This window comes from Rhipicephalus sanguineus, chromosome 4, assembly GCF_013339695.2.
Source record: "Rhipicephalus sanguineus isolate Rsan-2018 chromosome 4, BIME_Rsan_1.4, whole genome shotgun sequence".
NCBI classification, from domain to species: domain Eukaryota; kingdom Metazoa; phylum Arthropoda; class Arachnida; order Ixodida; family Ixodidae; genus Rhipicephalus; species Rhipicephalus sanguineus.
Genome location: NC_051179.1, coordinates 144,297,289 through 144,369,377, shown reverse-complemented (window position 1 = coordinate 144,369,377; position 72,089 = coordinate 144,297,289). Strand labels below are relative to the sequence as shown.

The following is a 72,089-nucleotide window of genomic DNA, read 5'->3' as shown; positions in this document are numbered from 1 at the left end:
ACATGAGTTATCAGTGGTGGCAATCCAGTAAAGACATTTCTATTGAAAGAGATGACTCACACGAGATATTTTTATCAAGAATTACCTGTGAAAAATATTGCGGGGGGGGGGGGTCACGCACCTGCCCCCCCCCCCGTAAATTACGCGTCTGATCAATAAATATTGAGCTGGCGTATGAACACTAGTGCTTTGAAGTATGTGTGAGTCGACGGGAGTATAAATGTGAGCCTACGTAAGGCTGATGTTAATGGTGAAGTTGTTTAGATTGTACCATAGGTCAGCAAAAAAGTGCGGAGCTCACACAGACTCACTCACGAAATATATTTTGCGCTTAGGGGTCACTCGGACTCAGACTAACCGAAATTTTCCTCAACCGGCCTCACTCGGACTCAAACTCACCAAAATACTCACCCGGACTCGCTCAAACTCAGACTCACGGCTCGATATGAATATGAGTGAGTCTGAGTGAGTTCGCCGACCTATGGCGTGGACATATGCTTCAGAAGCGGGCTGGTTGAGGCGGGTGTAGTGGAGGAGGCAGCAAGAGGCAGCTCTATCCATCCATGCTTCTCGACGCTAAAAGCTCGTCAATAACTTTAGCAACACAGAGATTACTAGCGGACATACCTAACCTCTTTGTCATTTCTGACATCTCGCTTTAGTGCTCTACACTACTTTGAGAGCAGTTGTGACATTAGAGCTGAGCTGACAGCAGCCCTCATCAAAATTCACCCGGGAATCAGTCACTCATAGCGACGAGTAATCCACGGGCGTGCTGAACTCGGCGATGACGATTATGACCGCTTCTTCTTTATATTCTCAGTCGTTAAGCTATGCTGAAGGTCTCGTGAACTCAGTGCCAATTCCGTTGCGCAACGCGACGAGGTAGAAGCGCAAGAAGAGGACTCATCGGTGATCCACTGCTGCGCGCGGCTTAACATTCCTCACTAGGCATTCAAAAGCCAATAGAATAGCAATAATCGCGTAGAAAACGCATTCCGTCGCGTTATGGCGAATTATTTCTTCGCACGAACAACTCGACGCTCACAAAGCAAAATGAACTAGAAAGAAGTCATTCTCCTTTCAGGTGTACATACAGACACCTCGCACGGCCTTATACATGCCGTGGCGCCGGACTACAAGAGCGAGGTGCCGGCGCCACTGCGAGATAAAACTCGTCACACATATGCAAGAGGAGCACCGCGCCATCGTTCAGGCAGAAAGAAGAGAAGAGATCTAACAGCGACCAACGTCCTCGAGCAGCCAGTGCGGTAGCTCCTTCTTCTCGCCACTCGCTCATATCTCATTTGTCTACAGGGCGCACTCTCGATCTTTTTTTTTTTGTTTCATCCCCCTCTCAGCTATACGTATTGGTGACATTTTGCCTTTGTTTCGTTTTCTTCTTTGAAAAAGGCGTTCCTGGCTTGTTTTGTGTCGCCGGCACTCGGGGGCGCTCGCGCGTGAGCCAAGGCCGTAGCTGGCCCCCACACTTCCAGTGGAGAGGACGCCGAAGGCGCGAAGTTCCAGCGCGTCCTCATCGAACCACACTGCATCGATGCCCCCCCCCCCCCTGGGGGCTGAAAGAGGGGGAGGGGGTGTAAGTGAAGAGACGCTCCATCGCCCGACCGGAATCTAGAACGATGCAGCGTACCGCGCCAGAGATGGGCGGGATGGCAGGCAGCATATAGCCCGAGGGAAGGGATATAGATGACAATCGAATCCCGGTGGAAAGCGCAGTTTTGCATTTTTTCTCTCGCGTACGGCTGTAGTCGCGAACCCGATCGACGATAGAGTGGTATACACGCGGCAAAGCGGCACTATGTGGTGGCGTTAGGGGATTTTCGAGGGAGTTTAGCTGCGTGTCCAAAGCGGCAGGGTAATCGCTGTTACCACCTCGAAGGCCAATTGGCGTCTTAAGGCGGCTGGAAGGAAAGCGGAATGGGCGAAGAAAGTCGCCGCAGTGCAGTAGCTATCGATGGCAGCGTAGGCGGTCCTTGAGGCTGGAGTTTGGTGTTCAGTTCCAGAATTGGGATGTAGGGACCGTCGTAGCCGCAGTAGTCGTTCTGCGAAGATAATAGCGTGTTTTCTGATCACGTTTGTGCGAGAAAAGCCCAAGATTGTAACTCCGTGTGCGGCGGGGCGCTTTTGAAGCGCCCAGGTGCAAGGAACAATGCACGTAAATCTTCGCTACCGTACTTATCTTTGTTTTAGAGTGTACGAACAAGAATAGCAGAGCAGCAGCCTAATCCTGAGCAGAAAGAGCAGCTGATATCTGCAAGAGCTTGTTTGAAGAGCCCGTAACCACTTTTTGTCCCTGAAACGCTGCACCGGATTGGTGTCATTTTTGCTCTAGCTTTGCGTGTTTACTAGCATCTGTCAAGATGCTACGGCGATAATAGTGACTCGCATTTTTCAGACTGCGTCGATCGCGTACTAATCCCAAGCTTATAAGCCGTTTCTCAAGAGGTAAATATTGACGGAAGTAACGACAATGCTGAGAGTAAAATGACTGGAATTGAAACAAATAAAATTAAGTGTCCCAGAGCAGGAAGCAAACATTATGAAGTAATAATACGTACGGACCATAATATTTAGCACAATAGCCATTCTGGTTATGATAGCCGTTTTCGCGCGACTAAATATAGTCCCAATGATGATGTTGTGGAGTGCTCATTTTTGCTGACTTAGAATGCTGATAGTGTCGTAGATTCTACTAGGCAATTTCAACAAGCGGAAATAGGGGTAATTCTTCCCGTTAACAGTTTATTAAAAGAATGCTTTCCAATACATGATGAATCGTGGTAATGCATTTCTTCTTTGTTATTCATAACTAAAATACTTCCTTTCGGATGCTGCTTTCTTTTAATTTTTTTGTGTGGGGATGTCTCATTACTTAGGATAGATTGGTTGGTGAGGAAATTTATTTTGAACTTCTAGTTTCACGTATTACGTTAACTTAGGAGCAGCCAGCACGTCAATGCGCACTCATATGTTACCTCGTGACATTAATTCTGCCAAATTGGAGACAGTTATTGTGCTGTACACAAAGAAAATCAGAAGATTAGTGCACCACCGAAGTAATTCGAAATACCGCCAAGTACATAATCAGGAGCATGTTTAACAGGACGCTCTCAAGAACGCCCTTCCATGTACCATCCGAAATTGCCGGCACGAAGCACCAAGGAGACGCGACGTCACAGACATACATGCGTTTTCGTCACGATCAACAATATGACTGAGGTAGGCATCAATGTATTAACGTTGGACACAGCGGCGTTCCGTAGAGGACCAGGGCTTTTAGCGTAACAGGTTTATGTCTTCCTGAGATCATACGTCGTGCGTGTCATTAAGGTAGGAGTACTAGGCAGTGAGCAACCGAGCGCAGCATATATTTAGGTACGCCCCTACTATGTAGCTCAGACTATAGAATTATTACCTAGTAATAACCACATTCGAATTACACCTAGGAATGGGAACATGACGTCTGTGACACTGTCAAGAGGGTTCGGCCGCCCCGTCTCACTTAGTCAGGTTAGTTCTTATAATGCGTTTTTGCTCAGTTAAAAACGTAGTCCGCAGCCATCGGCAAACAAGTAGTTGGAAGAACCATTCTGAAGTAACGTAATATACGCAAGCAACCACAATATACGTGACAAGTGAGTACGACAAAATGATTAGTTAAGCATAAATTGACTTAAACAATGCACACTAAACTAATGAGATCAAGGCAGGCAAGTGCGCTTATGTTCATTGGAGTGGGTGTCTGGCTGTAAGAGCGATATTGCATCAAATATGATCGGAAGGAGAAAGAAAAAAAATTACATGCGCGGAAGAGGAAGGACAGACTTCGTCCAAGGTGCGCTCATGCCAATAATAGTCTGAAGATAAAATGTTCTTATAGTTGTGTATCTCGTTTGCCATCTCTAGAAGAAGGCGATGCTGACAAATTAAACGAATACGCTTTTGGTATTCATCCTTTTTAGAAAATTAGCGGCGCCTTACATCTCACGAATTATGCACGTTGCAGCCGCGATGAGGCATATGCGTCGTTGTTTCTGTTGTTTCTCGCTGCCGATTAGTGCGGTACCGTTTTTCAAAGATGCTGTCGTCCGATCTGAATAACATAGATGCCGATGATCAGATAGGACGGCCAGATAGGTACAAGGTACTTCGCCACGCGTATCTTGGGCCAGTGCAACTATGAAGCGCAACGCCTGTCGGCAAGCCCGCTATCATTTATCACACGAGAGCGCTAGCCATGTTAAACTTTCTCCGCTGGACCCTTCCGCTGCCTCTTGATTACTTCTCCTGTACTTTTTTTCTTTTTCTTCGTTGCAGGCAAGTTGACGGGACGGGGTGAGGAGGTTTATGCAGGAGCGTTTGTCTTACGACTTTCCATAATTGCACCTCTCGAAGTGCCTTCCGCTCCGCACCCGAGCATCATTACGGGAGGAATTCACCGCTGCAGTGGCGGCATCGCCTCTGAAGGTCGTGATTATAGGCAGGGTTCTCAATGTGTTGCAGGCACCACTTTGTTCAGTTATCTGCTCTACGCGTTATTCTCTTATACAGCGGCTCGCACGTGCTTATTGGCCTAGTTTTTTGACCCCATGAGAGGCGCTGTGCTTCGGCCTTGCTGATGGGTGACAAGTGAGGCAAGAAACTCAAACATTCAGTAATCGGTGGGCTGCCTAGCCCACAATGGTGAAAGTATGGAGAACTCCCAGATAGTTCGAGGACTGGCCAGAAGCACTTTTTCACGCTTCCAAAAACCTGTGGTAACACTTCTGGGCTTCGCATCAGTTTTAGCTTCAGTTCCTGAATTAAAAAAAAAATAACAATGGATTTTAAAGGTCGTTTTGTGACACGGCCCATGTCCTTCAACGTTTTGCTTAATACGCTGACATGGAAGCACAATGTCTTCTGCAAGGAAGTAAATGGGTAATGTGACCGTCGAGTCGATAGAAAAAAAAATTCAATAATAATATTTGTGTACGTCGCTGGTGAATTGGCATCCCGGCCGCGGTGGCCGCATTTTCGATGGAGGCGAGAATGGTAGAGGCCAGTGTATTTAGATTTAAGTCCAAATATCCGGAGCGCTCCACTACCGTGTCTATCGTAATCAAATCGTGGTTTCGGGACGTTACACTCCAACAATTATTATTAATATACTGGTGAATTAGGAATAGCAAGAGACGTAGGCGAAGTATGTGGCACCGCAGTTATAAACACTAATAGCACTTTCTGTGCATTACACATATGTACAACAGCTCTAACTACACATCAGATTGCCAGGTATGAATTATCACGCTACTGTAAAAACAGTGAATTAAATACCAAGTACGGCTTTGAATAGACCCACTGGGAAAAAGTAATGCATTCGGGAAAATTAAAGCATAATTTTCTCGTAGTCGCTCAATTGGGAGGCACAAATTAATAAAATACGATCAAAAATGAATAAAGTGAGCGGTGGGCTGTGTCGTCGCAGATATGAATTATCAACAAGACCTAAACTATTGATCTACAACGCGTTCCTTGTTCCAATACTTAACTGCTGTCACACTGTCTGGGGTACTTTACTACGAAGCATAACTTAACCAACATTCTCGTGATCTGAAAACGTGTGATAAAGTTGATCGCAAATGTACCATGGCATGCTCACGCTGAAGACTATTTTTCCCAGTTTGAAATCATTCAGGTCCCCAAAATTTATGCCATAAGGTTAATTCTCATGTACAAGAATCCTATCAGAACAAAGAGCGCAGATATGTTAACAATGTTCAGCCTTAAAAGTGATGTGCCCATGCATTATGTACGCCGTGTCACCTCTTGGTCAATACCACTTTTGTCTGTCTACTTAGAGACTTCGATCAAGTGCCTAGAAACTTCTGGGTTACCTTAACACACTTCAACGAAATTATATCACACTAGGAGAAATATTGAAAAATAAGTTAATCGATGTTTTACCGCTGCTGTAATAAATGTCTGATATTTTTATCCACTGGGACAGGATTCTACCTTTTCGGACAGTTTCTTTTTCTTTGTAATTCACGTTGTTCCTAGTTTTTTCACATATATTTCCGCTGATCCCTCCTGTTTGTATTTTTGTATTCTGTATTTTCAAAATTAAAATGTGATGTAAAGTGATGTAAAGTCATTGGAATTTTGTACGCTTGTCAAAGTTAATGTGTGTTCTCGCCACACTGCCATGTGGGGCGCAATGTGGTTTTTCCCAAGCCGCTGCATGCGGCTTTTACCTTTCGTTCGCTCTCTCCTTATGTATATTGTCTTTTACAGAGGTGCCAGTTAGGGGAGTTGCTTGCGAGGGAGGGTGGCCGAACTTGTTCCAGAGTTGGCACGCCTCCCCCCCCTCTCTCCAGCTCTTCCCCCGGGCTACGTACATTAGCAGCCTTAATTAAGGCCGCATTTGGTTCTATGCACGTAGTATAATGCTGATCAACTTTCAATGTTTGATCATAACCATGGCAGACCTAATTTGTGTACTTAACTCCCAAAGCACAGTGCGCCCGGCGTGTCGCCGGCCCAGATGTGTGACCTACGCCTCTGATGTGGTAGAATATTACATTTTTAAAATTAGAAGAGGCTGCAAACATTTAAAATGCTGGGTAACACATGCCGGGTCACAAAGAATGATTGCTTGTGCTCCGGCCACATAAAGCACAATTCAGAAGAACCCTTTGTTTAGCTAATTACGTGGCACGTAAAGAGGAGCTTACAGAAAATTGAAGACAAGCGTGAAGCAAGAATTATTTTGCGCTAACAAGTCGACGTACTGTCTTTTACTTGAAGCTTCATTGAGCAAGAAATGTTAGCTGCATTCGTAGAACCCTTTGTCGCAGAGAGTGTTTGTAGCGCAGCTCCTAGGCGCCCGTTCCGGCGTTGAGCGTCGGCGTGCCTCGTCCCTCGTCGTAACCGAGCGAACGAGCACAGCAAAAGATGAAAGCATCAGGAGCAATGCCTCGCATGCCACGTCGCGTGCGCGTTCGCCAACGAGGGTTCAGAACGCAGTCACGTGACGTAACATTTTGGTTTCTTCCGAAGCCACCAGATGACCCTCTCCTCCGCGCATCCCTAAAGCTTTACGCATCCCTTCGGAGCCCGAAAGAGTCCGGGCGCATTGAAACACTTCGACACAAAAACATGCCACAGGGGCTAACGTAAGTTCGCCCATCGTGCGCGCCTTTTACTTCTCAGCGCCACTGTGTAGTGTTCAAAATAGACCAACTTCCAGCCCTTATGCAACAATCATTGTTATTGGAGTGTTCAGTAATACTTATAGCACATCACCGGTGTGAAAACGCACATCATTCACAAGGATGATATAGCGTCAGTCCTGTGTATTCTCCTCTGCGTCCAGTTTTCTTCGCGCCACATTTTAACGCGGACGCACGCGATTTCAATTCACACCGTCAATTCACACCGTTGGGCTTTATGTTGCCTGACGACCTAGAAAACACGCGTAGAGATGTACTGAAATTGCGCATTAGAGAGTATCGTAATTTTAGGTAATCTTTTCTCGTCGTCGCGTTACAGAAAGGGAATTTGTGCGTGATAACAATGGGGATACATGGCGTACTGCTCTAATGACTTGCATCGTGCCACGATATAAGTTGGCGCTTTACAAAACCTTGAGATTTGACATTGGCAGCGTTGCTCAGCAAAAAGTGCTAGCCAGGCATCAGCAGTAATACGTGTTTATTTCACCTCGTGATATTAGGGGCGTGTGATTATTTGGAAATTTCGAATAATGTATTGAACAACGTTATTTTCCATTCCGTACTCGAATCGAATAGTGCATATTCGAAGTACCGAATATTTTCGAATAATTAGAACTCACGGGAAAACGACAAAAGAACGAAACAGTGCAAGAGCGAAAAAAAAAAATGACTTGACCCCCCGTTATATAGGAATTAGTACAGCATGAAAGTGAACCATGTCTTCACAGGAGTAGTTGATCTTTTATTGTACATTGATGTATGAACACAATGTCTATTGGTGTTTGGCAGTTACGGCACCGTTTGACGTGGATACACCCTCGTTGACGACTAGTGGCACATCTGTATCCCGACGACTAACCTTCATGATCGTGATTTAACCCTTTTAGTAGTTGAAGTAGTTAACATACACCTGGACACATCCTATGGTGAATCCCACGCAAAAAAAGATGGTTGATCCCTCCTTCATAGGAATCGGAATAACACGAAAGTAAAGCGTGCCCTTACATAAGTAACTGAATGTTTACAGAAGTAACTGAATTGATATAAGAGAGTTTGCACAATGTATATTGATGTCTGGCAGCTATAACACCGTTTACCGTGTACTTAGATCTAGGTGCACGTTAAAGGACCCCAGGTGGTGGAAATTTCCGAAGCCCTCCCCAACGGCGTTCCTCATGATCACATCGTGGATTTGGGACGTTAAACCCTAGATAATTTATTATTATAGCACCGTTTAACGTGGATGCACCCATTTTGATCATTGGTGGTGCATGTCCATCCCGACAACTAACGTCCATGTTAAATGATTAAACAAACCCTTGCGGTAGCTCTAGTAGTTAACGGTGAACGCGTAATCAGAGAACGAGGTGTGATAGCCAGAAGAGCGTCGCATATTGGACGCTGAACTTGATCGCCATCCCGCGGCATGTTAAAATGTGATTGACCACCACGGTCGGACTGGAGGGAAACGCAAAGCTCGTCCTGCCGCCCCGGTAGCCCAGCCGCGATTTTTCTCGGGGCGAGCGCGCCAGCGGTGAACGCGGTGTTACAGCCAGGTGAGGCAGGCGCGCGTCGCAGAGCTATTTTTGGTGCGGATTAGCGTGATGCTATGAGCGAGGCAGACGCTTCTACGACGCTGGGCTAAGGTCGCCACCTCGCGGTGTGTTAAGGCATTGACAAAATTGAACTTTTATTGAAAACGCACCGAATGGGACGGACGTGTAACGCGTTGCAGGTGCGAATCGCAGAGGCCACAGTAATGAAGACTTACTTTACTTTACCGCTTTCAGAGGGCAACACCACCTCGCCGACCAGGAGAGTGGTACATATAAAAGGCGCGTTTGTAAAGCTCTAGAGTCTGTGGTCGTGGCGCCGTGGATAGCGTGCCCGGCATCTTTTGTTGCGGACCGAGCGGTCGTGGGTTCGATGCCCGTTGACGGCACTTTCTTTCTTTCACATCTGATCGTGTAAATTTTTTCTACGTCATTTCCGTGACGGAAATACGTCGCTGAAGTCTTGGTGGACCCCGGCATAAAACACTTTCGTGTTAAAATGGCGCCAACAAGCACACAATAAACGCTGGTAATGGATGTGCACTCACTCAAAGCGTCTTTATTTGACGAGAGAAGCAACAGGGTGGGCGCTCCGAAGGGTAACCTACGCATGTGTAATGCATATGCCACACCGCGCTTCAGGAGCGCGGGAGGCAGAGTTCCATATCTTGAGCCATGAACGCGGGAAGGCGTTCCGCTTACCCCTGGCGCGTCTCTCTCAGCTCCAAAACACTCACTGAGCGACAATTGCGCGTCGACGTCATTGCCTGTCTGTGCCACTTATTGCAGCAGTTTTATTAGTCGGTGCTATCGCACTCGAAGCAATAGGCGGCGGAACACCGTTGGAGCATGTGGGAGCTGCACTACGCTGACGACGACGCGTCACGCGCTAACACGACGCGAAAGGAAAAGCATATACTGCGTCGTCACTGAACCGAATCACCACGTGCGGCGCATTTCACCGACCATAGACTTTCCTATGATAATGCATCGAAAGCATGAAGGAAAGAAAAAAAAAATGTTCCAGCAGATTAGTTCGGCTATGCCAGGATATACGTAGCGTTAGCAAAGGTTCAGCCGATTATTCTTAGCTTTCCTGATTGTTTAGGATTAGCCTGATTATCACGCTTACTGCTGCTCCAATGACGCACAAACACAGTATACGTATTATGTGGCACATGTATATTTATTTTGCAAGGCAACTACTTCGGGATACGATGAGTTAAGCTTCTCCGCTCTTCTGCGCCTTTGAGCAGCATTTGCGCTCTCCTTCTCCATGGTTATACCACAATGGCAAACGCCAGTCAGAGGTGCGATGAAGCGGCGACTGCACAGCGAAGGTGAATAGCTGTGCGCACTCCGGCGCCAGTACGTCTGCTACGACTACGACGTCACTCCTCTCGAATGCGCCGACCGGCGGCGGCTAGTCGCGCGCGGCGGCGGCGTAGTGCACGGGAGGTGCCGGCTCCGGTGCACCAGCTGTGTGACATCACTGATCCTCGCGCATGCGCAGCACGGCTCTTGAGGAGGCACGCGAAACTGGCTCGGCTAGGCCAGTGTAGCTAACGCTACAAAAACTTAGGGGGGGGGGGGGGGCATGCCCAGCCCGCACGCTCGGAGAAAAGTATGGAGCAAATAACGTTGCCACAGGCAACAACGACGGTCATGCGTGGAGGAATGAAATGTAAGGACGAAGGGAACAATTAAATATGATAATTAGAAATAACAAGTGACCTTGTAAAACGACGAGATTTGCATATCAGACATGGCTGATCGCCGACAAGCCCACCATCGAGAGAGTGTCAATTACTCATATGCAAATACTATGCAATTAATATGCAAATAATACGCAAATACTCATATGACCGATGGCCTTCGAGAGCCTATTGTGTACACCCGCATTTCTGTACACTCGCCGGCACCGGGTCTTTCGCGAATTGTGGCGCCGCCGCCACCGAAATCCGTAGCTCATAAAAACTTCGCTTAAAAATGTCGCCATCGCAGCATACTTGAATACGTGGAGCAGAAATACTGGTGAACTTGTTTTTTTTTTTTTGCAGCTTGAAATATATGCATTCTCTAGTTGCAACTATTTCGTCAAGAACTGCATTGAAGCATCAAAACGTTTCCGCCGTTTTGTCTAACATACCATAACACAACTGAATAATGCCTTGAGAACACTTTTCACTCCTAATCACAGGCCCATACATAGCATTTAGACGAATTTTAGCGGCATAGCCATAGTATAGTTTCTGAATCATAGTACATAGAAATTAAAGATTAAAGCCACAGTGAAGTATGGGGCAACTGATATGTTCGAATCTCTGGCTCGACATGTGCTATTCCACACGACATATGTTCACAGTGTCTCTGATGCATTCGCCCAAGAAAACTCGAAGGCGAAAGCCATTGTGTGTGGCTATTTTACCTTGCATGTTATATCACGAGAACACGGCTTTCGCTCAATTTTTTAGCAATGAGAACTTTGCAGAGAGGAAGTAAACGGGTAGCTCATGCGGTCACGTGATACTTGCGCTTTTATATTTTTCAAACACGCAAACGCCGCAAACGGGAAGTGAACGCGCAGCGTTCATATGATATTTTTTTTAGCACGGGGTTGCTTTACGCCGGGCTCCACCAAGGAATCACTGACATCATATCTGTCACGGAAGTGGCCACAGTAAAAGTGTTTTTAGATTGAACGGTCAACACTTTAGAGTTATACGTACTCTACTATGAGAAGGCCGTATGCAAATGTCCGTAGAAAAAAATTGAGGAACTTTTGTCTATCGGGAAAATGTGGGCAAGCGAAGCATCGGTATGTGCGCGCCTGACGTACTAGTTTTCTTTCTTCCTTTCTTTCGTTCTTACTTTCTTTCTTTCACATTGCACAACGCTCCCTCCGAACTGCTTTGTTCCTCCATACCGGGTGTCGGACTTGTCCTGTCTTCTCTCGTTTCTTTTTCCTCCCGTTTTTGCCCTCCTCGTTCTCAGTTGTCAATCAGCCAGTCAAGAACTTCTTTGCAAGGTCCTGAGGAGTTTAAGACTTCAGGGGATCCACGAGGGACGCCCTAGCAGCCGCTACCGTAGGCGACGCCCGAGTCGGGGCGGGAACCTTGTGGCGTTCCGCCTGTTCCTGGGCCCTCTGGACTGCCTTGAGTTGGTGGTGGAGCTTGGAGCTCCTGAGTGCCTCCTCCCAGTCGGACTCACTGGTAAGAGGTCCCTGAGGTAACGCGGGACATTGCCAGAGCATGTGCTAGAGGGAACATTAAAGTTCTGTGCAATCTGGGCATTGTGGAGTGATGTCTGAGTTGTAATGGCTGAGTCGGCCCCGTGATGGGTACGATCTCGTTTGTAGCATGCGAAAGGCTACCGCTTGCGCGCGTTCGAGCTTTGTGTGTGGTAAGGGGTATTGGCTTCTGTTGCTACGATAGTGAGAGATGATTCCGTGGAAGGTGAGTAAGAGTGGTCGTTAAACTGAATGTCTGGGCCCAGCTCTTCGGTGGCTGATTGATCGTCGCGGCGGGTGAGGTCTCGCGCTCGGTTCATGGGCGGTTTCGTTGAGGTTAGCTTGCTGGGAGTGGACGTCTTTGCCCATGAGGGCATGGAATCAAGAGAGATAGTGCGAGCCGTATGCTCCGTTGTGCCCATAGGTCGGCAAACTCACTCATGAGTCGACTCATTCAGACTCACCCGGACTCAGATCGGGCCGTGAGTCTGAGTCTGTGTGAATTCGGCTGAGTAATATTTGGGCGAGTTTGAGTCGGAGTGAGTACGGTTGAAGACAATATTAGTGAGTCTGAGTCCGAGTGAGTCCAGTTGAGGAAAATATTGGTGAGTTTGAGTCCGAGTGAGCCTTAAGCTCAAAATATATTTCTTGAGTGAGCCCGAGTGAGCTCCGCGTTTTGTTGCCGACCTATGGTTCTATCTACTCATCTTCAGCATTACTATCAACCTTATATCGGCTTACGTTTATACTCACGTCTATTCACATATACCTGAGCACACTAGCATTCATGCGCCACCTCAATATTTATTGATCAGAGGCGCAAGTTAGGGGAAGGGGTGGCATGACCTCCCCCCGCAAACTCTTTCATGGGAAGTTCTTCATAAAACTATCAACTATCTTGTGTGAGTCGTGTATTTCATAAAAATGTGCTTACTGAATTGATATACGATAATGATTATATATGATATATGAGGATAACTCGTATTTGATGGTACAAAGTCAAAAGGCGTATCGTAGATCACCGATTATGTGCGTATTGGCGTTAAAGAGGATTGACACCATGATCGAAAAAGCTCATTTTATTTGACCGGACTCATGAGTCGACTCACTCAGTCTCACTCAGACTCAGGTGAAGCCGTGAGTCTGAGTGAATCCAGCTGAGTAATATGTTTGTGAGTTTGATCCTGGGGGAATCCGGTTGAGCATAAGTTAAGTGAGTCTGAGTCTGAGTGAGTCCGGCTGAGGAAAATTTTGGTGAGTCTGAGTACGAGTAAGCCTTCAGAGCAAAATACATTTCTTGAGTGAGTCCGAGTGAGGTCCAATTTTTTTGCCGACCTTTGGTTGTGCCACAAGTATTTCGTTAAGCTATGCACCAACTCGCCCCGCGTTACACTCTGCTAAATCGGACCTTCAATCACGTGTTTAGTTAGCAGCGCAGCACTTCTGTTGCTACAGGCAACAACGATGGTCATGCGTTCATATCCAGACAGCACTGAAAGGTGGCAACGTGAAATTACAAGTCACTTCGACAAAATATGAGATTTCCATGTCAAAATAAAAGGAAATGAAGAGAAAAGCGCACTTCGCAACTGTCTCTCCCAGTGGAGGACACCTGAGCAGTAGTGCACAAGGGATGCGATAAGGAGGGATTAAAATAGAAGAGTGAGGGGAGACGGAGCGTGGCTAGAGGGGATCGCGGACGACGAACCGTCAAGCGTGCGCTACTCCGAGCGTCTCCGTACAGACTGCGGAGAGGAGCTGAGGATACACTGGCTGTGTTGACGCTCGGCTTGTGTTTGTCTGAGTCGAAGCTGCCTGCTCGCCTGTCTTTGTTGGACCCCTGGTATGCGTCTGAGTCTTCCGAAGCTGATCGTTACCTCGCATTCGCTGGCGTGTCGCCTCCGCTTCTCTCTTCCGTGGATCTGCGTGCAACTCCCCAGCTGGCGTTTCGATATCGCTTCGCTGGCTCGGACAGGCGAATTCGTCCTTTGACGGCGCTGGCGTTCCAAACGTGCAGGCATCTCGGCCTCCATGGCAGGAAAGGAAACCTTCATTTGTGATGCATTGGCGCCCTCTCTTCCCCTATTTTCTTATTGGCTTGACCAATAACGAACCTACTTTAACCTGTTTTGGTACTTTTAGCGTGACGCCAAGCGATGACATGAGACGACAGCCCTGGCCCGCCTCCCCACTCATCCTGGCTACGCCAGTGACTCTGACCTAGACGTCAGAGATGCGTGCTTAGCCTAAGGAAGTTTTTTGAAAGCATTTCTTGGGTGCACTAAAACCTAATTAGTAAAAAAAAGATATGAACAACACGATTATATCGCTCAGTGTGCAAACTTACGCGCTCGCATTTCTTAGCCTCATATTAGGAAGCAGTTAATTGCGTTGACAGGAATCGGTGTGGCAACACTAAATTAGACTGGTATTTTGTCAGCTATGTGCGACCAGACAAAGTCACCAACTGCTGTCAGAGCTGTTATAGATTTTCTTAAGAGGACATGACTGAACACCAGACTATAGCGAAACCACTATGTCTCGTGATTATTGTATATACGCATAACTCTTTCCTCTCCCCATCATGACCCCTCATCACTCCTTCTTTCCCCTGTGCAGAGCAGCAGGCTAGAGCGCACTAGCTCAGGCCGACCTCTCTGCCTTCAAATAAATTCTTTCTCTCTCTCTCTGTGAAGACACCTTTCACTTTCGTGTTACGAAACAAGCGTCAACTGTCATTTTTTTCTTCATTTTGTTCACACCGGATTCGCTTTCAAGGTCGCGTTCGCATGAGACATATGAGGCTTTGGCCTTGACATATGAGGCTTTGGCCTTAGAGCAGTGTGCGTCCTATACCGTTGCATTGCTGTTGCCCTACACATACATAAGGCCGGGCTGGCACACTGATCGTGCTAACATGGACACATCGCTTTCATTAGTATCGTAATAATCATGTGCTTGCTGCCGCCGTGTCGCTTTTCTATACAAGTGTGAAGCAAAAGTCAAAGGCACGTGATGACAACATTCAATATCTTTGCTTGTAGATGAAGATTACCACAAGGGAGTTCGAGAGTGTTTTTATGCGCCGGCGTGTGGCAGCGCAGTCGGCATAGCGTGCTGGTCATATAATAGACAGCAACTCAGTCGTCGATTTGGAGTCGGCACGGGGTCCAGGAACACGCGGCGTGTGATGTAGCGCAGGCCGCAGTATCATTTTCCGGAAGTACTAACAGGGACAGAGGAGATGGGGCTTGTAGATTAGATGCCGTACCGTCGTGCTGGTGAGAAAAAAAAAGGTCGTGGGTTAGATGTCATCAGCCTCAATGACAGCATTCCGAAGCGGGGGCAATGCATGCAAAAAGGCTAGAATATCAGGCATGTTAAGGAACTCCTGACATGTAGATGAAAATCAGGGGGGACCTTGCTAACCTACGACACGCCTCGTACTGATGTATTAGAGTTGCCATGTAGAACTGCAGAATTACACCCGTGCAGGAAACGAAAAGAAAAAAGATGGAGGCGACCGCAAGCCTTGACTTAAGTGCCTTACCGGCCCTCGAATGTCGGCGTTCCTGCGCCCTGGTGTAAATCCTTGGGTTAAACTTACGTTTGGTCGAGCTGCCGAAGGGGATCTCAGAGGACACGTAGAGAGGAGCGCGTGGTTGAGATCGGCTTTGCCAGGTGCAGCAACGATACCAGCTTCTTACAAAAGGACCGTCTGCTGTTTGAATGAATTCGGTCAATTAATTTCCACTGACTATCCTCACAGTTGATAGACCCTAATGTTAAGTAAACATTGTGCTCCGATATGATATGCATCAAATAGAACTCTTGCCTTAAAACAGAACCAGCGGCTTAGTTACAGTTTTACTTTCTTCAAGGCTTTTTCTGAATATCTGCAAAACCGGAACGAAGTGATCCACTGGAAGTGCCCGAAAGCGAAACAAGAATCTCACTCGGTGTTTGTTCCACTTAATAAATCATTGCCCGCGCTTCACGTTCCTGTGTAGTCCGGCCATGCGCATGGTAATGAGCTGACTGGACATACTTAAATCTCTTTTGTATATATTCTTTTCTCGCTTAAATGTTATGACCGGCGATTTGAGGTACACTTAATATATCGGCCGTACTCGTAATCAGTCGCGGAATAGTGAGTTTCAGGTTATAGTACTATTCCCTAACCCCATGTGTGTATGGCATCACACTATTATAGGCGCTTGATCTTATGGTGGTTGGGCGAAAGAAACTATTAGCGTTTATTATCGTGATCACAAAATTTAATAAACATATATTTGTACTTTCCGCTGTTGCCTAGCGCCAAGGGTGTTACGCTGCTGAACACGAGTACGCGGTATCGGTTCTCGGCCACGGAGCTTCATTTCGAAGCGGGAGAAATGCAAGAGATCTCGTGTACTTGGATTTGTGTGCGCGCTTAAAATCCTCGGGAGGCGCAATTCAATCCGAACCCTCCCCCCCCTTCCTGTGCGATGAATTTGCAAAAGAGAAATTTCGTAGTGGCAAAAATTATATTTACCGCGCGAAAAGCGGTATTGCGTGTCACGTGTAAACAACACGTGAAGGGATGTTTACAGCGAAGCATAACAAGAGAACTGTCCAATCAATACAGAAATAAATTGATCAAGCCAGCTCTGCCGAATGAGATGAGGAAGCATAGAAGACGTATCAAACTTACCTGAAGTTGACGCGAAGAGCCCCGGATATGAAAGAATAAACAAAATAAAGAAAGTGTTTGCTGTAAATTTGGAAATTTCCCATGCGAATCAGTCAACACTATTTAATTAATACTCATATTCAATAACTCTCTCTTCTACGCTGCCAAATATTCGTTTTTCTGTATTCTGTCTTACCAACTTAGGGCCGTCCGGCAAGCCGAAGATGCCGCCCGGGTCCAAGGGCTTCGAGCCATCACCTGACGCCATCATCATCGACGGAGGGTGGGACGGGACAGGGGTTAATCTCCTCTTCCCCCCGCCTCGCACGCAGGAAACTGCCGGCCCATTACTAAAGTTCATTCATTCATTCATTCATTCATTCATTCATTCATTCATTCATTCATTCATTCATTCATTCATTCATTCTGTATTCTGTCACATATAACAATGCTTACCTGAGTCCAGATGGGCCAAAATGACGGATGTGACGAATTTTCCTAGTTATATTCCACCTGGATAGCGGCAGTTATTGTCCAGAAACAACGATTCCCGAACACACGCCTACGTAAATAATTTACGCCCGGTAGTTTCCCGCTATACAAAAATAACGAATTGCTTTTATACATTCATCCTGTATTAACGTTTGTTCTGATTTATTAATCAAGAGTCTCAGCAGGTTTTCACCCATTTAAATCGATGTGCCATGTTGCAGTAGTATCACGCATCTTTCCGCGAGACAAAACAGCACTGTACATAGCTCTGGTTTCGGTTTTGCATTTGCTATGTTTTCCCGATAACTCCAAGCTGTTTTATTCATCTACAAGCTAACGAATTATTAGGAATTATAGTTGTGAACGGTAGTTTATTGCCGCACTGAACACACAGATATGATAGAGAAAGCTCGGTATCTTTCTTAAGTCAGGGGATCTCTGCGCAAAGTTCGTATCAGATGTCACCCCCAGAAGTATGAAAACATTCTCCAATGTATTCGAAGGCTGCTTCTTATCTAATATTCTTAATTTTACTTTTCGCGCACCGCTAGGACGAAGGAATCTCTGATTTTCTCCGAGACTCCTTCATGATATTCAAATAATCGCCGTTGAAATCACGATAATCAGAGGTGCCGCAATCTGAGGTTCCTCACAGATTTTCTCAAATATCCACGACTATCCCACTGCGTTCAGGCTCTTTATTCTCTGTTAAACCTTTTTTCTCATTACACGTAAATGGGAGAGAGAGAGAGAGAGAGAGAGAGAGCAACTTTATTATTTTTTTTAAGTTTTTAGGGGATTTGGGCGAATATCCCCACCTAGGCGTCGGCCACGAGCTCTTGAGCTCTGGCGGCTGCCTCGGCCCGCTGGACGGCCCAGAGTTGGCGCCCAGAGTTGGCCTCGAGGGCGAAGCTGAGGAATGCAGTCTACCAGCGCGTTCGGTTCGAGGCTGCGTCTCCGTCGCGAACCCCACCTCTGTGACACTCCCATAACATGTGTTCTAGGGTTGCCCTGGCCTCGCAAAACTTGCAGCTTGCCGAATAAAGCTCTGGGTAACAGATATTCAAGATCATTGGGCTCGGAAACGTTCTGGTCTGCAGCTGTCGCCACGAGACCGCGTGCTTCTTGTTCAGTTTTAGTGTGGTGGCGGATATTTGCACCTGACCAGCCTGTAATGATGTGATATGTCTCTGAAACTAGTGAGGCGATGCACAAAAAAATATACTTTCAGCTGTCTTGATATGTGATGCGCTGTGAAGTTTCCATGGAACGCGAAGGCTCCCAAGCGTCGTGTTTCCTAAATCACAGATGCTACGCCTGCGCCATCTACAATGGAATGTGGCAGCTGGCGGTAGTTGCGATCTGTGCTCTCCATCGGAAGGTGGCGCGCCCGCTTGCTTTCCCAAGGCCCTCGTGGAACGGGCGAGGACAGCGGCCCGCGCCAATGCGGACCGGACTGCGGATCCCACTCGCCGGTCTTCTAATTTGAATGAGCAGATAAATGTTGTATTTTCTCTCATCAAGGGACTGCTTCAAAGTTTGTTCGTATCACGGTGAAGCTAACACTATATAGTACCGTCATCGCATGTTCTTACAGTAAGATGGCAAGTTAGGAAGAACCGTACGCCCATCTTGAACCGAGTTCAAGATGTGCGTACAGTTATCGCCGTTCTGTAAATGTTAGGAGATGAACGTACATTTAACGTATGCGTACTTGATTTGTGCCCCAAAACATACGAAAATATGAGGTAGACTCAAGGAAATAAAAAAAAATGGGGCGGTCGAGAAACGTAACATCAGACGCAAAAAAAAATATCCGTGCGAAAGAAACTAGAACTGCAGGTTGCAGCTGAAGAAAAATAAGTTATTCATAGTCTGGCGGTTTGCAAACAGCATAAATTTCTTGAAGTTCCACTTGACAGCAAACACCTCTAATGGGAAAGTCTGTAGAGGTATCGTTAGTGGAAGGCGCTCGCGTTTACTTCAGACGTACGCGCCGGGTCAACTCAGTAGGATATCGAGCCAACAACGGATGTGAGCAAACCGGTAGAATGCATTGCCGCCTGTTGTTGACACAGAGACACGACCATCTCCCATAGCAACCTGAGATGTACGCTCTGAAGGAATAAAACTCACTGGCTCCGAGTGCATCTCGCAGAATAAGCTGGAAGATAAGCGATTTGTTTTCAGAGGTGCTACAAGAATGAGATGACCCACTACACTGGAAAACTTAAAAATGAACAAGCTGTGTGCTGGCGCAGCAGTCGACAGTAGTAAGAAAATGATCCAGTAGGATTATCCGTGACATAATAATAATATATGGGGCTTTACATGCCAAAAAAACGATATGATATGAGGCACTGATTAGTGGACAGGTCCGGAAATTTCGACCATCTGGTGTTCTTTAACGTGCATATTAAATGGGCCTCTAGCATTTCGCCACCATCAAAATGAGACCACCACGGCCGGTGGAATCGAACCCGCGACCTTCGGGTTTCTGATTTGATCCTGCCGGCAGTGGTGGTCTAATTTCTAGGTTTTCAGACACGTAGGTGTTAATGCTTGGGTTCGTAGTTCTTAAAATGCTTAGGTTTTAAAGCAGGCAAGTTTTAATATGCTTGACTTAAGGAATGGGTTGTTACATCGGTATCACATGACTACTCTTTCTTTTTATTATTAAAAAATGTACTTCCGATTTCTCCGTAGAAAAACTGAAACCTGGGTACGTGGCCAATGGCCACCTGTGTTTGCAATTCCTGTAAATGCCTTGCAATGTCCCATCCCTTGAAATACATATTCACATGAGTGCCGCCTCCTGTTTAGATGGGTACGGCTATATCTCCGACGTCATCCGGTCGGGAGCAGGCCACGAAACGTAAATTTCAATAACACGTTTCTTTAAACGTAGTCGTTTCACATCATCAGTGAAGACAATCATGAGGTTGGTCCTGCCGCCTTTCTTTCCCTTTGCGAACATTTTGAAGATGATGCGGACAACTTTTGACAAGTCACTCTCCAATCACTCTGTACAGGTGGTTAAGCAGCAAAGCTGAAACTTGAGGCTCCGGTGTTTATCGCTGGGTTAATTCCGACGGCTCATTAAAGACTTTCTCAATTATTGGTTACACACGTCCAGAAATCTTGTCGTAGCCGCCCGTGTGTTCCCTTCTTCATATTTAGTGAATCATTGGTGAGCAGTAGGACTCGCCCAATTTCTGTGGCACGCATGCTTTGCCGGCGGACGTCTTATTTTTAGTGGATCAGTGTTGAGTAGTGGGGCTCGCCCAGTTTCTGTGACACACAGGCGATTGGAGTTTTTGTCTACATAGGACGTACGAATATTTGTTTCGCCTAGCCACGTGCACCTTCGCTATAAAAACAAATTAGCGTGGATAATGTCCCCCTCTTCTTCTTCTATCGAGTAGAAATAGAACGTCGTAGCTACCACAAAAAGAACAGCCTCTGTGTTGTCAGAAGAACTGTTAAAACCAAACTCGAATAGATGTCCAAGTGGGCTCGCACATCACTGTGCCACCAGATTGCACGACAGTCGCCGCCTGGCCAGCTCAGTTGCGGCCGCTGCTCAGCGCTCTCATCCGCCGAGGGCGGAATGAGTGGAGACGGCAAAGAAGAGGCCGAAGAAGTCGGGCTCCGCTCGTCACCTCGCCTGACCGGGGGCGCCAACCGCAGGGGCGCCCGGCGTCCGCCCCGCCGCTTCCCAAGTCCCACCTGAGGAAGAGGAGGAAGAAGCTCCGACGACCACGATGTCTTCCTCCGAAGGCGGCGGCGGAAGCAGCGGTGAGTCCACCGTGCGCTATTCGTCGTTCCGCTTAACTTGGAAGCAAAACCTCCTGTTGTCACACTAAGCGACGTTCACTTGTCGTCACACTAAGCGGGACACAGGAAGCTCAGGCCTGGTTGTACAGCAGTGTTTTAAAGGGATTCCGAATAGAATAAGTCGAGTTGCACTCGTATATTACGTTTCTGCGATACGAAATGCAGTCGGTTATTTCGCGACAGGCAGCATACCAAGTCTCACGAGGCGCTATAGGTCCGATAACGGGTCGGGACGGCCCTTTGAAGTTTCACCATTTCTTTGCCGTGACGTAATGGATTGTCAGTCCCACTTGCTCTTCGTCGATCCCACTTGCTCTTTTTAATGTAAAGTACGAGCTGCACTGTGCTATTACTGAATGCCGACGATGAAAATGATGTTTTGGGCGCATTAATTCTACTACGACAGCTCGTAGGGGCGCATACATTGAAATCAATGGCATCATAATGCGGTGCTGGAGATCTAATTTCACCGAGATATACAAAAGAAGGCCACATTTGCCCTAAGTTTTTACAATAATTATCATTTCGTAACCGCGAAACGGACGAAAACAGAGTTTTGAATGAGTCCTTCATTAGCCTAAACAATTATCCTGCTTCTTTTTGTAGCGTTCCTAAAATGCAGCATTTTAAAGCATTGCAGTGAGCGTACCGCAGTGCTTCGAACAGCCTTGGATATGAGGTCTCGCGAACCCCGTCGGCGCGACTGAAGTACTTCATAATTCTTGTATTGCTATAGTGAGGAGATCCTTTTTACGACAGGAAATCCATTATATAGGCAAGCTAATCACTGTGCCGTGTGATTAGTTTGCCTACTAATCACACGACACAGATAATAATTTGCCTATATAATGACTTTCTGTGTTTAATACTATAAACAGTTGGTAATCGGCGTTCTCTTGTCTCTTTCTCTCTCTCTCTCTTTTCTTTAGCTTACGCTGCACCTTAATATAGTTCAGTATGAACCGACCGGTCCGAAAGAAAGCTTTACTGCATTGCAACAGGCTCTGTCCTATAAAGAGGTGTTTGAGAACGGACGAAAGTCAGGAGAATGACGTTGTCTTGGTGCAGTAAAATTCGAGAATTTTCATGGAATGCCATTACAATTTGAAGAAGCTTGAGAACTTACTCGATACAGTGTATGTCGTCACCTGAACCCAACAGATCCACTTCTTTCCTTTGTGCTGTTAAAAGCAAACATCTCCTTTTTAAGGCAGTTTATAATCTTTTTTTTTTTTGTTACATTATCTACTGACGCAAACCGCTTCACTAACTTCACTCTTTTTTCTTCCACAGATGACCAGCCTGAGTAAGAAAGAATATTCTTTTTTTTTCTTGTCACTCATAAACTGACTTTAGAAAGCAGTACGAAGTTGTCTTAAACTTGTATTTCCTGAGAAAGGGAACATAGCCCAGCTTTATCAAACCCAATACGCTGCACACGAAGCCTCGAATTTCCGTAATTACAGCGCATGAAATGCACATCATGCCTAACTGCTTGTCATTGTGTTCGTAACTTTTTTGCTTTAAAATGAAATTTTGTCCTTATTTGTTCATAAACAAGCACCTACGAAGCTGTCTAAATCTATCTAAAAATCTGTGACGTAATGGGCAACTGAGAGAATCGTAAAGTGCCAACGCCAATAGCATTCTCTTCTGGCATACGTTACGACTGAAGTAGCCTTCGTTGACCAATGGCAAAATGACCACTCTCCCCGTATGTGCTGTTGGCCTCTCTTTTTGAACGTAAATAATTAACACCGCTGAAGTTATTATTTATTACTTCTCTTTTCATTTGATTCTTTCTACGCTGATTTCAATGCTTAATTTTTATAAGCTGGTCGATTCCACGAAAGATCAACAAAGGGTGTATATTTGATGTTTCCGATTTTCCTGATAATTTTGTATGTTGTGCACTTATGACTGCACAGCACGAAATCGCAGTTCGTTTTCAAATAAAAATTTTTTTCAACACAGCAAAATTCGACAAGTGTCGCCGGTTGACGACGACCATTTTACGAAGAGTGCGTTTTCGTAACTTCGGAACCATGCTGGCAGCTACTCAAGCTATATATTACAAATATTTTTCTTTTTAGCGGAAGTAAAAGTAAAGAGGAAATAGCTCTTATCATTTCATAGAATTCTGAGCAATTTATGTATTTTTAAAAATTTACGAAAAACGCTGCGTTTTTGAAAATCAGTCAAATTTGGGACGCTATGGCTACTTCTGTGAACATCTTAGCTTGTTCATATTTGCAGTATGAATAGGCCTTTATGTGAATAAAGAACCTCTGCATTTGTAGTTCTCTAATAATTTTCAAAGTAGTAAATTTTCATGCTCGAAACACCAAAAAGAGAAAAGTGCTCCTCGATTCAAAAATCTATAATAAAAAAACCCCAATCTCAATTTTGTTCTAAGTCCCCGAAAATCTTCTCAAAGGACTGCAGAATGAAATTCTGAAAAAAAAAAACATGTTGCATCATTTTTATTAGAACAAAAGCAGAAAATGTCAAACATTGTGTTTCCAGACCGTGGTGGCTACTGCGTAAAGGACATCTTTAGTAACAAGAAAATACAGTAACACGTCTTTTTTCTTCTCTGAGCTTCGCTAAACAACAGTAATGATCTAAAAGTGCGGAGAGCTGGGCTTGTTGGCTGTACATGATTAGTACATGTTGGTTGTACATGATCTATTGTCGGAAAGTGGGAACTGTTTTGTAAAGAAAAAAAGAGATCGTTCCAATTAAATGCACTTGCGACACCACTTATATTCCTCGTCGACGGGCAGCACGGACATTTTCATTCCTCTGGATAATTTTTTTTTTGTGAGTAAATGCGCTTATATCAAAGCAACGAAGCTAAACGCGAAATTTGTGTAGCTGAGTCGATCATGCATTGTAAGAATGGGAGAAATTGCAAATGGCGACAGTGGTGAACGGCGAGTACCGCAGTGCAACCTAAGCACAGCAACCACACATTATTTGCCAGGCTTTGTCGCTCTGCACGAGAAAATGCTGGGGTGTCGATTGCGTTGGTTACACGATACATTTTTCACCGCTCGTCGCTCTCCCGCCCGGTCTCTGGATCCGCACCGTGCGGATCGTGTGGCGGATCGAGTGGCCCGCGCTACAAGCACTCGTGTAAACGGAGTAGCATGCGTTCAGCGGACAGCTGCAAAGGGCGGCGCGATAGACGCCCGCCTGAGCAGACGACAGCAACGAGCACGGCTGTGCCAGTCAGCCAAACACCACCTGAGATAGAAGTTAAGCATCCAAATTGTGCTTCACTTTGATGCGATCACTATCCTATGCTCTGAAGGTGGCTATGGGTCGGCGTTATAGCCATGACCGAGATTTTGTACGGACTGCCTCATGGTGCACAAAAAGAAAATTCTGCTGCAGCGGAATTTTCGTTGTGTAGAAGATATCGAATCGAGTCTCTTTTGCGGAGGGTCATGAAGTAGGATGCGCGCTCAATTCAAGAGGGAGACCAGATCTGCCAGCACTGCTTCAAGAGATACAAGGAGATGCAAAACAAAGCAGATGCAATGCAAACAAAACGTGTTTTGTCCGTGGCCAGAATGCTGCCACCAATATTCACGTAATCGATTCTTTTTAAACTCTGCATTGATCACATAAGGTTTCACAACGTACACATTTGCGCCAACAAAAAAACCCACCTCTTGGCGACCGCTCTCCGGAAATTCATTTCCATTCATGAAGAGACCTTGGCTTTTATACCAATCTCTCAATTCTGGCACAGCACATCATCATAAGAGACGCATGGAGGGAATGCGTTCTTTAGCACTCAAGATATGAATTATACTCAACTGAAATAGATGAAAGAAAAGGAGGCTACAACTGAAAATGCCTACTGTGGACTGAGGGATGTCTAACATGGGCGTGAAGTCGCAAACCACGCAAATGCATTTAATTGGACCGATCTCTTTCTTTACAAAACAGTTCCCACTTTCCTACAATAGATCATTACTGTTGTTTAGCGAAGCTCATAGAAGAAAAAAGACGTGTTACTGTATTTTCTTGTTACTAGAGATGTCCTTTACGCAGTAGCCACCACGGTCTGGAAACACAATGTTTGGCATTTCCTGCTTTTGTTCTAATAAAAATGATGCAACATGTTCTTTTTTCAGAATATCATTCTGCAGTCCTTTTAGAACATTTTGGGGGACTTTGAACAAAATTGAGATCGGGGTTTTTTTATTATAGATTTTCGAATTGAGGAGCACTTTTCTCTTTTTGGTGTTTCGAGCATGAAAATTTAGTACTTTGAAATCTATTAGAGAAATACAAATGCAGAGGTTCATTATTCACATAAAGGCCTATTCATACTGCAAATATGAGCAAGCTAAGATGTTCACAGAAGTAGCCATAGCGTCCCAAATTTGACTGATTTTCAAAAACGCAGTGTTTTTCGTGAATTTTTAAAAATACATAATTTCCTCAGAATTCCATGAAATGATAAGAGCTATTTCCTCTTTACTTATACTTCCGCCAAAAAGAAAGATATTTGTAATATATAGCTTCAGTAGCTGCCAGCATGATTGCGAATTTACGAAAACGCACTCTTCGTAAAATGGTCGTCGTCAACCGGCGACACTTGTCGAATTTTGCTGTGTTGAAAAAAATTTTCATTTGAAAACGAACTGCGATTTCGTGTTGTGCAATCATATATGCACAACATACAAAATTATCAGGAAAATCGGAAACATCAAATATACACCGTTTTTTTATCTTTCGTGGAATCGACCAGCTGTGAAGGTTGCTGTTACGAGGTTGTCTTATAATTTTCCACTAAAAAATTGTCTTATTGGACGCTAATTGCATTCACTAAAGCATGCGAATAATATATTCTATGTGAGCAGATAACTGGACATTCACGGTGTAGCATTTACCGAATTCAGAAAATATTTATGGAATATGGCCCCGGGCTTTCTTGCCATCAGTAAGAAGTTGCATATTTGGACTGTACAGTCACGATCAATTAAGAAGGGACACTCACATTACCGTTTCAAGGTCACTGCAGCTGAACGCAGCTGGCAAGCGCAGAAGTGCTCAGCCCACTATGATCAAGCGGAAGGTATCTCTAGCAATTCAATACATCACATTCGTGTCGGTAGATTACAAATAAATGTTGATTAAGCGTGAATTGGTCGCTCTATTTCATATTGTGCATGACTGTAAGTAGGAGTCGGATTACACGCGTTGCGTTCCTTATTCTTTCTGCGCCTGGTTTGCGCATTCAGGGAGAGCGTGGAGTACAGCGGGGCGAAGTCAGATGGCGTTATGTACCTCGTCTTCGGCGTCATCTCCATCGTGGTTATCGTGGTGGTCGTCCTCCTGGTGGTCTTCCTCATGAAACGAAACACGACCACCTCTGGTAAGCTGGTGGGAAGGTTTCATTGCATTCCGAGTATGTGTTTACACCGTTGTTCCTGCGGTTACAAATTGGGGTGCGAGCTGTCGAAAGACGCGAGACGTGTTTACGTCACTCCGACGCGTCGAAGTTGGCGTCGCGGTAACAAAGTCAGGGTAGTAGGAAAGATGGCGTTTCGGTCATAAAAAATGCTTGAATATACACTTATCTGAAGTCCGTGAAGTTGCATTCGTTCATTGAAAATCCTGAATCGGCAGCTTAAAAAAAATCAAAGCGCTTCCAATAGTGTGAAGACAGAAGACAGCGAAGCCAGCGGCTGCGGTGCGGCTGCACGCCGTTTACGGACCTATTCGCGCTTCTGTGTCCATTGGCGCTACGTCTACTCCCTCTGCTCTTCCTCCGAGCGAATAGTAGGCGTCCGTCCCATGGCGAGTCGAAAGAGCAACTGCTGATAACAGCGCTAGGCGATCTCTACGTCAGGAGAGAAAAGGGCAGAACGACTGATGATAAGTGCCGCCGCCGAATATCGCGACACTTGTGAAAGAGGCGTTAACGTGGGCGAGGGAGCGAGGGGCAAATGTGGCGAGGGGGCGATGTGCGAGGGGCGGCGAATATCGTTGGTCTACGCGTGTTTTTTTCTACGGACGCGATACGGCAGGATCCTAGGCATTATAGCTCCGCTGTAACACCCTCCGTGTGTTATTTACGTTTTGAAACGTAAATTTTGTATTGTAACGTTTTGCAACACGTTACAATATAGTAAGTGCGACCCTTTCGCCATTGTTGACAGAACACGCACGTCGGCCATGCCATCAGCTTAATTAAAGACACCTGCGAACACAATCCAAGCATCTTAAATTAACGCTACCTGTAGTGCTATAGCGTGCTTGCTGCGTGGTATATATATTTGGGCTTTAACGTACACTGTTTATCTGTTGACAGTGTTTATATGTCAAGTCTGACCTTGCCACTCATGACTGCTCTGCTTACTTTGTATCCTTCGCTCCCCTTGCTCTCTACCTCTCTTGGGCTCTGTAAGACATTTCTGAACAGCAAAATAAGATAAAATAAGTAAGTATTCGAATATGGTCAAAACAAAGGAATTACACTGATGTGGATACAGCGACTGACTGGTCATTGAGTATTCCTAGTCCAACCGAGGGCTCGCAAAGTATGCGAGTCTAAGAACATACGAATCAGTGCACAGTACTTGAATGCGTAGTGAATTACAATCGACGTGTAATCAATGCTCTGTGTGGTCAATGGCACTGAGTCAAGGTACCGGAAGTTGTTCAATAGGAGCAGGTATGAAAACGAGCACACTTAAGTGCAGGTATGGCCATTCACTTGCGATATAAACAACGCAGGAGAAGGGGGAAAAAAAGAAGGTGGCTCAGTAAACGCCCATAACTAGTTTTATAATTTTAATGATCGATGTTCCTGTGAATATATTTGCAATAGCAAGCATTGCGTCACATTGGAACAAGGGAGCAGGAGTACACTCTAAACGTGGTAACGGGTATGTGTGATTTTGTGCACCTCTATATTAAGGGTTACATTAATCCAGAGTGCATACATTCTAAACTTGGTAACCTTACTATCGGTGCACAAAATCCCATCGATCGGTTACCACGTTTAGAACAATATAACGCTCAAGATCGCTGCCCCTGGTGCTCGGTGCGGGATGGTTTGAATGAACGAAGCGAGTAATCTCCGAGTGCTCAGCTGCGCTATAGCTCCCGCATATCACGTAGATGCGTCCTCTTGTTCGCTGTATCTCGCTTTAGAACTACGCGTACTAAGGCGAGCGTATTTCACACCACAGGACTTGAAGGGCACCGCCTCATCGGCGCTATGCGCACTTGATGTGCGTGCGCGTACATATTTCGAACGCCTCCGCGTTGTTGTAGCTCTTGTCTATCCAAGGCGGGTACGCGGCGTCTCATTGTCTGTGAGAAACCATGTTATGTTACAATTCTCTGTTAGATCGGTCCTGCTTCAGACTACGGAGGTGAGTCGGCAAGCTGTACCTGCAGGCTACAGGGAGTTATAAACGGTAGCTCAGTGGGCCAAACGCTCGCCAGCCATCGACGCGGACCGAGAGATCATGGTTCGACTCCTGTCAACGGAACTCTTTCTTATAAATGTTTTTTCTTTGCCATTTGATGGCGTTCACTCTACTGCACTTTATTTCCGTGACGGAAATACGTCATGAAAGTTTTGGTGGACCCCGGGATAAAACACTTTCGTGTTAAAAACTCGGCCACCAGCGCACATCGCTCTCACTGCACAATAGCATGCGGAAATTACTGCGCCTTGGTGATAGAATCTTGGACTTACTCTCTGGCAAGTTTCATAAAAGGACGATGAACTATGAGTGGTGAAAAAACAAAGCCTTGTTCTTTTAACTTTTAAAATAATGATACGCGAAGCAGCTGATTAGCCTCTGAGCTCATTAGTTGCCCGGAAACATACTTGATCGTAGTTTACTGGAACATTGGCTTTGTATAACTCGGCCCCGACATAAGAATCAGCGCTCTAACTGCGCATGCCACACCGAAAAATTTCTTAATGGAATGCGGTGCTGCCAAACCAGAGATGTCGCTTCGCATCCGCATTTAGCAAACCCGCTACCATTATACTCAGTACATTCTACTCATTACATTCTACTCAGTTCTCAGAACATTTTTCTCAGTACTCGAGCAATCTACTCAGTGTCTAATGCGTAGAACGAGAAGAGCACTTGCGAGTGTCGTTCCTGGTCATTTCTTGTGGCATGGGAATGACTATTACCACCTCACCGTACTGTGAACAGCACATATTTGCTACATTCTAGCTGAACTTGTTACCTAACGAGTCGGGTGTACTGTGGTCACTGTTATTGCCAGAGCCAGCGATGGAGAGCACGAGCGCAGGGAGCAAGTGCACCAACCCGTGCATGGGGGCCGGCAAGGTGTGCCATCCGGACTCCAAAAGAGATGCCGACGGGTGCTTCGTGCAAGACTGTCATTGCTGTACGTAAGCCGCTCAGCCATCCAACTCACCCTGATAAGCTGGCCAAGTTTTCTCGGTCATGTTTCCGTCCATGTGTACCTATTTATTAACAGTACGTGAGTGGCGAAAGTAGAGTGAAAGCGCTGGCGTCACTGAATTATTGTTTCTTGAAGTCGAGGAACGTACATTCCCAGCAAGGATTACCCATTAAAGGGCCCATCACCAGCCTCTGATGATACAAAAAAAAAAAAAAAAACGAGCGCAATATTCTCTCCTGGCGTTTCTCGTCTTTCCGGCGCAGTTCGTGACGCAGAACAGTGATTCCTGTGACGTCTATACAGCACATACTCTCGATTCGTCCATATACGCGAAATATCAGTTGTGAATTGTCTCCCGCTCTGCTTTGCCATGAAGCCGCCCATCCGTTCTTCCTTGCCTCGCATGACTGTCATGCGCGATCAATTATATGCAATGCAATGAACACAAATATGCAATGAATATTTGTGTTCTGAAGAGGCTGTCTTTTTTTCGCATACTAATAATGACAGTTTCACTGAGCTTTGCTAATAGTTTGCCAGCATAGGAGTAGCGTTGCCTTTCTTGTTTCCAATCATGACCTTTTGCAATTTCATTTCGTTTCTATTTGTTATGACAGCTATTATTAGCTTAGCGTGTGATGTAAATTCATTAAAAAGAGTTTTCTTGGTTTCTTTACCGTTCTCTCGGGTTTATACTATGCGTACACCGGTAAGTTTTACATTTTTTTTTTTTCATTTATTTACCCTAAGGGCCCGAAGTGGACATTACATAGGGGGTGTAACAATTCATATTGTTACGTAAAATGACAACCAAAACCAAAATGAACAACCAAAAAGTGTAGAAGAACATAGAAAGCAAAAACAAAATGTAGACATTTCATTTAATTTAATTCAATACGTTACGTAATTTATATCAAAAAAACTTCGGCACTCTTCAGCATATTGCAGCTTTATACGGATGACATATTTAAAAAGACCGAGAATCTAATTATTGCTACGATTCCGCGGGATAATATTTTTGTCATGGCTTTGAAAATCATTCTAAGGATCTACTTTAGCAAGAGGCTACACGACACTAACCGCTCCCATCGTACAAATTCAGAATACTTAACCCCTCCACATAAAACGGTGTTGGAATGGAGGACAATGCTAAAAGAAACCATTATACTTCATTGTATTTCAGTGTGCTTGATTGTGGAATATAACTTGGGCTGCGAATAAAGTTCTGTCGCACTCAGTTTCTTTGTGTGCCACATAACATCATTAGTGATATGCGCTACATTCGTAAGTCCCATAGTTACAACAACTGACAGGGCGACCTCCTAAAAAGTTAAGACTGTTTAGGTAACAAGTTAATACTGCGAGAGGGTTACGTACGATAACTCATTCGTTGTTCTCGAAGTCCTGGGAAAGTGCAGCGCCAAACAGCGCTGCCGCCATCTGCTTTGACAAAACGGAGATAGCAGCACAGAAAAACAGGTGACCCCGTTACGTACACCATTCAGTAGCGGCAGATGGCGACACCGTTCCGTTTCTGATAGGTATACAAACTGCCTGCTCTAAAGGGCCCCTCACCACCCCGAGTTCAAAGACGAGGGAGCGGTTTCCTTCTCGCCTTCAGTACCCTTCCCACAGGTTATGTCTCCTCCTCGCCACTTATTTCTTAAAAGCACGTGTAAAATGCCAGCACTAAGCGTGGAGCCTATCGGGATTTCGCGCTCGTCGGCTACACGCTGTCATCTGCGCTTGCGCAGTCGAAAGCACACAAAATGAAGTGAAATCAGTTGATCGCGCGCGATAGTCATGGGAGACAAGGAAGAACGGGTGGGCGGCTGCATGGCAAAGAAGTTGCAGGAGATAATTCGCAACTCATATTTCGCGTATATGGACCAATCGAGAGTACGTACCGTAATGACGTCACGAGAATCCCGGTTCCTGCGTCACGAAGTGCGCCAGAAAGACGAGAAACGCCAGGAGAGAATAACGCGCACGTTTTTCTTTTTTTTTTGTATTTTGAGAGGCTGGTGAGGGGCCCTTTAAAATGGATAAATAGACCTCGAAGCGCACAGACTCAAAAAACGTTTACCGCACGAAAGAAAAGCAGAGAGCGTGTTAAAATCTCGCTTCGCATATATATATATATATATATATATATCTATATATATATATATATATACACAATGCCTAACAAAGACCAAAAAATTTCAGGACGAGGGAAAGTGGGCGAGCGTGGTTGCAACTCTGTTGCCCTCAGCTCCTCCACCCCTCTACCTGAGCTTTCATCAGTGCAATAATTGATAGTAGAGCATCTTATTGGGATATGTTAATAAGAAGTATGGTGATCTGTTTAGGGAAATTAATCCTCGGTAAAAGTAAAAGAATTAATGTTAGCTCAAAAAAAGAGAGGAGCAAGGTCGGCGTCTATGCCGCTTTGGAGTTCCTGCAGTAACGGAATGCGTATTCGTTTGCCACTAAAACGGGACACGTTTTCTACTAAAGTAACCAAGAAATGATGCTATCAAGGCTTGAGAAGTTTACTGAGCCTATAGTGCCGCCGTAACATTCAATAATGAAACTTGGAAGTACGCAAGGCCTCGAGACTCACGGACCCTGCGGTTCCAGCTTTCAATTAAAAAGACCAAACTTAGCGGCTGATTGAGTTTTGAAATTCAAGCATCTATATTGTTTTCTTTATGCTCCCGTAAGAAAATGGCAATTGTGCCACATTTACTCTCAACCTGACTAGGACATTGTGCTTCGACAGTTCAGTGCGCTATCTAATAAAGACAGTCGGGATCGAAACTCTAGAAACCGCACAAACTAAATTGATTTCTTCCTGTAGCTTCGGGAATGAGGCATCACTCGAGTGGCGCAGTGTGCTCATGCGCTATCTGTCCCACTGTAATGCTTCAATTCCAGATGTCACGGTTTTTATAGAATTATGTTTAGTTGATGACGGCATAATGCCTGCGATCTTGCTCCTCACTGTAGGCATTCAAAAAATTGAAATAGCTCTATATTCTAAGGACAGCAGTAATTATGGGCGTCAATAGAGCGGCATTGTAAGCAGCGTGAGGGCAGCGCCTGCACCCATAGGCGTGCGCAGAGTTCCCCTTCAGGGGGGGGGGGGGCGAAGGCTCGTCGCTGCACCCCCCACCCAATTATGTCAATGTATGACGCTGACATTGCGCCCCCCCCCCCCGAGTCGCAGCGCCCCCCCCCCCTTCCCTATTATGTCAATGTGTGGAGCTGACATTGCACCCCCCTCTCATGTGAATAGGGGGGGCGCCCCCCCCACCCCTGTTTTCCCCTGTGCGCACGCCTATGCCTGCCCCAACTAAACTGCAATGCCTTTTTACCACCTTCTTATTTCCTTGCCTTCCTTGCAGATTCGCCGAGCGCTGCGCATACCTGTAGCAACCCGTGCAACGCCAGTGGCCAGGTGTGCCACTTCAGTTCACCTATGGACGAGCACGGATGCTACATGCCATCGTGTCAATGCAGTCAGTATATGGTGCTGCAGTTCGTAAATCAAGCACGTCCGGGAAATATGACAGAATGCACGCTAGAGCGAGACTAGAATGTAACGTGCATGGTTAGACCGCTCGAGATAGAGACAGAGTCGTGTGGACTTGCTAAGCAGCTTATGTTCAATAGCAATTTCTATTTTTTCAATGCTCATGGTCTCAGGGCTTGCGCCTGCAAGCCTTAATTTAATCTGGCGTAAGTTTGGACAGCCACTGCAGCGAACGTGAGTATGTATCGGTGACTGAAAGGAGTACTGACATGAAAATTTTCAGTTCTCATTTTCTTGCGTCAAATGAAAAGCCATGCCCTCAAGGGCATCGAAAATGAGTGCACCCCGCAAAATGAATTGGAACATGTTCCCAAAAAGCTTCTTTCGGTTCCTACGGTACCCTGACGCCACTGCACGGTATTAGCTTCTCGTCACGTGCTCGCTCAAGATGTCGTGAGGTTTCCACGATCGCTCCCCTCTGTGGCTCCGTTGGTGACGCGGAAGTGGCCATTTTGCATGTTTTGGTACGTGAGGTCATCACAACAAGCCAGCCTTAGTGGTGCATGCAGTCACTAGAATTGACAACGTGGCCTGACGTTGTGCTTGTATCGATGTCAGCAGTAGCGCCACGGGAAAATTGATTTTAATGTCAATGTAAGCTATCTTATCCTCATTTTCTGTGCATCGTACTTGGTCAGAGTCGTCTCTGTATACAGGACCTTTGTATGATGGAGTAAGGTCCGCTAGTTGGTGTCAGTACCCCTTTAACATGCAAGCTATATTTAAGACCTGCTGTTTGCTTTACTTTCGACAATATATTTAGGCCAGTACGCGTGTGGCAGGCCAGCGCGAGTTGGCCGACATTCACTTGAGAACATAGAAAATCTCAATATAATTTGTAAACATGGTCAAATGAGCCTGTTGTTCGTCAACGTTAGAAAGCACGATGTCGCATTTGGTGGAATTGAAATCGATAGGTTCTGCTGTGTCTTCAGTATGCCAAAAGCCGTGACGTAATCAGAAGTATCCGGTTTCAAGTGTGCTAGAACGTAGTGTCGCTTTAGTCGCATTTTACGTAGACCTTCTAGAGGAGAGCGGAAATGTAGTGAGTAAACTAGCCACTCTATTCCGGGGCAGGTTTTTGGCAGTTTGTATTTCAGAAATGGCTGTCGTTTACAGGTGCACGTGTACAGTAGAAAGCATAAGTTCTGGAACGATTAACAACAACAAAAAAAACGACTGTTAGGCAGCAGAATAAAGCGGAAACAAAGATATTCTTTTCGCAGGCCTGTGCTAGAATAAAATTTGCGCTCTGACGTAACAGAAACATGAGAAGATAGCACAAAAGAGACACGTCAGAGGAGGCGTATTCAAAGTTTGCTGTGTCGGCAGTGTTTGCCTGTTGCGGAAAACAACGTTGCTTTGTTGGTATATCGCATTTTCTTGTTGACTGTGTGTTTCTTCGCTGAACCGAGATGCCTGAAAGTTGAATGACCTAGCGGACAGATCGAACGAGAATTTCGCGCGTGCATGATGCCTACTGATTTAAGGTGACATGTTTTCCTTTTCTAACGTTCATTTACTTCATGGTGAAAATCCACGCGAGGTGCGATATGGCGGCAGTGAGTGGGACGACAAAAGAACTGGGACGTGAAAGATATGTGTCTGCAGAAACAATGCAAGGCAACAATTAAAAACCGCCTCACATATGGTCGTCTTTATTTGCCGGTATCTTGGGGGACACATGTGTGGGCTGTCAAGTTATCTTATTTGACGGAACTTGCACAAATAGAATAATCTACGCAGTAATTAGGGAGGCAAGACGGGCACTCATTTGCGTGTGCAGTTACTTCCAGCATGCACGTAACACGTCGGTTAAAATAGAGTGTGTTTCTACATAGGATATCAAGAAACAATTTAACATGCGTAACAATAGTTCTACACGGCAGATGTTACCTTAATTTTAATGTTTGTTATGTTGCGCATTAATAAGAAATCTGAAGCCAGTTGACTGTAGAAAAACGGGTGTCGCGGTTGAGAGCACTGTGAGAACGTTTCCTTAACGTTTTTATTCAATTTTCATTCGTATGACATTTCCTTAATTGCGCACGCAGTTACGTGTCCACAACAGTGCCCGAAGGACAAGAAATGCGACCCCAACACCCCGTCGGAGCCGAATGGCTGCCCGATGTCAGGCTGCACTTGCGGTGAGTTGCAAGAGTGCTGCAAGAAAAAAAGATAAAGGCTTCTTGGTAGCTCTTCACATTTATTCATGCACGAACAGATTACACGGAAAGTCGCGGACAAGGAACATGCATACAGACGAGTTGAAGCGTTTCCTGTCGGCGTTTTTCCCAGTTACGTGTCAGTTCGCAGGACAGTGCAAGTACCACAATGAATTCGTTCCAACTAGGCCGGCTAGCAGTATTTGCTTCAGTGCGATAGGTTTCATTGCACCAACCGCCGTAATCGTCGATTATTGCCCGCTGTGTGCATAAGTCGAACATATCGAGATAACGATAACTGACTGTGCAGATGCTTATCAGACAGCAACAAAAGTGTTGTAGTAATCCTTTCCTCATGCACGTAGGCCGTCTCCTGTACACTATTTCTTCAAGTAAATGTAACCGCTTGACACCAAGAACTTAGATATGCTGGTGTAAGTGTGGTGTAAATGTATAGTGAACTAAATGCTGCGAAGCATAGCAAATCACTTATTCGGAAGCCCGCAAGGTTGAGGAAGGTTCATGAAAAAGAGAGAAAATGAGGTAGAGTGGCTGACTGGTACGGTAGACCGACCGTCTCAAAGGCGTTCGTCCCGAGTTGTCATCCCGGAACAGTACTGACTTTTGGTCAACTTGCATTGGGTACCTTCGTAGCTTTATGCTACAAACGGGTAGTCGACAAAGTTTCCTTTTCCTAAGTACTGTATAAAGTGCCCGCTGTAAAGAGGTTGGAATATCGTTCCTGAGCGGTTCAGGTCGTTCTAGCTGTGGGCGTCGCATTAGGCTGCAGTAAATTTGGCCTTTTATCTGGGACAGCGACCGAGATTGGGGAGTGTTGCGGTCGAAAGACCGCGGCAGTCTCCCTAAGCGTACTCCCAAATCATCCTCGGCCCGGAGGTATTTCACTCCACTGAGTTCACTCTACTGAGTTAAGCGCAGTGCCGGATTTCGACTGAAAATAAAAATAAAAATAAGGAATATACATTGTGGGGTTACGCGTATCAAAACTACAATATGATTACGACGCACTCCGTTAGTGGGAAAGTCCGGATTTATTTTCGATACCTAACGCGCACCTTCATATAAATACGCGGGCGCTTTTTTTTTTTTTGCACTTCGCCTCTATCGAAATGACGCAGCAGCAATCGGGAATCGAAGTCGCGTCATCGAGGTAAGCAGCGCAACCCTTTAGCTACGAAGCTACCACGGCGACTGTACTCGAAATTTTGTCACGTTGTCACTTATCAGCAATATTTAAAAGTGAGTTGCCCCTCCGTGCGCAGACACCGTGACAGAAGGGGTATGTAAATCGCAGCGTACTTTATTAGCAATAATTCATGTGGTTTTACACGGTATGACTACGAGGCGCGCCGTCGTGGGCGACTCCAAATTAATTTTGATCACCTGAGGTTCCTTGACGTGCACACCAATATAACTAAACCGGTGTGTTTGCGTTCTTCCCCATCTGAATGTAGCCGCCGTGGGCAGACATCGAACCCGCGACCTTAGGCTTAACAGCACGACACCTTACCTGCTAATCAGTCACGGCCGGTGCTGCGAGCTTTAGCTCGAACTTTTATTTAACTGAGTCGGTGAAATATGAAATGTCAGGTTGAAAACACGTACAGTGGCCCTTTTCTTTTCAATGCTATGAGGCGCTGCACTGTCACGTTGAAAATGAAGTTCTGACACATGCGTTTACTTCACGCGTCCTCTCGTATCGTCGTATACCTGCGCGTCGCAGTGCCGATGATGTGCCCGGCCCGGTGCCCGCCGGGCAGGCAGTGCTCGCCGGATGCTCCCACTGACATCAACGGTTGCTTCGATATGGACTGCATGTGCGGTGAGTCATTCAATGACTGGCGTGACGAGCGCGCGTTCTGTGAATTTATAGAAATTGCGCGATTTATCCTCTTTGAGTTGTAGCGAAGTAATAATTACCGCCAGCTGCTGCGTCCTTGTTAGGTGTTCGAAGACGAATTTTTAAAATCCACGAACATTTCCTCGGAATCCTGCAGGGATGGTTTTGTCGGTGGCCATTCCTGATCTGTAAATTCCACCTCAGGAAATTCAAAAGGAAGATTTGTAAAGCCACGATGCTTATACACTGAGAGGATAACCATGAGCTACATCAATCAATCAATCAATCAGTCAGTCAATCAATCAATCAATCAATCAATCAATCAATCAATCAATCAATCAATCAATCAATCAATCAATCTATCTATCTATCTATCTATCTATCTATCTATCTATCTATCTATCTATCTATCTATCTATCTATCTATCTATCTATCTATCTATCTATCTATCTATCTATCTATCTATTTCCTTTCGATAGGAGGAGTACAGGACTAAAAGCTCGAGAGCTTGACGAGGTCCCGACCCCGTTACAAGTTGGAAATGCAGCAGGATGGTGGACAATCATGCATGCAAAATACAGAATACACCTTACAAGTTTAACATGGCGTCAAGTAATACAAAAATTATGGTAAAAGCACTGAAAATAGAGAGAATAGTTCATATGTATAGTCATGAAGTGGCATGAACATGAAAAGCAACAATCAGTAATAAGAATGGCCAAATTTCCGGGAGATATATAAGTTAAAATTGACTCCGATTTTTGCACATCAATATTTCTAAAGGGCTTTCTTGTCGATAAACAGAATGGAGTTCATGACAATAACATTATTTTTTAATGTGCAGCGCGCTAGGACGCCTCAATCTTACGGAAATAAACAATGTGAAGTTTAGAAGTCAAACATTTACGGGCATACTATCTCTAAAATGCGTATTAAAGTTAACCAACTGATGGGGTTTAACGTCCCAAAACCACGATATGATTATGAATGTCTATTAAAGTTCACGAAAAGACGTTACCTGCACCTGAAAAACGCGAAAGAAGCACGATTTTTCTACGGGGAAGAAAAGAAGAAGTGTAGTAGTGACGGTCACGGCGAGTTAAGGCAATTTGGAGTGCTTCAGTCAAGCTTGCCTCGCATAACTCACTGCAGTACGATGCGAGCCACGCAAGCCGCTAAGTTGTGCATTATTTCCGTTAAAAAATGTTTGTGACATTTTTTTTTACTTTTTCCTGAACATCTCCGTCCACCCTGATACCGCGTTCCACTGACTACAAGTAAGGCGAAATGAGTTAAAAAAGGCAGTGCCTTCTATAACTAATTTGTGTCCTTGGTGGCCGTTGGCACTAGCCGCCAATATCTGCCGACCTTATTAGCCAGGTAAATAAGCTTTTGTCACATCTACCTTCATAACATTTGCGTTTTAATGAGTCCAAAGAAAGGAGTGAAACACCTGTTCCAAAACACGACTTCTCAAAAGTAGCCGATTTTACTGGTTCATAGGCGCTTATAAGCATTTGGAACGAAGCCTTCTTATTAAATATTTTGTGTGTATAGGACTAGCTTCCGCTCCTTTCTGCATGGTTTTGCGTTTTTATTAACGTTTATTTTGTTGATTCTTTTGTTGTTGTTTTGCGCCGCTTAGTAAAGGTGTGTTTAAACAACCGTGGGAATGGGATTATAGTAATTGTTGCAGAAGCCCGCGTAAGTGCTTGGGTTGAAGTGCAGGTTCATGTGTGGCGCATAGCCAGCTCCTGAACAAAATTTTATACTTTTAGGGGCGAAGCTCCTTAGGGCGTGGGTCGTTCCCTCCTCTGTAGTAGTAGTAGTAGTAGTAGTAGTAGTAGTATGTATGTATGTATGTAGCCAGCTCTAGTTTAATGAATTGCTCACTAGATGAGCGATTCCCTAGATATCATAATTTAGAAGACATCGTAGTGTTCCTTGATTTAATCACACTAAAAGACATACTTTGCGGGCGATATACTCCAGTGAGCTTTCAAGTTTTCGTCTTAATGTACATGATAAAGAAATTATTTCTACGAAAAACGCAAAGCACACGTTGAGCAAGATGTTTGGTTTTGGGACGCTTTATGTGCAGTAAACGCCGTGCATTGTTCGCGAAGCCGGAGCATTTGCACGATCGCGTTCCGTTGGCTTTCGTTGGGCATGCTACCGACCTCGCGTCGTGGAACGCGAATAAGAACGCTACGCGCGTCGTGTCTTCCCTCTAGCCTTGCCGTTAATTCTCACAGGGCGAGCGGGGAACGCGGTCGCTCTTGGCGCGCTTTCTCTTTCGCTCGGGAGCGGACATTTTCCCTGCATTTCACCGATCACAAAGCGGTGATAATGAAGGGACCACGTAAACCAACAGTACAATAAAAGTTTGATATTTATTATATACATGGTGTTTAACACTCTTTATATGATGTACTGGGCGAATTTCACGGAAAAGTTACCGATGATTCCTTCCGGAGCTTCGCTCCACTCATCATCATTCACCCCGTGGATATGCTGTGATTTTTTTGTTAGTAAGTGTACCACGACAGAGAAAAGGGCGTTATACTGAATAAAAACTTAGCACCATAAGAAATCCACTGGAAGTGGCACCAGCCGCTGCATCCATATGGCCATATACTCAGTGTTGCCAACGGTGGGAATATTTAACGTGAAAGTGTTGTCTGGCGGGCTCCACCAAAAACTTACCGTCGTCATTTCCGTCGCTGAAATGACGTTTCCACTTTGTTGATTAGCTTACGGCTTCCACTAAACATTCCTTACGGCCTACCTAAGAAACAACTTTTACACAAGTTCAGTAAGAGATGGTTTTATACATCGTGGACATCATGGCCCCCTTATAGAAAGTGGATTGAATACGCCGAGGAAGACGCGTCCAGTCGTAGGCATCAAAACGTTGTGCGAAAGATCAATTATTTGCAGGAGTTCTCTCCACGTATATTTCAGAAAGAGGCGTTGGAGCTGCTGTTATTTTTGCGGCATACATTATGCAAATTTATGCTCCTGTATTCATTAACTTCGAACAAAGCTGCAACTGCTTCTATGAAAACACATTTCATGTTCGCATTATCATAGCGCCCGAGAAAAATGGATCAGTATTTTTTCTCTATGCATTTGTACAAGGAAAAAGTGCGCTAACATTTGTCGGCACGTTTTTTTTTGTCTTCTTTATTCCTGCAGTGCCTGTGTCGCTGGCGCCAACGCCGCCGTCGATGAATACTACTGTTGGTAAGCTGTGGCGATTGTTTCTTGTATATGCTGCTACGTAAAATAATATTTTATTCTGTGCCACTCAATTTATTTCCCGCGTAGCGTTTAGTCACAGTGCAACTGTCTAGGCAACCGTGCATTTATACTTTTTTCGTATACTTGATGGGAGGTTCAGTTACAGTCAATGACCACGGGACATTGTTACGAATATCATGTGTCATAGTTCTCCTGCTCTAAAGTAATAAAATTCTGATTCTCAGTTATCAGGACTGAGCTCGCAGGGCTCGTCGCGTGCTTAATAAATTTTTTCGCTTCGCTATGATAAACAAGGAATGCTTTCATAACGAAAGACTTCACGCAAGAGCCACAAGAGTTGAATATATACGTGGCATATATTACTGACGTAAAACTTGTCCAAGAGTCATCATGAACTCTTTATTCTGATTTTAATGATTGCTTCTAAGTTTTACCTCAAGCCGTGATCACAATCACGTCGGCCGTTAGGTCTCGAGAACGTCGAGTGCAGAAGTTAATAGCGACGTCTGGTTGCCATTGGAAGCGGTCACTTTTTTTTTCATCACCACTGCCATGCGACTATACCGACAGCGCGAATACGAAGATATCTTCGAATCGTATGATGTATGGCCTCATCTTGGGTCTTGCGCACGTCGACAGTGCTCACCCAAAATCTCACTTTTCTGTTTGGTCGTCTCTTTTCCTGAATACAAAGCCTTAATTTCACATTACTTCAACTGATTATATTTGTGTGGCGTTAGATAGTTCTCGCTGAATCTCTCTCCAAAGGTTGTACTTAAATAATGTTTCATAAAGCACGTATTTCACAAAAGCATTAGTTCTCTGTGTGTCTTGTGAATCCTAAAAGGTAGTACGAAACTTCACTTGTCGTAAACTGTTTGTACAGAATAGTGAAGTATTTACGTCTTACCGTTTATTCACCGCAATGAACACCTACTGCGCAATACTTTCAAGACTGAACACAGTGGAAGCAATACGAACCATTAGCTAAAGATTTGCTAACGGTGAAAACATGTACTCAGCTAATGTAGGCCGCCTCTTATTCTCGTCAATGAACGTCAGGGGCGTAGCCAGAAATCTTTTCGGGGGGGTTCAACCATACTTTATGTTCGTGCGTGCCTTTGTATGTGTGCGTGTATATATATGAAGGCTAAACTGAAAAATTTCGGGGAGGAGGGGGGGGTTGAACCCCCCCCCCGCTTGGCTACGCCCCTGATGAACGTGTCAGTGAATCTCCAAGAAAGCTGTAAAGATTAAAAATGAATGAAGCGTACGACGTAATGAGACAGTGAAGAAATTTTTTCATTATTTTTGTAACCCTCCGAACGAACTATCTCCTTAGGCCAAGTTGTGTATTTTTTGTTTACTTTACAAACAATTTGTTATGCTCATGTCTGCCTTTACTTTGCGGGCCACGAATGCGTCACCACGTGCTTACCGTTTCCTTCTTCTCTCGTTCTCTTTCAGTCACCCCCAAGCCTTGTCCCGTGATCTGTCCTGCAAACTATGCCTGCCACAAACTGCAACCCGTAGACGCCTCTGGATGCTACTTGGCTCCTTGTCCCTGCAGTCAGTATAGATAATCATTATAACCGACTACGTTATCGCTTTCAGAACAAAGTCTTACCGATGTTCTCGTCGCCAAGGTCATAAAAGTGGTCAATATGTTCCTCCGAATTGTTATAATGGCTGAATATACCTAACAGTGATAGGGTTTTATAGCATACATACGCAACGCGGCATGATTTCTATCACTAACACCCTGCAGTAACATTGCGATTATACGAAGTTACGCGTTAATGTACATAGAGGTGGCTAAAGTACTGCGTTGGGCTCTTTTCGCGAGAATTTCAAGCTGCAAGAGGCACTGCATGCAAGAGCGCAGAAGAGTGCTGATACGAAAGTTAGAAGATTTGTGAAAAACAGCGGCCGCAAAACTGCGGGACTAGCGAGGGCATCCTGAAAAAAATGGGCACGAATGTTTGGTTGAAGAATTTTAACGTAGTTTATTGTTTGAAATGGATATTTGTGGCAAAATATATTATGCAAGAATGTAAGAATGGGCTTGTTGGTGCGGATACAAGACGTGTAGGCATTAATTGGACTTCATCTTCCTCATCTGTACATAACCATCATCAGTCATCGGCTCGGACGTCTTCTTCGTCGGCGCCATCTTGCCTTTGGCGTAATAAAGCGTCGGCTTAACCGCTTTATTTCAAGTGGTGGAGGTGCTTTACGATCCCTTCGACCTCTCTTCTTCTAAAGATCTCTCCTGGAGCTCCGTTCGGGACGCCGCTTACGCCAGCAGACCACCATGTCACAAGATGAGCCCACAGTGCCAACTCACCCGGTCCAACCGCCTGCCGCCGCCCCTACCACTGCCAACAACCCCCCTCGCGACCCTGAAATCTTCTCCGGTCTGCCTGGAGAAGATGTCGAAGACTGGCTCGACAACTATGACCGTGTAAGCGTTTACAACAACTGGAACGAGGCGTCGAAGTTAGCCCGCGTACAGTTTTACGTATCCCAGGTAGCCAAGACATGGTTCCTAAATCACGAGAGCGACTTCCGTGATTGGTCTTCCTTCAAGGACCAGCTACGGCGGATTTTTGGCACACCGACGGTTCGTTCGGAAGTTGCGAGGAAGAAACTGGCTGAACGCGTCCAGCATTACGGGGAGTCTTATACCTCGTACATTGAGGACGTTCTTGCGCTTTGCCGCCGTATCGACGATGCCATGCCAGAAACTGATCGCGTACGACATCTTCTGAAGGGTATAGGACCTACCGCTTTCAATGCCCTCACCGCGAACAACCCTTCGACGGTATCGGACGTCATCTCTGTGTGCCAGCGGCTTGATGCCCTACAATCCATCCGCCTGCGACCCGACTTTTGCGAAAACCCCTTGGCAAACAGTATGGAGCTCCGATCCATCATTCGAGCCATAATCCGTGAGGAATTGCAAGCCTACGGCTCACCACCTTGCAACAACGCTCACGCACAACCCGTCTCCACTGATCTGCGAAGTATGATCAAAGAGGAAATGACAGCCTTTCAGAGCGCCCACCATCCCACCGCTCCACCTTGCCCCCAACCGGCTTCGTACGCACACATCGCTGCAATGCAACCTTCACCGCCTCCAGTCACACCACCTCTGCCTGTTCACGACCATCTAGCACCTCTTGTTGCCCGAGCACCGAATCCGCCATACCATTCCGCCTGGCGTGCCCCACGGCCTGTCTGCTATTACTGCGGCATTCGGGGACACATCTCCCGGATTTGTCGACGCCGCCAGCAGGACGAACGTCGTGGTTATGCTGCTTTCGAACGTGACGAGCCATCTCGATTTTACCACCGTTACGCCGACAATGTTTTCACTCGCCGATCGCCATCGCCGGCCGACTTTTCGAACACGACCATCAATACACGTACCTCCAGACGACGTTCCCCATCGCCACTCCGGCGCTCTGTTTCGCCGCTTCGGCCTGTCTCTCAACTCCCTGTCCAGCGATCGGAAAACTAAACAGTGCAGTTTTTGGAGGGAAAACTGCATCGCCGCGAAATACCTCAAGTCCTCCTGAACGACCGTCAAACATGTTATTGGTGATTGTGCAAGGTGTGCGGGTTTGGGCTTTGATAGACACGGGAGCAACGATTTCTGTTATGCGTGCGGACTTGTGTTCTCGTTTGCGGAAAGTGAAGACGCCCTACCTTGGATCATCCTTGATTGGGGCCAATGGAGCAATCATTCGACCATTGGCTCAATGTACAGCACGCGTCTTCATTGACGGTATCCGTCATCACATCACTTTCGCAGTTTTAATTTCCTGTGCTCATGAACTCATTTTAGGCTGGGACTTTCTCTCGTCAGCGTCTGCTTTAATTTCTTGCCGCCAACGTGTACTTCAGATGACCGAGACCGATCATTGCAGCGAGCGTATCGATGAGACACGACTGCGTTTTTCCACAGCTGCCGATTCCGTACTGCCTCCGGGTCAGGAGCAACTGATCCCGATCACGTCTACGCATATTGCCAATGGTGACGTGTTTATCACCCCTTACGGCCGCTGTCTAGCTCGTGGCATTGTGTTCCCATCCAGCCTGGTGCGATTCAAAGAAAGTGCTGCGGTAATCGTCGGCCTGAACACCACCACTGAGACTATTCTCCTACCTCAAGGTTCTGCGGTGACCTGTTATGTGGATACACAACCGGCATCTTTCGTACCTCTTGACGCCTTGCAAGCTCATCTTCCACAGGACAAGCCTATTTCTTCATCCACCTTTGCTTCCGGGATAAACCCCGACCTTCCTGCTCCTCAGCGTGAGGCGTTGCTGAAATTGCTAGCAAAACATCAGGCCTCCTTCGACGCCAATGCTTCGTCACTCGGACAGACCACAGTTGCGTCTCATTGTATCAACACTGATGGTCAGGATATTGTACGCCGTCGTCCCTATCGAGTCTCCTTGGCCGAACGCAAAATCATTGAGGAGAACGTGGCCGACATGCTCAAAAGAAACATCATACGACCCTCTGCCAGTTCTTGGTCATCACCCGTTGTGTTGGTACAAAAGAAGGATGGATCGGTACGATTTTGTGTTGATTACCGCGCGCTCAACAAGATCACCCGAAAGGATGTATATCCGATGCCTCGTATAGATGATGCACTTGACTCTTTGCAAGGCGCGCAGTACTTCTCCACCCTTGACCTTCGTTCCGGATATTGGCAAATTCCAATGGACGAAGCGGACAAAGAAAAGACCGCCTTTTCTACGCCGGACGGTCTTTACGAGTTTAACGTAATGCCCTTCGGCCTATGTAATGCCCCCGCCACATTTGAAAGGATGATCGACACTGTTCTTCGTGGCCTCAAGTGGAAAACTTGTCTATGCTATTTGGACGATATCGTCGTGTTTTCCTCCACTTTCGATGACCATCTGCAACGCCTCGACGAAGTGCTCACATGCCTCTCCAATGCTGGCCTTCAACTAAATACAAAGAAGTGCCACTTCGGTAGCACAACGATCAAAGTTCTCGGACATCTCGTTAACAAAGATGGCATCCAGCCCGATCCGGACAAAATTTCCGCAGTGCTCAACTTCCCGCGCCCACTTCGTGCAAAAGAACTGCGCAGCTTCCTTGGGCTCGCATCATACTTCCGACGCTTCATCCGGAACTTTGCCACCATTGCCTCGCCTCTCCACAAGCTCCTTGCTAGTACCGCTCCCTTTGATTGGAATCATCAGTGCGAAGCCGCATTCCAAGAACTCAAGCGCGCACTGACATCCCCACCGGTTCTTTGTTATTTCAATGACGAGGCACCTACGGTACTGCACACTGACGCTAGTGGGCAGGGAATTGGTGCCGTACTGCTACAGCGTGACCGTGAATTTCGCGAGAAAGTTGTCGCGTATGCAAGCCGCACTCTCACCTCTGCAGAGAAGAAGTACTCGATAACCGAACAAGAGTGCTTGGCTGTTGTCTGGTCCATCCAAAAATTTCGTCCGTACCTCCATGGTCGACATTTCACTGTTGTGACAGACCACCATGCGCTATGCTGGCTGTCGACAATCAAAAACTTGTCGGGACGCCTTGGCCGCTGGATTATCCGATTACAAGCATATGACTTTGACGTCATTTACAAGACCGGAAAGAAGCATCAAGATGCCGATGCTCTATCGCGATGTCCATTGCCGCCAACATCGGAGCACGTCACGTCACCTTGTCAAATTGGCCGCACTGAGGACACATCGTCGATTGCATCCATTTCTTCCCTGCCTTCAGCCAACCGCCCTTCAGTGCTTTCCACTCACCAGCGTGCTGATTCTTATTGCAGTGACATCATCAGTCGCCTAAGTGGTGCTTCGTCTTCTCCCAATGCCAGGCTACGAAAACAGCTCAAGCTATTCAAGTTTGAAGACGACGTACTCTATCGGTACATTTTTCACCCGGAAGGCCATCGATGGGTCCCTGTCGTACCGCGGGCTCTTCGCGGGGAAGTTCTTCGGGCTTCACACGACGACCCAACGTCAGGCCACTTTGGCTACCACAAAACCCACGAGCGCATCCGCAGCCGGTTCTTCTGGCCAGGTCTTTCCACGAGCGTAGCTAAATATATTGCCTCGTGCGCCCTTTGCCAACACCGCAAGCGGCCTACTACTGTCCCAGTCGGGACCCTACAACCACTTCCTTGCCCAGCACAGCCGTTCTCTGTCGTCGGAATTGACCTATTCGGGCCCCTCCCAACTACTCCAGACGGCAAGAGATGGATCGTCACCGCTGTTGATCACTTGACCCGGTACGCTGAGACGGCCTCGATCACTTCAGGAACTGCTTCCGAAGTAGCAACCTTCTTCTTGAAAGCTATCTACCTACGGCACGGAGCCCCTCACGTTCTTTTGAGCGACCGAGGCAAGGCGTTTCTCTCAAGCACGCTAAGTGCAGTTCTCCAAGCGTCAAACACAATACACAAGACAACGTCTAGCTACCACCCACAGACAAATGGTTTGACGGAGAGATTTCATCGCACGCTGTGCGACATGTTATCCATGTATATCCAACCTGACCATCGTAACTGGGATGCGGTTCTCCCATTTGTAACGTTTGCGTATAATACGTCAGTTCAACGGACCACAGGCTACTCTCCGTTTTTCTTAGTATACGGACGCCAGCCAACCTCATCACTCGACGTTTCTTTCTTCTCTGGACCCGTCAACTCTTCACCATTCATTTGCGACCAGTTTCTGTACCGGGTTGCCCAATGCCGTCGTCGCGCCCGTATAAACACCGAAGCTAGCCAAGAAGATCGCAAAAATCACTACGATGCCACTCACCGCGACGTTTTCTATCGCCCTGGCGACGCTGTACTCCTATGGACGCCTGCACGGACACCTGGCTTATGCGAAAAGCTTGAATCTCGCTATATTGGCCCCTACACAGTTATAGACCAGACCTCGCCGGTGAACTACCGTGTTACACCTGTTCATGCCTCCACTGACCAACGCTGCCGCGGCACAGAGGTTGTGCACGTTTCGCGTCTCAAACCCTTTCATCTGCGTTCCACAACGTAATTCGCGGCCAGGCTGGCCGCTTTCGTCAACGGGGGAAATTAGTGTAGGCATTAATTGGACTTCATCTTCCTCATCTGTACATAACCATCATCAGTCATCGGCTCGGACGTCTTCTTCGTCGGCGCCATCTTGCCTTTGGCGTAATAAAGCGTCGGCTTAACCGCTTTATTTCAGACGAAACATGTATCGCACTAAGAATGACACGGGCGAAAGCAAGTGAAGACAGGACAATGCGCATCGTCCTGTCTTCGCTTTCTTCGTCCGTGTCCTGCGTCGTGCGCTACAAGTTGCGCCATGGCGGAATACCGCGAGATGAATTTGTACTTCTCCTTTTCAAGCGCTATCTGCTTTCGTGGTTCGCATAAGTATGCATGGCAAGTGTGTAATGGGTTTTAAGGAAAGAAACTTCACATAGCGTGCTGACGCTTTTGTAGCAGAAGCGTGTACCGCAGTACGAAGTTGCCCCGCCACGGTGGTCTGGTGGTTATGGCGCTCGACTGCTGACCCGAAGGTCGCAGGATCGAATCCCGGCCGCGGCGGCAGCATTTTCGATGAAGGCGGAAATGTTGGAGGCCCATGTGCTTAGATTTAGGTGCAGGTTAAAGAACCCCAGGTGGTCGAAATTTCTGGAGCCCTCCACTAAAGCGTCCCTCATAATCGTGTCATGGCTTTGGGACGTTAAACCCCAGATATTATTGTTATTAGCAGTGTGAAGTTATAATGGCGCTCGGTACTTGTGCTTTGAACGCTACGACTAACGTTCGTTCGTTGGTGCTGCGAAAAATTATACTATGTATGGTCCTATCGTCATTATCATATCGTTTACGAGAGATATGATCAATGGTTTCTATATTGAGGATCACCGGACTGTATTCCCACCCATTTCCTTGTGTGTATGCGCAGTACACGACTCCTGCATCAATCCGTGTCCTTCTGGGGAGATCTGCGCACTGGACACGCCGATAGATGGCGACGGATGCCCGATGTCTCCCTGCACCTGCGGTAAGTCCTTAGCTTTGCTGAAACGTTCTTGCGTTAACCCGTAGTCGTAACACGCCGAACAATGCCTGGCGAATGCGTTGACGCTTGAACGAGTGTGCAAAACAACTTGGGACGTGTGTGTAGACAACTGTAAGAAGTTGGCTGTACTCACAGTTCGTTAGATATGAAGCTCTATCGCTGAGTACAGAAGCGCACGCGTCCGCTGTCATGTCGCGAAGATAGCAACGCTGCCATGCAGGAATACAAATGAACGTGAGTGCGGAAATCGCATTTTCGTGTTGAAGAATTACGAACATTCGAAGTGCTTCACTACGATGACTTCCGTGCATGCATACATTACTCGACGGTAGAAAGCGTTGTTAAATAATCTAGTGTGAATTTGGGTGAAAAGCATGGCTGTGCTGCAGTACAATTTAAGTTCACGCTACAAACCTCGTAGAGTTGGCGAGTCGAGAGAAGTGTTTCGCGCTCAAGTTCCTAATCTCTTGACACAGGCCAATGAACGCATTTCTTGGGGCAGCTTTCCCTTGCGCTAAGTTAGGTTTCCATAAGCGAAATAGGCTACACAGGACCTCCATGGTTCTGTATCTTTTTTTTATTAAAACGGACATTTGAACAAGGAAATTCGAGGAACAAGGCGTAATCAAGGAGCTTCCGCAAACGTTGCTAAGTTTAAGCAGCCACCGTTAACATTGTTTTGAATGGGAATACAGTGTTTGTTCATTCAACGTCAGGCTCCTTCGTACGTACGCGTCTTACAAATGCTGTGCCATCAGTTTCTCTTTTTGTTCACTGCACAGATGAATTACGTGGCTAGAGCTCAATGAGACTTCTTGCTCTGCTTGTATTCCAATCCAGTCACTAGAATTCCTTGTGGTCCAAGGGTATTTCTGGCGTATATATGGCGTTTTGCAGGTTTTTTCATGGCAGCCGTTTTATGTGGATAAGGCCAAACTTTTCTCGCCGTGTAGCGAAAAACTAACCCAAGTCGATACGATTCTTTGTAATGCGTACGCTGCTTACATATACATTTCTGATTATGACGTCAAATTAAAAAGCTTACCTGAGAGCAGTAAGCATTGTATATTGAGTGCATATAGGAAAATAATTCAGAGATTTTTTGTGGGCTACGTACATCCAATGGGCCGGAAACAAACAAACAAAGAAACAAAAGATTTAAGGCAGCATCGCAGTAGGGGTGCCAAGCCTGAAGGAAGTGCGGAGCTGGGCAACCTTCTTTGTTTCTGTTCGCTTTTCTCTTTCTTTCCTCCTCTCTTTCTTTTTTCTTTTCCAGTGTCTTCTCTCTTTTTTTTTCTCTTTCTATTTATCTTCCTATTTCCCCTTTCTTTCTCTCTCTCTCTTTCTGACCTCCCCTTTTTTTCTGTTTTTATACTGGTTTTGCCAGCGTTACGCCAAATGACGACACCATACGACAGCCCGGGCCCCTAAAGTGCTCCGCACTTAAAGGAATCGTGTTGTTTATCACAGAGCCTGGTGTAAAAGCGCTGGCTATGTAAGGCTTTTTTCAAGTAATTCCCTTAGCACGGTTTGTGAATACTACGTTAGACCGTATGGAGTCTATGTGTACGAGAAGAATTACCATCTCATTCTCCTTAAGCGATTGAGCCGGCACTCTTAGCTTAGAAACACATTCCCACCTGGAAAGTTAGTTCGGCGGAATTCCGCAAGGTGGAGACAGGACCCCGACAGGGGGAATTTCCATGCGTCCGTCTGTGGATAGAAAGCGCAAAGAAATCCATGCGGATTTCTAGGAAAGACCTTAATTCACGACAACTTCCAGCTTCATAGTTTGCGACCACCCTAGAAAGGCGTTGGTCTAGGGTTCGAATTCCAAGACCATGACGAATTTGCGCGAAATAAAAGCTTTCATTTTCAAGCCTTGCGCTAGGAATGGGTGGACGGCAAGCTTTCCTTAAATTCGCACCTAACCGGTAATTTCTAGAGCGTTGCGAAGTAAGCCCTTTATGTATCTACCATTACCATTTAACTTACGCTGTTAGCCGCCTGCATTACAAATGCATGTGTTTCTTTTCCGCTTGGAACGCAGTGAAAGAAGGCGGTCACGTGCCCCCAGTAGTCACTACGAAACCTCCCATAGGTAGGTACCTGTACCCGATGCTCGCTGTTGCGTCGCACTTTTTAGTCTCCTTCAAGGAATATAAGTTTTTTTTTTGTTTATTTATTTTTATACTTGAGGCAGCGCTTACCGTTGTTCCAGGCAAGGGCATAGCCAGAATTTTTGTTTTTTTTCAGAAGGGCGTTCGAGACATTATTTATGATGCATATTCGTGCGTGCGTTTGTATGCCTGCGTGTATATAATAATAATAATAATAATAATAATAATAATAATAATAATAATAATAATAATAATAATAATAATAATAATAATAATAATAATAATAATAATTTATTTCTATCGACGATAGAGGAGACTGCTGGTAAATGTTGCTTGAGACACAAGCTACTTGACAGAGGCCCGCAGCCACCTCTACAATGCAGGCAGCGATAGCACACATATTGAAAAAGAGAAAAAGAAAGAAAATAATACCTGAACACATAATAAGAATACAAAATATCCAACAAAGTAATACAATTCTCATCGAAAAACAGTCAATCAAGCAAAACAGAATGAAAAAAAAGCAAGATGTTACTCAAGATAAATGCACACACAAAATATACGAGACATATACACGTGCAAAATACAAAAATGTAGGGACATGAGCCCTAAAGTTCATGTTAAAACTGTGCAGTCGTGCCTGATGGCGGAACGCTAATTGTACGTTCACACTACAAAATACGGCTTTTAAAGCGGCGGGGAGTCAAATTCGGCGGCGGCGAGATCCGCAGGAAAAGCGCATTTCGCGGGGCCTGTCGGTTCGGCGCCGTTCTGTAACCGCGTGCCAGGCATCGTGGTTGCAGCGTATTAAAATGTGGGAACCAAACACGCACACACGCACCACGCACGAACACGCACATACACACGCAAACGCGTCTGTGTGATGTATATAGTGTGTTATACTCCACACATCACAGGCCTTAACCGACTTCATATAAAGTCGCTGCACGCCTCACTACGTTCTCATTATTAGTTCGAAAGATAGCGCTCCGATGTGACAACACAAGATTCTCTTATTGCTCCCGATGTATAGAATACGCTTTTCTGGGCAGTGAAGACCAGCGATGGTTTAAATAAAGCGCGTTTTTGTATTTTGCAGTAACCCGATCCACAACTGCTCCCGCTGAACCTGACGTCACCGGTGATTTCGTGCATACGACGGACCTGCCTAATACTGCTCCCGGTAAGTGGTGCGTTCTAGCGCAATGTCACTTTGCGTTTCTGTGCCATGAACTTCAATTGTTAAAATATGAAGAGAGATACGAAAAAATATTTAAAAAAAAGCATCGTCATCGGTTCCCGAGGATGGTTTGGTGGGCTAGCATGGTATTGCGTCTTAAAACGTTACAACGCACACAGACGAACACGAAGGAAGAAAACACGAGACACAGTGCTGATGGGGCTGTGTCTCGGTGTTTTGTCCCTGTCTGTTTGCGCTGTAAAGTTTCTAAGCTTTCATCGAGTGATGGGAACCCTTAACGCCTATCTTGCCGATCACGCTTCAACAATTACGGTGTATCTTGGTGCTGCTTGGCGAAGGACGTGCTTGGTTCGTAAAAGCGAAACTATCCATCCGTGTGCCTAGACTGGGTACACCGGGCTTCCCAGGTGAGGTATGCCTGAGCAGGGCAGTATGATGCCTTCAGAATTAGTCGTGTGATTGAGTAGCGGGTTGTAGTGGCTGATTACCCGACGCCCCGAGGACGGGCTGCAATTTCTCAATTGTGATTTGTAGACCACTCAGGAAACACCGAACGACCTAGCGCGCAGCACAGCGTGCATTCTGCGAACTTTCTTCCGTCGATTTGTGTTTCGTGAGTACTGCACGAAAGATAATGTGAATACTTCCCCGTTTTTTTTTGTCAGTCCCGCAGGCCTATTAACGTAGCAGGAAAGCTACAAAAGTTACAGCATTCATGGCGCTTCCTGCACTTACATAAATTGTAATGGTATTCAGATAAGATATATTAGCTATTTGGCTGATATACCTTATCTAAGCACCAATACATTTCTTTAAATTTTTAACGTTTTTCAATTATTACGAATTAAGCCTTCGCGAATAACTACCACGCTCTCAAGTACTTTGTGATAGGAAGCGTTCTGCGGCAAAATATTCGCGCACATTTAACGGTAGTCGGCGGTTGGTTAAAGGGGCATTGCAGTGTCTTAGTTGTACGGAAAAGCTTGTGCTAGAACTAGCCTTTGAGGCAACGCTATAATAATAATAATAATAATATAATAATAATAATAATAATAATAATAATAATAATAATAATAATAATAATAATAATAATAATAATAATAATAATAATAATCAAACGTTTAATAATAATAATAATAATAATATAATAATAATATCAAACGTTAATCAAACGTTTATTTAATGTGCCCAGGAACAACCATAAGGTCTTTGTACTGGCGCACAGAAAAAAAACAAAAACAAGAAAAAAACAAAGGAAACATTCATAATAAAATATCAGGGATAAAAAACGTTACAAAATTGCACATATACAACTATGCGCAGGCAGAAAAAAAATATCAACAGTGTACAAGGCTATGTAAGTACAGTGCAAAGCTCGGAGCAGAACAACGACTGGGAGCTGTGAAAGACATCGAGCTCCATAAAGTAAGCATTGTAAAGACGTTGTATCCTGCCAATGGTCGAATGTTCACAGAGGCAGGCGGTTACATGAAAAGGTCTATTCTCTCTGGTCAGCTTACGTGGAATTCGGAAATTAAGACAGTTGAGCAGTACAGGGCAGGATATGATACCATGCACAAGCTTGTAAAGAAATAACAGATCAGCGCGATTTCGTCGGCAGCAAAGTGATGGCAATGATAATAATAATCCAGCAGCGTTAGAACGAGATCCAGAGTCATTTCTAGCGAAACGATAGTTGTAAATGCTTAGGAATTTTTTCTGGACTCGCTCAATGGCGTTGCTGCTGGAATTAGGAATGCCATTCCAGATCACAGATGCATACTCTAGTTGAGGAAGACATAGCGCGGTGTACAATTTTCGGAAGGGCACAGGAGAACGGAATTCTCTAGACATTCTGCAAACACAGCCTAGGGTGCGAAGACCCCGCAAAGCAACACGCTTAGCGTGAGCAGAAAAGTGTAAGGTGCTATCAAAAAGAACACCTAGATCATTGATCTCACATACCTTACACAACGACACAGAATTGACAGAATATAAAAATGGCACACTAGATGTTTTTCGAGTGAAACTCATTACCTTGGTTTTTGAAATATTTAGGGAGAGGTCATTGCTCTTGCACCATTCAGAAAAAGAACACAAATCAGATTGCAGCAAGCGACAATCGATAACTGAATGAATTTCCTTAAATATGTTTATGTCATCGGCATACAAAAGGAAAGAAGAATTCCGAATGACAGAAGAAACATCATTAACATAAATTAAAAAGAGGAGTGGGCCTAGTACCGACCCTTGAGGAACCCCACTAGTAGCTTTATACAAAGAGGACGTTTGGCCATTAACGGCAACGTAACATAATCTATCAAGAAGATAGCTATGGAGGAGATTCACAATTGAAGAATCAACATCAAAGTGTGCAAGTTTATCCACAAGCAGCGAATGGCTGACAAGATCAAAAGCTTTGCTAAGGTCACAGTAAATAGCGTCAACCTGTCCTCTCTGCGAAATAGGCGTGGAGACTTGCATCATGAAACTGGCAAGATTAGTGACAGTTGAGCGGCCAGCGAGAAACCCATGCTGATTCACAATCAATGAATTTTTTACATCAAAAGACAATATTTTGTGAAGAGCAAGCTCAAGGATTTTGGATTCGGCACAAAGAAGGGAAATAGGGCGGTAGTTCGAGACGTCACTTTTACAGCCAGACTTAAACACTGGGAAAACACGAGCAGTTTTCCACATGCTAGGAAACGTTGAAGCATGCAGACACTTATTAAATATGGTAGTCAATACTGGGACAAGTATACTGCCATAGGCTTTTAGTATGGCAGAGGGGATGCCATCTGGGCCAGCTGAAAAGGATGGTTTCAAGCGCTTAATGCATTCTGAAATGGAATCTTCATCTAGCGACACAGCATCAGCTGCGCCAACTGCCTTAACCTGTCGACAGTTACTAGCTACAGAGGCTGGAGACTTATAGACAGATGAAAAATGCATGGCAAAACAGTCAGCAACGGCTTGAACTTCTACTCCATTTGGGTCCAGTATCCTGAAGGACTCGCCACTTTTGCTCGACCGTTTGCGCACATACTTCCAAAACTCAGCCGGCCTGTCAGACGCGCTTTTTTAAAAATGAAATATATAGACTGTGATCCCGTTTATAAAGGCGTTTACAAAGAGTACGAAAACGACAGAATTCTTCCTTCAAATGAGTTGATGCAGAACGTTTATACTTTCTGTGTGCACGATCTTTATGTTTCAGTGCACTTATAAGTTCTGATGAGAACCAGGAGGGATATTTACAATGATGAGGTGTATACTGGGGAATGAACTTGCGCATGCTGGTCAAGATAAGCTCCGTAAACTGATCGACTTGATCATCAACATTGGGTTTGTCAGTTACCAGTGACCAATCTGTGGGGGACAAGTCATGGTACAAGCCAACGTAGTCACCTCGCTTGAAGGCAAATCTGGGCGTTTTGTCGAATAATAATAATAATAATAATAATAATAATAATAATAATAATAATAATAATAATAATAATAATAATAATAATAATAATAATAATAATAATATAATAATAATAATAATAATATCTGGCGTTTAACGTCCCAAAACCACGATATGATTATGAGAGACGCCGTAGTGGAGGGCTCCGGAAATTTCGACCACCTGGGGTTCTTTAACGTGCACCTAAATCTAAGTACATGGCCGGGCTTCAAACATCTTGAGGCAACGCTAAAGCCGTCCTATGCTACAGAGCACCGTGCGAGCTCTTCGTTTGGAAATTCGAAATCGAGCTTAGAAAAACTCATAAGGGCGACGTTGCCAGCTAGATAGAAATCTTCGCGAACTGCAAGCACAGCAAGTGCTCGCTGAATGTAAACATAATTATGCTGTATCTGAACGAACCGCACCGCAGAACCAACAGCGACACCAAGATAATTGCCGGAACTGTTTTAGCGCCATCAGTATTACAAAGTACCAGCAGAATTTCGTAATTTATGGCGTTTGAGACTGGGCACCGCGAATATGTCGCAGTGCGCGCCAGAAAATCTCAAAGCCCATGTACAGGCGTGCACGTTGTCTCTAATTGAAGGAACATTCAAGTGAGAGATTAAATCATTTCAGACACATGCATAACTCTTTCAGTACTCTATTGTCATTAATTTCGCCACCGTAGCTTAATTATTAGAAGAAAAAATTAAGATCAGTGCTACGTTTTAATTTCGCGCCGAAAGTACACCACGTTAACGCCTGTGTGACGTCACTAATTTTGATGTCTTTTTGCATATTTAGGCCGCATTGCTTCAATGAACTTTTTTCAAACTTGCTATGCTAAGACTCTTTGTCCCGTAGATCACAATGGAAATAATATTTAGCCATAAACGATTACGTAGGCCTGAGCAAACGCCATGAGAATCGATGCCGTCACGGCGAGCTGGTGTGGGAACGACAAGGCACGGTCGCAATTTTCTTTTTTTATTTTCTTTTTGCGCGTTTTCTCGCCTACCAAGTGTGTTTGAGCGGTAAGAGTGGTGCTTTCTGTATGCTGAAATTGGAATTTACTACAACGAGGCACATAGTTTTTCTCTTTAGTGTCCCTTGAAGCCTCAAGCGCAAAGCTAATACTAATACCTTGTTGTCGAAGCATCATGGCAGAAATCCAAAGCGGCATAACCATGAGTTCAGAACGTGTTGGGGAAACAACTCAGAATGATGATTTGATAGGTCTGAAATCGACGGTAACCTCCTTGTAGACTTGCGCCATGCTGCCTTACTCAATGCTTCACTGACGTTTGTACTGGGGTGGTCAAAAGTTCCTAGGCCGCGCTGCAATAGGATTGCATGAGAAAGCGGCCCGGGAACTTTTGCCCCCCCCCCTCTCCCTCTATATAGTTTAGCGCTGAAGTGCATGTGGGTAACGTTCACAGTTCTGCGCTAACGCGAAGTCCTCGATTTATCTGCTTTGCACTAATACTAAGAAGGTCTATACTAAATTATAATAAAAAGAAACACCATGGAACTGGTCAGTTTAATTATGTCACAATGCGTCGCAATTTCCAAAAGCATGCGTCACCGCGAGAAAGTTAGGCAAGATTTATTGAAATGGTTCTCATGCTATTCTACGTCACCTCATTTTCAGGAGGACGCGCTCTTGAATTCGACGCCGGCCAAGGTAAGCACCCTGTTTTGCCTTTAGTATAGAGCAGGTACTCTCTGTACATAAGCTATTGCCGCATTGTTACGCGCCAACCGCCAGTGGGCGGCTGAAATGAATAATATGCCGTCAAGACTTGCTCGTTATGAGTTCGCTCAAACAAACAACATTTCGTTATCACCTAGCAGGAGCTGTCTGTCATCAATATATATATCAAAACGTTTATTGAGGGAAAAAAGAAAAGAAAAAAGTGTTTAGGGAGCGGGTGGGTGGGGCCCCTATTCCAGGGCTCCACTGGCTTGAGCGGCCCGCCGCGCCTGGTCGAGGAGTGCTAGTTGCACCACCCGATCCCCGCTGGCGAGCAAAGTCTCCCACTGCTCCCTTCCGGAAATTTTGCCGGCTATTTGCGGCGAGTTAATTTCGGGTGGCCTGTTCTGGCAATCCCACGTTATGTGGGCGAGAGTGGGCCTGCCTCCGCACCACGGACAGCTTTCGCTGTACATTGTGGGGTGAATGGCATGTTTCAAAGAAAGGTTCGGATATGTATGTGTTTGTATACGGCGCCAGTCGTAAGAGTCCCGCCCGGATAGATCAGGGTGGGGTGGACTGTACTGTCGTCGCTCAAGCCGTTGGTGCTCAAGGTTGTCTCGCGGTAAGAAAGGGCTCTCGTCGGAGTGGTCGGCCGCTCGGTTGATAAAAGCACGAGCTGCGCCGTCCGCTCTCTCATTGCCATCGAGTCCTGCGTGACCCGGGCACCAGATGATCGCATGGTCCTGCGTTAGGTCGGGTCCTAATAGGCGAATGGTGCTGTGTGGTAGTCTCCCGGTGAGAAAGAGTCTACATGCGACCTTGGAATCGGTAAGAATAAGTGATGATTGTCCCAGGATATCCTTAGTTTTAATAGCTAGCGCGATTGCTGAAGCTTCTGCGGTATTCGCGGACGCAGCTCGAATAGTGGCGCATGTCAGAAGCCCTTGACTTGCGGCCGCTCCTACGACTGCAAGGGCGTACTTGTTGGTACCGCATCGGGCGACATCTGTGTACACCGTGTCAGGACTTGTCCCGAATTGCCGCTGTAACTTGCGAGCTCGAGCGCTTCTACGACCTTTGTGGTATTGTGGGCTCATGTTTTTGGGAATAGGGGCTACTAAGATCCTTTCACGTACCTGTTTAGCCATGGACTCCAGTTCTTCTCCCGCATACATATAGTCTTCCTTTCCAGGACCCCAATAAGACAGATCTAAAGGCCCTAGATGCGTTGATCCGAACATCGTACAAAGCGGCTCTCGGCCTACCTATCGGAACATCCACTGAACGCCTAGAAGCCCTCGGTATCCACAATAATTATGAGGAGCTACGCGCGGCAGTGCTCATTTCTCAACGCGAAAGGCTTAGCTTAACCGCTCCTGGAAGAAAATTGCTATGCCGTGTAGGTTACCCATCTTGTCATCAATAAGTTATATGATAGATGCATTATGATGCTTATTACGCGCTTGTTTGCCGATACTGCAATAACTTACGTGTTACGGCTCTCGTGGCACAACTTATTAAAGGCTTATTAATGCGACCAAAAGGCTGCTTATACCATAGGCTGCCATAATCACGCCGGGCCACGTGAATTGAATCGCCCTCTATCTCGAGATGCCAACTGCCTGCCCTTCCACTTTGAAGCGTTCCCTTAAAAACGCCTGCAGTCTTTGCAGTGCGCACGCGAGTGTTAACTTGGAATGATTTATACTGTTCGAATCAGGAGCTTCGTTTGCGCAATAATTAGGAACTGTATGGGTAGCTGCGTTGGTTACAGTTGCGTGTTTTTCGGCCTTAAATGGGCCATGCAACATTTCTCGAAAAGAATCATCGAAGAACTTCACTATCGGAGTTTATTGCATCAGGAATCGTTGCCACAAAAAAAATTTTAACCCGCAAAGTATGAGCGGAGTGACAAGGACTTGTAGGATGCTTTGAGCTCTTTCTCTCTCCTTTCGTCCTAGCGATTGCGCTGAAAGCTACACAGAGGGGTTTGACAAGGGGCCAAGAAGTCCGTATGTAGGCGCGCGTCATGACGTTGAGCACCTTTTTTTTTTTTTTTTGAACGCGCGGCTCATTTCAGCGCGACCACCAGCGCAATGGTGTAATTCCATGGTGTTTAATTCTAGCACTACAGAACTCGGCGCGGGTACGTGGCGGCACCTCGCGGTGGCAATGGTAACTCTGCAGCTCACGATGCCCATATCAACCAATGGCCTTGTTTGCGAGCTTATGAAGCAGTCCGGCTTGGGTCTATGGCGTCATTTGTCGAGAGAAGAGCGAGCGGTTTCTAACCGACTTTGAAACTTGATTATAATTAAGCTCTCTGCCGCGTGCTGCGCTATAATGCTTGGCTCAGATGTTCACAGGAGCTTCGTCTACCCATCTGAAGCATTTTCTGAATATGTTCAAGAAGTGTTGCAGGGAACGTTTATTGACCAATCAGTAGTAATTCGATTCACTGGGAGGGCACACATTAGGCATCGGTGGTGGAGCGGTATACTGCACCGCTGGAAGGTATGATGTGCAAACAAGTTTGTTGTGCATGGTTTGCATGAAACGAGCAGATGCCTTACCCAACGGACAAAAGTCGTCGTAAAGATCAAACGAGGATAATTTTTTTTTCCTTGTTCTTCGTCCTCTTTAGAGCTATTAGGTTATGTCTGAAGTCACGTTCTCCTAGAAAGTAGCTCAACTCTCATCTCTAATAGTACTGTTTGGTTTCTCGCATATCCTACGTGTTATACTCGAACCTTGTAGGGTATATTCTGTTAGATGTTGAGTTGCAAACGCGTGAATTTGTTTACTGACGTCCAATTGGTAGGCAAACTCGCTCATGAGTCGACTAACACAGACTCCCTCAGACTCGTATCGGGCCACGAGTCTGAGGCTGAGTGAGTCCTGGTGAGTAATATTTTGGTGACTTTGAGCCCGAGTGAGTTCAGTTGAGGAAAATTTTGGCGAGTCCGGTTGAGGAAAATATTGATGAGTCTGAGTCCTGAGTGAGCCCTAAGTGCAAAATATATTTTTTGAGTGAGTCTGAGGGAGCTCCACCTTTTATTGCCTCCCGCCTTGGCTGGCTAAGCACCGGTGTGCACCATATAGGATGCCACGTGCTCCTCCCAGTGAAAATATGGCGATAGAAAAAGTCTTACCGGATGCAGCTGGCTAAAGCGAACATTGATAGAGGCGCTCACGTACGCGCGCGGCCAATTTAGTGGTCTGCATATTATACGCCAGAAGCATGTATTATATTTCAATCGTCAAACTGCCGGTGCGCCATTTCACCTCCACTGGTTCTCCATGGCAGCTGAAGAAATGGTCTTCTTTACAGGCAACTAACTTACGCGAATATGACTCAAAAACCATGACAATGTAATTAGACGTGGTTTGCTAAAGACATCGACAACAAATTGTGCGTTTCTCGAAGTTCTCTGTAAGGTGATGATCTCTTTAAGAGAACAGCTTCTACAAGCCAGCCCTGCACGTTTACTTTCTGTCATTTACGCAAGCGGCTAATTCCTCTACGCAGGTGGAGCAAATGGAACAGACGGCAAAGGCAAGTAATTTCTGCCGCAACCTTACACAACAGATAGGTGTAAAACGCATTCCGGTAGCTGCATTGTCGACAGGTCGGCCCTGATTAAGGCAGTGGGTGTGGAGGTTGCAGCGCTGGGACCCCCGACTTTGAGAGGAAAAGTTCGATCGTATGAAAAAGCACTCGCACTCGCTGCCCACGTTGGCTTAGAGAGTTATCGACCGGGGCCCAGACACATATTCCGAACGTGTGCGTTGTGCCGAAGTCAGTTATTAACCGTCAAATGATGTTATCGAAAGCACGTTAAGAAGTTAGTCGCCGGAGTCCATGGACATAACATGTGACGTTCGAAAAAATCACCAGTTTAAGCTAGTCAGCAGAATCGTGATTATCATTATCATTGTCACTATCAGGGCACCGTAGGCCCCGAAATTTTTAAATGTAGCATTGCAACAGGTACATATATTTAAGTTCACCACAACATTTATCGGTTCAGCTATGCAACAGTTTTCTTCGGTCAACTAAGGCAACTCTTCCCGTCCCGTTTCGTACAACTGATTGCTTCGTGCTAAAGACACCTTCGCCGGGCGTGGATACGAGGAGCGAGATAAACAGACGAGCGAGACAGACGATGGATGCTAAAGCAACCATCGTCTGTCTCGCCCGTGTGTTTATTTCGGGCAGTTATTTTCTGAGTGCTAAGCGTAGTGGGTGCGTGTCATGCATTGTACGTCTTCAATGCGCAATATTAGTGAGTAACAGCTTGGCGGGTTTGCGAGCCAGCGGTGCGAGCGGGCGTGCGGAGAGGGAAGTGGAGCGCAGCACGAAAGCAAGAGTGACAGCTGAGCGACGCCCCGCTTGTTTCAGCGGAGCGCATTGCTGCGCCACTTGTTGAACATGGTTGAAGTTACTGTCGATCGAGCAGAGGCTTTGCTTCGTCACCTGCCGAATTAAATTGACTGCTAAAAGAATATTGGGAAAGGCATTTTTATTAGGTTTTATTAGGTTTATTCGAGGTGCCGCCGACGACATGCCGCCGCCGCCGCTTGTGTTGGGACCTGCCATCTTGGAAAACGCTCACACGCTCGTCCTCTGCGCACGCTTCGCTTAGGAGACGAAATGAGCAGGCGAGCGGCTCACTGCGTAAAGACGCTGGCTCTGGCAGCGTACCGCGCATGCGCAGTTCGCCTCTCCGCTCGTCCGCTGAGGGCGCGGGCTCGCGCAGAAAATGTTGCATAAAAGTGGTGTGACATATGATCCCATGCAAACGCCCTGACGCTGAATGAACCGCCGGTTGTCAAGATAAACGTTGCATTGATATAAAATTCTTAGAGACATAAAATTATCGAGGTTCAACCCAGTGGCGTTCTGAAAGGAAATTGTCGCATTCACCTCTATACACTGGCGTACGGCCATAAACAGATCCTTATGCGATACTGGATAGAATAGGTCCTCTACGTCTATCGAGAAAGCGCAACCAATCTGTCACTCTTCCCCTAAAACATGTTCACAATAGCCAGGGAACGTTTTGTGGTAAAAGGGTGTCAAATATCTCATTTCTTTAAGTGCTTCAGTGCACCTTATTTATTGCGCTTGTACGTTGTCCCTACGTAGACTTTTCTGCACTAGAGGCTAAGAAATATCCCGATGCGCCTTTAATTTCCAGATGGAGCCCCCGTCCTAAAGCGAAGTCCGCCATTGCCAGAGAATGGAAATGGTGAGTACACGCGGCTATTTTATTCTTCGCGCAGAATATGAAGGCATCAAATCGTCAATCGCATGAGGTATCTGAGAAATAATTGGAAGTTCATTGGTCAGTTTTACTTAAGTGCATGACAACTGGCGCTATTTCAAGACCGATAGACGACTGCGCTCTCAGATATGCCACCTGTGAAAAAAAATTGTTTTACCATCGAAAGCCTAGCGTTAACTATTACTTAAAATTTGCGTAGAAACGCCTGGTATGTGTGGTCGTGGCATCGATTGCACCCACTGCAGTGAAACCATTAAAGCATGCCTTTTTCGTTTTTTGTCTTTCACGAGCAGCGCACATTCCGGAATATACGATCACTCCAATGCTATTCACCGCGAGTTTACGCAAGGTTTTCAGAGGCCTGGATTGAGGACAGTCAGGGATAAGAGTTAATAGAGAGTACTTGAATGACCTGCGATTCGTTGACGATATTTGTTCGCTAAGAAGGTCGGGGACGAAATAGAGTGATGATTTCTGAATTGGACGGGGATACCAGAACGGCAGGTCTGAAACTTAATGTGTAGAAAGCGAAAGCATCGTTCAAGAATCTCAGAAGAGAACAATGCGCTAGGATTGGTAGTGAGGCACTGGAAATAGTAAAGCAATGCGTCTCCTTAGAAGAGGCAGTGATGGCAGATCCGTGAAATGAGACTGAAGTAACCAGAAGAATAGGAATGGGCTGGAGTGCATTTGGTAGGCATTCTCAGATCACGAATGGTAGACTACCAATATTCCTCATGAGTAAAGTATCAAGAACAACTGCATCTTGCCGTTGCTTATCTAAAGGGCAGAAGCCCGGAGGCTTAGAAAGAGAGTATAACTTAACTTGAGGACGACGCAGCGAACAAATGAAAGAAGTATGATAAGTGAAACCTTAAGGGGTCCTGCAACATGTTCTCAAGTAATCGTCCAATGGCTTCATTAAAAGATCTTTGTGCCTCACTAATCGAACGGCGCAAAAATTTTTTAGTTACGGAGATTTGTCGCACGATGTAATTACGTTCTCTCTTCTCTCGTCCCGACGAGGGCACTGGAATCTAAGCGAGGAGGGATGTCATGGGAACAAGGATAAACGTCACGCGCGCGTCATGACCTTAAGCACTTTGTTGTTTTTTTCTTTGAACGCGCGGCTTACTTTCAGCGTGATCGCAAGCGCGCGCGTGGGCACGTGGCGGCCTCCCGCGGCGACCTAGGTAACTATGCAGCTACGATGCTCACGTCAGCCAATGGCCGTGAATTTGGGTATATTGCGTGGTCATTTGGGTATATGGCATCATTTGTAGAAAGAAGAGGGAACTATATGGAACTGACTTTGCGAATTAATTGTAAATTTCAGGCTGCGTGCTGCGCTTTAGTGATTGGCTAACGTGTTCTCTGGCGCCTCAACTACCGATCGACAGCGTTTTCTGATCATGCTGAAAAAGTGTTGCTGGACCTCTTCAAGGGACAAAGCAGAGTGAGTCAGAGAACAAACGGATTTTAACTTTTAAGCACATCTTAGTCGAAATGAAGGGGCATGGATAGGTCATGTAGCGCGAAGGCAAGATAACCACTAGTCATTAAAAGTAAAATAATGAATTCCAACAGAAGGCAAGCGCACGACTGTGTACTTTATTTTTGATGAATGGTTGAAGATTTTACTTGACGCACGGAAAGTTCCCGACGTAACGAATAGGTTTGCGTGTAGTCTAACTTGTATTTTTCCTAGAAATGAAACAGTAAAATGAAACGGTGCTCAAATATCCTCAGTGCCACATGTCGTATGTCCTGTCTATCAATGACTCCAGTAAACCAATACTTTTTTCTGCTTCCTGAAAAGTAGGTGGATTATTCCTGATGGTAAGGTAATCAAAAACAGCGCTGATCCATGAGACAGCAATATTCAAAGCTGATGGATGCCTGTTACAATGTATCCCGCCGTTTGCATGGGACATGTGGTGAGGTGCTTCTTGCATATCTTGTTGATTTTCCGGGAATACACGTAATCACTATGTAGCAAAAGAAGTCAAACAATGCCGTTTCTTTACAGGCTCTGAGGCGAGAGATGCGCTAGAGCCAGGAGACAATGCAACTGTACCGCATTCACCTGATTTCCCTGATGGCCCACCAGATACTCTTAGCAAAGGAAATCACTCCGAGACTGACGCTGTACAACAAAGCTCTACGGCTCAAGGAGAGCTTTCAACTCCGAGTGCAAGTGGCGACTCTGCGACCGGTAGCGCGAATGACACGGACAGAGAGGCGCCATCCCAAGACGAGAAGTCAGCAGGCTCTGAAGAAACAAGCGTCAAATCGGAAGAGGTCTATAGCACAGAGCTGCACGGTGGCGAAAGTTCATCCGATGTCGCTGCGGACAAGTTGGCTAGCACCGAGGGAGTTATGGTGAGTGAAGGCGACGAATCGACGGAGTCTAAAGAAGCTGCGACTGCTGCCGACGGCAATACTGCATCGGCACAGGCGACGTCAAGCGCGGCTTCCGATACGTCTGTGATAGGCGAATCTCCGCCACCGAACGGAAGCGAAGGAACCACTAAGGACACTGGCGAGAAGGCAGTGAGCTCCGAAAAGGCCGCCGCTGGCGAAGACGCATCGGGTGCAGAAGCAGCAGCGGCCACGGACCTCAGCGGTGCTGGGGAGCCGGCTGGCGCAGCTGAGCCATCGACGGTGGCGCCTGCAGGTTCCTCTGGGGGCGAGCAAAGCGGACCCAGGGTGCGCCGTAGCATCCACGCGGCTGATTTCCCGGTGTTGGAGCCACCAGTGATACCAGTGATTTCTCTGAGCAAGGCGCTGGCTGAGGGGGCGTCCACGGCCTTGAACGCTACCCGAATACTCGCACAAGCTCATCGCGGAGGTAGGTGCGCTTTGGCGTGTAGCCACTTGATGGCAGCATTCTTGTGACCGGGTAAGAGGAAGGAAGGTAGTGCCAGTTCTTGTTCGAAGCATAATGCATGAATCGAACCTGCCATTTTGTTTGCGCTTCGCAAGGAAGCCCCTTTGTGGACAGTGCCAACAACACCGTCTGAAAATTGAACTTCGTAGTAAAGAAGTTTTCCCAGCTGATAAAGTTCGAAGAGGCTCGTGCTTGCAACTATTGGGAGTAAATATTTAGGCAATAGCAATTTGAGTTTCAGGTGCATCAAATAGGCATTTAAACCTCTCTTCTTGGACTGATGAATCTTCAAACAGGACACTAAAAAGTTTTGAGACGTCAAGGTCTAATTGATTCATTGAATCGCTGAGGCAGATTTTCGAAGAAGCTAATGTATCGTTCATTTGTGAGCCCTGAAAAGCGGCAAATGCGTATTGTTCATGTTCCATTCAACGGGACTTTACTGAGCACACGGAACGACCCATTTCTATCACTCTGCATACGGCGCTCAATGCGTCTAACCATTCGTTTTAAGGGGCGAAGCTCCTCTTAGACTAACCTTGTCCGGCGTCAGGCGTAACCGGCAGTATCTCCCGAGCAGTATAATACATGGCGCTGTCTCATAGAAGTACATACAAACTGAAGTTGAGTGACGATATTCTAGATGGCGCTGTACACAATCTGTGTCGTCATCACCATTTCTCGTCTCATTTCCTAGATGGCGTCCAATAGAAGTGTGTGCAATAGTGCGCTTGTGTGAATCGCCACTAGATGGCATATATATATATATATATATATATATATATATATATATATATATATATATATATATATATATATATATATATATATATATATATATATATATATATATATATATATATATATATATAGTGTTTGTCACGTCTTTGATTACTGCTGGGCGAAACCACTGAAGATTTCACGGTGTAACCATGCTTGCTTCAGGAGCTTCGCCCAAGCTCTTCATCATTCACCCGTGGATATGCTGTGATTTTTTTTTTACACCATGAAGTCTACTGCGTGCGCTTCTGAAGTATACCTTTGATATGCGGCACTGTACGCTATTCCGTAGTTTACTTAACAGCTAAGTTTACTCGATTGCAAACGTGCCTCCCATACCTGGCCCCTAGAAATTCCTGAGTGCTAGAATACCTCGCACAAAATTATATGCCACATCACTTGTCTGCTCACCTGTCTGACCACTCAAGCCTCAACAATCCGGCGTCGCCATGCGGTTGAGCCGCCGCACGTCCATAACTGTTGCCCCGTCACTTAGCGTAGTTTTTAAAGTTACGGTCACCCTCACTAGGGAGGGTGAGTGTCGCTCAAATATTTTTAACTTGCGTTGGCGGTGCAAGCGACATTTATGTGCATAGTGTTCGCTACACTTAACGCTATGTATCTACGCTATGTACATACCTGCGAACAGAACGCACCAGCTGAAAAAGACCCTTTTTATTTTCCAGGTGTACCTTACCCGGACGACACTAATGGAAAATACGCTCCAATCTTGATACCATCAGTTGGTGCATCGTCTTCCATTGGGCTTCAACCCCACGCTGGGAAAGAAGGCACCTTTCAAAGAAACATCACGCGTCGTCACGGTGTCTAGATAAATAAACGTTACGGGTCGTTGCATTTTTGTTCCATAAACAGTTGTCTCTGGAACTCCCACAACTAACGTCCACCGCATGGCCGCAAATCATGGCACTAACGGACCACAAGAGTAGGAGGCGCCGTTTTGTGGGGGAACTATTTCTGCATGGCCTATAAAAGGATACTACTTGCTCGACGTGTCTCTCATAGACGTAGAAGTGTTTGGTGGTGCGCCTGTTAGTACAAGTACAGTGCCAGACTCTTCACGACCTTGCACGAGCACACACGCTTGTCCCAGCGTGTGTGTTCATGCAGTTTCTTCCTCTTGTCCCTGGCGCTGCCATCTGGGACTTTGACGCGAACGATTGTACGTGGTGACGTGAAATTAGCAAGGTCATGAAGCGTCTATTGCATCGATACACCCGGAGTCATGCACATGGGTCCTCTGTAGTACCTCTAGTTTAGCTAAACAAGAGACGTTCTGGGGAAGATGCAGGCTTAAAGCGATGAAGAATGATGAAAGAACGTTGAACACGGAGTGCAGCTAGAGCCACCGTTTGAACAGGTGAATTATCCATCATTCCCCGTTCAAGAATATTTTGTCGCTTTAACTGCGCTGTTACATACGTTCGCAACGTACGAAGGCAGCACCTGAGCACGTCCACGAAACGGATGGCGCCATAAATAATTCTGTGGGGAACAGGCGCTGAAACATCGCGCACCAGCAGCACGCGCTGCCGCAACGCACAGCTTCGTAAAGATTAACTCCGACGATAGAGGTGAAGGAAATCGTATCACCGCAGACGTGCCTGCTTCATTCTTGTGCGTGGTGGAATTGGATGGCAGTAAGCCGCGTGACGCTCATTTGCAAAGTTTGATCGGTGATGCGAATCGAGCTTGGTGGATCAGTTATCAGCGACAAATGCCGCGATTCGGCTTCGAAGATTTTCGCCGCTCATTTTGACGCACGTCTGCGCAGCATGTGACTTTGGTCGGCACAGACGTGCTAGAATGCAGAAGCGACAGGGCTTTTCGACAAACGAAAAAGCATGGACTCGTCAAGCAAGAGGAGACGTTGACGCAGCCGCAGGTGTGTGAGGGCTCAAAATGCCTTGCCAATTTTAACGAACAGTTATAATGAAGTGTGCCGTCTATCGCTTTGCTGTACCCAGAATTTGAATTTTTGCGCCACTGCCTCTGCTGCGCAACTGTTACTGTATTCCTGCATGTGCATGCGTGACAAAAGGCTATGTGTGTAGAGCCCTTACCCGCTAATAAGCAGCTGTGAGTAGCGCTTGTTTCCGTCTTCTTTCTTGTGCTCGTCCCTTTATTTTTTGCGCTAATATATCTCAGCCAGTTAAGCTTAACTTCCCCCGCGGATCCACCTACCTGGTATTGCACTCTCTGTGGTATTCACCTTACCGGTTTTCGTTTTCTTGTTTCTTTTTTTTTTTTTTGACCACGTACGGATGAAATTGACGTTGGGAAGGAGAGAATTTTTCAAGCGATTGGCAAGAAAGTGACGGCACCCCTCAACCCGGGTGCCGTCATGCTGCGCGCCCTCCCTGTCTTGCAGGGATGTGATAAAAAGGCGAAGGGAGCAGTACACCGCCCACGGACGCTGATATAGCAGCGTTGTGTGAAGTAACGTCGGAACCGGTCTGCAGCCAGGGCACTTGTCGGGGTAAGAAGTTGGATGGAGGAAGTGGATTTAGGGGACAGATCAGCTTTCGAAACGATAATAAAGTTTACTGCGCTTCTCAATGCGTTTTAAAGCGCAGCTCTTAGGCCGCCGTTTCTGCGTTGAGCGGCGTCGCCGTCGCTGTCAGTGGCAGGGGCGTAGAATATTTTTTTCGGGGTGGGGGAGGCCCCTTCTTGACCTAAAGTGGGGGCCGGGCAGGTAGATGGAGTCGAGTGTCATTTTGTGCTCTGTATGCCATGGTAAAAAATTTCGGCGGAGAGGGGAGGGGGGCATGGGCCCAGTGTGGCACCCCCTGGCTACGCCACTGGTCAGTGGCATAACCGCGCGAACGAGTGCGTGCCACCGGAATCGGGCAAGCCCCACTACCGCGTCGAACGAAAACGAAGTATATGCCACAGGAATTGGGCAAGCAAAGAGGAAGACGTGCGTTGGTCGAAGGCGCTCTTAGACGCCCGTTCCTGCGTTGAGCAGCGTCGCCGTCGCCGTGCAGAAGAAACACATCGAGAGCCTCCGAAACAAGTACCAAGCCATGCACCAGGCCCCGTAGACGACCATCTATGAGTAAATCGCGCAGTTCTGGGAACATCACGGCGTTATGCACAAGACAGAGTACATTTCGGTTTGCCGAGCGCGTACTCATCGTCCCACCCTCATGCTACCCCGCACCGTGCAGCAAAAGTGGGCGAATTACTCTAGCCCGTCGGTGGCGTCCATCCTAGATTCAAACATGTTTCTTCTGAGAGTGCTTCACACGTACGCATGTGCCGCTTGTGTGGTGGAATATGTAAATAAGGCCAACCGAGGTGTGTCCAATCTGAACCGGTGTCATTGAGTGTGTCCGCGCAAAGCTACGCCATCAATGATCGAACATAGGAGAAGCCATTCCATTCTGTGAAGGTGGATGGACAGCGAATCTGTTTACCACACGACCCAGAGATGACACAAAATTTCGAACCATAGCCAATCACACACACCGCAACTAAATCCGAACGTTCTGTGCAGAAGTCCCTCTTGAATTTAGCGAATGCTCCTTTAAGGTTTTCCATTTGAGCCGCATTCGTCTTTCTGCCGCGGCATGCGTCATTTTGTGGGGCTTGCGGTATGCATTTGGCGTCTCGTGGACAAACTTGAGGAGCCATTTTAGCTGTATGTGTTTTTCTTGCCTCATTCTCCTTTTCGCGAAGTGCGCCTTCTTGTCTGGCTTGCCGTACGCTCTTGCCGTTTCGTGCACGGAGTTAATTCATGTTTGCCACCCTTGTGTTGCCTTCTTCACATTTTTGGGAGCATTGTGGTCAGTAGTGGGGTTCGCCCAATTGACGTGGCACACGGATTTTCGCCCGGGAACTATTTCTTCATTTTCAGTGGAAAAGTGGTGATCAGTGGAGTTTTCCCATTTTCTGTGGCACATTCGTCTTTCGTTCACTATCAAACGGAGTGGCCTAGCCATATAAAGCCTACCTGAAAAAACTTTACTGAGTTATCTGACCTGGGAATTAAACGTGGGCATTCTGCATGGCAAAGAAGTACTTCACCACAGAGCCACGCCACTACTTGAAATTGCTTCGGAAAGAAACTTCGTAGAGGCGTCATGACGAACGAGGAGTCAAGCGAAGAGATGAAATATGGCGTGGCAAAAGGCCAGAATCCCACCAGGCGTCCGTCAAAGCGTGCGAATAGCGCAACGAGCGGGCGGTTTAATGCTTCGTATACCCATTACAAAGAGGCTCATCCATAACTCATAATAGTCGTCAGCAACAGCATGAACAAAGCGCGCAACTGCGTAGGTGCGCTTATTGCCTTACAGACAAGCAGCGGGTACTACGCCAGTTCGCGTGCAAAAATAAAGAATAAATATTACGGCAGAAAAAGGGGCTGACATTCAATGTTAGCGCATTTTTTATGCGGTTCATGAGTTGCCTCGTTCTGTAGAATCCTTATATAAGTTGTTTATTAGAGCGCATAACTCTTTTTTTTAGGAACAATATTTTCTAGGTATTACAAGCCGTTTCTATTAAGACGGCATGACGCATGCTTGCGGAATGCTCACAAACGGAATAGCCTAGCAGTGAAGTGTTCGTCGACTACATCAAGTTTATGATGAGCGAACTTCATTTGACGTGACATGTCAATAATAACATATGACTGCTAACATCATACCTATATGCCTTACACACACAAGGTGTTGCGGAACTTGGAATGCGATCAGGCTTCGCCGCTTTTAAATTGCCCGCGAATGGTCTGAGCATTTATGGAACATCTGCCGGAAGATAGTACACGAAAAGTACCAGCTAGGCACAAAAAAATACCAGCAAAGGAAATATTCCGTTTTGAAGAATCCCGTAGAGTAGCACGCCTTTGAAGCTGGATTAAGAGTTAATCATGGAAGGAACGCGGTGATATTAAACTTGGTATTTTTGTCTCTGGCGCTGTAGAAGTGCTGCAGCATGAGGTACTCCGTGGATCCATAGCATCCCGCTCGGAAGTTGTCGAAGTCTATGTCATGCACAAGCACGCACGATTCATTTGCCGGCCCCAGCATCGACATCTTGGCACTCAGCGTAGCCGCGTCTTCGAACGCGAACGCCACCTTTAGTAGTACCCCTGAGGTTCTCCTCGCCACGCAGCCCGGAGCGCGCTTCACTTTTTCTTTGAAGGTCAACTTCGAGTCGCACACTTCGAAGAGGGCCATATATCCGGCCGTTGCGGACACTGGCTGTGGGGGCGAAGGCAGATCCATTGAAAATCCTTGCCGCGCGTTCAAGGCCAGTGAGAAGGTAATGCAGAGTCTATTGTAGTGGGGAGCCGGTGCAGGATGTCCGGGGGAAGGGCGTATGTTTGGGCGGAAGTAAGGCGTGAGGGACTGAAGGTACGCCTGGAAGCTGGGAATGGAGTTCCTGCAGAACTGATCGAAATCGTCGAGCGGTACCAAATCGTGCATTCTGAAGAATGTGATGTTGACTTGGTTTCCGAGCCCTCGAAAGAACTCCATTTGAAAGCTTTCTCGAGGGTCCACGACAGCGGAGATGCTGAACCCCCTGCTGCGGCCGTTGAGCGCGAGCAGCGCCCTGAGCCTGCTCACAAACTGTTCGAGGCGTGGCACCCCGTTGCCGAGGGAGCGTTCGCAGCTGTCGTCGTTCCGAACCCAGTGGAGGTTTATGCCAGACAGATTGTACTGCAGGGTGGTCACGTACACGCTCTGAATGAGTAGCTGACGCGTAATTTCATCGTCGGAAACTTTGTGAAAGTCGGCGCTGTCCTCGGGAAAGCCGCCCAGAGTGAGGATGACGTCGACGTTTGTGCCCTGGTCATGGGCGGCTTTTCCGATAGCGGCGAGTCCGTAGTTCTCGTCAAATGTCTTCGCCCGGCTCGACAGATTACCACGGGACAGCCTCCAAGACCAGTACACGATGTTCGGGCAGAGAGACATCGGAAGGTAGATGGGAAGGAAGCCGTACCCGCTCGGTCGTCGAAATCGCGACACGTTATATATGCAGTATATCGGTTGAGGAGGGCCTGCTGGTGCGATGGGGCGGTTTGGATAGTACTTGTACACCAGATCCGTCAAGTTTTCGGCGTCGGGAACGTCCGGGCTAGGTCCATGGCATGTGTCCGGCTTAGGCGGCGCTGTGCTGGTGGTAGCCGTTGTCACTGACCGCAACGCTGCAGTTACTGTCATGGGCAAAGGCGTCATTGATGGATTCGGCGATAACTTGCTAGCAGTTTGCTGCCCGAGATCGTCCA

General features: G+C 46.2%; 1 protein-coding gene across 1 annotated transcript; it reads left to right on the top strand.

Annotated features, from left to right (window-relative positions):
- Positions 1-20,948: 20,948 nt before the first annotated feature.
- On the top strand, positions 20,949-66,677 carry LOC119391672 (trinucleotide repeat-containing gene 18 protein). The gene is made up of 15 exons (XM_037659337.1): positions 20,949-20,982; positions 22,315-22,327; positions 26,283-26,416; positions 29,302-29,427; positions 32,835-32,948; positions 35,077-35,169; positions 36,932-37,030; positions 40,248-40,295; positions 41,781-41,882; positions 48,285-48,383; positions 50,452-50,502; positions 51,621-51,704; positions 62,074-62,124; positions 64,190-65,011; positions 66,517-66,677. Exons 1-15 carry the CDS (start codon positions 20,949-20,951, stop codon positions 66,660-66,662), a joined length of 2,016 nt encoding a protein of 671 aa, XP_037515265.1. The 3' UTR covers positions 66,663-66,677.
- Positions 66,678-72,089: the final 5,412 nt, after the last annotated feature.

Bases quoted from the DNA above. Each gene is read 5' to 3' on its own strand.
- LOC119391672 (XM_037659337.1), top strand. From the start codon at position 20,949: ATGTCTTCCTCCGAAGGCGGCGGCGGAAGCAGCG. The intron at 29,428-32,834 runs GTACGTAAGCCG...CCTTCCTTGCAG, and splicing joins CGTGCAAGACTGTCATTGCT to ATTCGCCGAGCGCTGCGCAT. The intron at 40,296-41,780 runs GTAAGCTGTGGC...GTTCTCTTTCAG, and splicing joins GTCGATGAATACTACTGTTG to TCACCCCCAAGCCTTGTCCC.